This window comes from Azolla caroliniana, unplaced genomic scaffold (genome assembly GCF_043228905.1).
Source record: "Azolla caroliniana isolate FFs.n. ecotype wild unplaced genomic scaffold, voAzoCaro1.0.p SCAF_6, whole genome shotgun sequence".
Taxonomy (NCBI): Eukaryota; Viridiplantae; Streptophyta; class Polypodiopsida; order Salviniales; family Salviniaceae; genus Azolla; species Azolla caroliniana.
Genome location: NW_028230441.1, coordinates 16,147,909 through 16,219,997, shown reverse-complemented (window position 1 = coordinate 16,219,997; position 72,089 = coordinate 16,147,909). Strand labels below are relative to the sequence as shown.

At 43.3% G+C, this 72,089-nt stretch overlaps 3 protein-coding genes across 3 annotated transcripts; 1 reads left to right on the top strand and 2 right to left on the bottom strand.

Moving 5' to 3' along the window:
* The first annotated feature begins 2,686 nt into the window (after positions 1-2,686).
* On the top strand, positions 2,687-6,158 carry LOC147863193 (protein DETOXIFICATION 16-like). The gene is made up of 8 exons (XM_087321867.1): positions 2,687-2,875; positions 3,224-3,768; positions 3,872-3,958; positions 4,284-4,340; positions 4,439-4,677; positions 5,212-5,330; positions 5,554-5,640; positions 5,920-6,158. The coding sequence occupies exons 1-8, from the start codon at positions 2,741-2,743 to the stop codon at positions 5,989-5,991; spliced, it is 1,341 nt and encodes a 446-aa protein (XP_087177993.1). The 5' UTR covers positions 2,687-2,740; the 3' UTR covers positions 5,992-6,158.
* Positions 6,159-51,854: 45,696 nt separating this feature from the next.
* LOC147863192 (uncharacterized) lies at positions 51,855-54,203 on the bottom strand. The gene has a single exon (XM_087321905.1). It carries the CDS (start codon positions 54,155-54,157, stop codon positions 51,953-51,955), a length of 2,205 nt encoding a protein of 734 aa, XP_087178031.1. The 5' UTR covers positions 54,158-54,203; the 3' UTR covers positions 51,855-51,952.
* Positions 54,204-54,847: 644 nt separating this feature from the next.
* Positions 54,848-57,058, bottom strand: LOC147863191 (uncharacterized). Its single transcript, XM_087321783.1, has one exon. It carries the CDS (start codon positions 57,056-57,058, stop codon positions 54,848-54,850), a length of 2,211 nt encoding a protein of 736 aa, XP_087177909.1.
* Positions 57,059-72,089: the final 15,031 nt, after the last annotated feature.

The window sequence follows — 72,089 nt, the reverse complement described above, 5'->3', positions numbered from 1 at the left end:
AAATTTCAACTTTTTTGAGCTTTTTTCCTCTCCAAGTTGTCTAAGCAAAGGTATGTAGTGATTGATGGATGTCTCATAGTTTCTAAGAAGATATTCGGGGAGTCTGAGCCAATATACATACTCTTCGATGACTTAGGATGTGTAGTTTCCATTAACGTAATCCGTAGCCCCGAGCATGCAATTGTCCTTGGTTTACCATTGTTTAAGCCACATAACCCAATAATCGATTGGAGGAGGCAGGAAATTTAGTGCCCTCCAGCAGAAAACATTGTACCCAAGGATCAAAACAAGGACTCCACTCTTAAAGAATATAATCCTACCAATGCGCCCTCTTTTAAACAAGATGTTTTTTTCATCAAATTTCAACGATCACAGTACAACAATTATGCCAAGTAGGAGGAAAGGAGGACCTTTTCTTATTTGCAATATCAGTGACACCTCCTAGTGCCACTAAAGGGAATTCAGACATCTAAATTCCCAAAAAGTATCAAGAATATGCTGATGTTTTCGACAAAGTCAAAGCTAGTGTGCTTCCAAAGCATCGGTCATATGATTGTCCCATTGATCTACAACTAGGAAAAGAGCCACCGTGGGGTCCAATCTACAATCTGTCCCCAACTGAGCTTGAGGTTCATTGAGCATACATCGAGGAGAATCTTGCACATGGGTTTATTCGACATTCAAAATATCCAGCTAGTGCTCCTATATTTTTTGTGAAGAAAAAGGACACCTCGCTTCGTTTGGTCGTGGACTATCGGGGATTAAATAAATTCACCATAAGAAATAGGTATGCTCTACCTTTAATCACCGGTCTTTTAGAGCGCATTGGTGGGGCAAAGCATTTTACAAAAATCGATCTAAGGGGTGCATATAATCTTGTTCGAATTCAACCGGGAGATGAGTGGAAAAGTGCATTTTGCACTCGGTATGGTCATTTCGAGTATACAATCATGCCTTTCGAGCTCACAAATGCACTTGCAGTTTTTCAACATATGGCAAATGACATTTTTCGGGATGTTTTGGATATCTTTCTCATAATCTATTTAGATGATCTCTTGCTTTACTCTAAAACACAAGAGGAGCATGATATACATGTGTGGAAAGTACTTGAACACTTAAGAAAATATGGTCTTTATGCCAAACTAGAGAAATGTAGTTTTGACTGCAAACAAGTGGAATTCTTATTTCATCCAAGGGTATCTTCATGGATCTAGCAAAAGTCCAAACAATATTGGAATGGCAACCCCCACGTTCAGTTCAAGACGTCCAATGTTTCCTCTAATTTGCTAACTTCTATCGCAAATTCATATGGAATTATTTAAAGATTGTATTGCCTCTCACCCAACTCACCAAGAAAAATCAAGCATTTGTTTGGACTACTAAATCAAACGCCGCCTTTACTCAACTCAAAGAGGCATTCACATAAGCTCCTATCTTAGCACATATTGATCCCCAAAAGCCATTTACCATTGAGGCAGATGCATCAGACTTTGCATTGGGGTGTATCATATCACAACCAGGCAAGGATGGGCAGTCCCATCCAGTCGCGAGAAAAATTACTACTGTGGAGATAAACTACGAGGTGCATGTCAAGGAGTTTACTAGTTGTGGTCGACTCTTTCATATTCTGCACAAGTCGACCAATCACACATTAGTCGACTCAAGGCACATATTGGGCCATCATTTTGGGGGCGAGCGATTTTGCAGCGCATCAAAATGAATGATTGTATAAGAAACAATACAATATGAACAATCACATAGTGTGGAATCTATCAATCTTCAATGTCCCAACACATGTTGTTACCTTAGGAGGAGGATTGATGTTGTGGGGCTGGAAATGGTCAAAGCTCAAATAACTAAAACCCCACTCTCCCCATAGTGTACCTCACATAGTTGTGATGCCCCTAAAACATGGATCTCGAAACAATCTCACAACATGGTTGGGACACGAGATATCGAGCCAAAACTATGATTACTTACTATTAATACGTAATTGTGATTACAAGAAGGTTTTATTACAAGCTCCTTGGAGCTAACTAAGATTAAGGAGAGTGAGAGGAGAGAGTGAGTAAATTAGGAAATCGAGGAATGACCAAAATGAGGAGAAGCTCCTCCATATATAGTCTAAGGGGTGACTGATGGATTACCTAGTCGTTATGCCAAGAGGTTACTCTTGGGCTACCCATGCCGTTATGCCAAGAGGTGGCTGTTGGGCTCCCCTGGCTTTGGGCCAAGAATGGCCGTGGAGACTATTGGGATTGGGTTATCCCAGCCCAAGGTGGTGCTGGGTTTGGGATTGGGATTGGGTCCCTTCTAGGATTCCAACTTAGGTTGGGACTAGTGGCTGCGTGGGTCTGTCCCAACTCAAAGCTTGCACGGGACTGTTGGGACTGCGTGCCTTGATCCCAACCTTGCTTGTTACTTCTCATGCTTGTGCCAACCTTGATTGGGACTCCATGGGTTTGTGCAATCTCGTTTTTGGGCTCCTTGGTTCTCTCATGATTCATTTTAGGGCCGATTTTGGGTTGGCCCTGTTTAGGGACTCCACACCACATAGTGGTAGTAAGGGGATGTGGAGAATTTAGAAGGGCCAACTGTATTGTACATACAAGAGAGACATACATATTGATATATACATATATATATATATATAGTGTTCTCGTGTATCTAGATCAGGAGAGGCATGGATCCTGTCGCTTTCCATATCGAATTGAAGAGGCAGCTATGGCTTGCAGGACCAATGATTGTCATCAACCTTCTTCAGTTTGGCATCCAGCTCGTCTCCCTCATGTTTGTGGGGCACCTGGGCGACCTTGCACTCTCTAGTGCCTCCATCGCTTCCTCTATTGCCACTGTCACAGGCTCCAGCTTTCTGGTACACACGTCTCATCTTATCCATCGCATATTTTATGCGCATATACACACATACATAATGCATGTATGAAACTGTATATGCATGTGTATTTATGTGTATAGTCTCTCTCTCTCTCTCTCTATGTTGTGTGTGTGTGTGGATGTTATCCATCATATTTTTTTGATGCATGTCTGTAGATGTATGTAACTGTATATGTGCATTGTCTATATATGCAAATGTACGCTGATGTATGATGAAAAGGTATGTACATTATCTATGTATGCAAATATGTACATCTACATCAACATATCCATTTGGTATTATAATAAATTGATGAAAGGTATTGATAGTTGTGTGATGGTATGGCAGGTGGGCATGAGCTATGCTTTGGAGACATTATGTGGGCAAGCCTATGGTGCACGTCAGTACAATTTGCTTGGCCTCTACATGCAACGAGCGATGATTGTGTTGAATGCGACTGGCATTCTTCTAGCTTTTGCTTGGGCCAACATGGATCATATACTGTTAGCACTCGGACAAAATGCGACGATATCTGAGAAAGCCGGAGAATACACTGTATTCTTGATCCCCATGTTGTTTGCATATGCGACTGGACAACCATTAATCAAGTTTCTTCAGGCCCAGAGCCTTGTGATTCCTCTTATGTTATGCACTGCGTTTTCTTTCTCTTGCCACATTCCAATATGCTATGTTATGGTATACAAAACTGGGTTAGGGAGCCAAGGTGCTGCACTGGCGACAAGCCTCTCAAATTGGATCAATGTGGTGCTGCTTGCGTCATATGTAAAGTTTTCAAGATCTTGTGCTGAGAGTAGGATCCCTCTCTCTTTCCTGGCATTTCGTGAGTTGACAATCTTCCTCAAACTGGCAATACCATCTGCGGTCATGACATGGTGCGCATAACGTTATTATAGTTGGAAACAAACCCTACCGAATATTAGCTGAAATCTTCAAATGATTCATATTTTGACAATCATATATGGTTTGGGATGGCAGTTTGGAATGGTGGTCATATGAAGCTCTTGTGCTTCTATCTGGGTTGTTACCAAACCCAGAATTAGAGACCTCGGCACTTTCGATCTGGTAAGAAGCCTAATAAAGATGATGGTTTACATCTCCCTATGGATTCAACAGCGAGACGGAAGCTCGTAGTAAATGGGTGACTGGCTATTGTGAAGCATGGCTCACTTCATAAGTGAGTTCCCATAGATTGGGCTTATTGTGCCACTGCAGATGACTGATTACTTTATGAAGTGGCTGTGTTTCAGAGTGGTGAGCACTATCTAGTTTGCCATTTACTATTAGCACCCATCCAGATGTTAAGCTCCTATTGACCTTGTTTCATGTGTAAGAGGTTTATTACATTCACGAGTTTTGACATATATATGTATATCTGAAAATCTTGCAGCTACAATAGTGCCATATTTACTTTCATGATTCCATCCGCACTCGGGACGGTGGCAAGGTGAGGTTTTTTTGTTGTGCTTTCGAAGGTCTTTGAGTTCTGCTTATTCATGCAAGAATCATGAGTCATTTCATATCATATTTGATTCATTGCTGTAGTACAAGGGTATCAAATGAGCTTGGAGCTGGGAACCCTAGGGCTGCGTACCGAGCAGTTTATGTTGCCTTAGTTGTTGCAACATGCGAGGCCATTGTGGTGTGTACAGCACTTATGTCTCTTCGCAATATACTGGGTCGCGCATACAGTGATGACAAAGAGGTTATCGAATACATATCCACACTAATGCCTGTTCTCGCCGCCTCATCTGTTCTAGATAGTTTTCAAGGTCTCCTTACAGGTATCCAAGTTACAAGGAAACCTCAAGGATTCATTATATATAAATGGTTAGGGGGATCTATAGGCTTATCAAACTCTAAACAGTATAGAATTTAGTTCAGTTTTTTACCGTTTTATTTTATTTGAAATTCCTTGGTTTATTGTAAACTTGGGCTGATGTTTGAAAAGACCTTAGTTGTAAATATGGCCCAAACGTTTTCAAGATCATTGAAAAAAAAACCCTATGTTTTGTCGTGTGCTTATGAAGGATTTTTGTATAGATTGTGGTTAAACTGGTCCAAGAAAGGACACCATCAAGTATAAGATTTTCCTGGAAATTGCCATTTCCACTTTTGGGAAATTAAAACTAATGCAAATTTATTATTATATAGCTAATTAGAACTAACTGGAAAAGTCGTGGTTGGTGGAGTCTAGATTTGACTTTCCTGGTGAAACAAAACTTGGAAAACTCATGATTGAGTAGTAGATTCTAAATGTGTTTAACCTAATGAAACAGAAACTAATGACTCTCGTGCAATACCAATCTTATATACAGGGATTGTAAGAGGATGTGGATGGCAAAAGGCAGGTGCATATATCAATCTCTTGTCTTACTATGGAGTGGGCTTGCCTTTGGCTATTATTCTGGCCTTTGTGTTTCACATCAAAGCTGAGGTATTCATATGCTTTTTCTTTATGTATCGTTATTATAATGTTCAGGACAGCGCTAAATCATAGTTGGAACAAATGGAATGATAGAATAAATTCTTACTCTTTGCATTATCTATGTATACACACGCTAATGACAAGTCTAATGATTCTTGGAAGAAATCTTTGATAGCTGGAAACATCTTTGTGAACTTTTCACATGCTTTTTTTGTCTCGTTGTTGTTCGTAGGGACTCTGGATGGGAATAACTAGTGGCTCAGTTGTGCAATTGGTAGCACTAATAGTCATTACATGGGTAACCAACTGGGAAAAAGAGGTAAAACAGCTAAATAAAGTATACATTTGTGTGCAAATAGCAAAAGTTTGTGTGCATGCATGCATGTGTGTGTATATATATATATATATGTATATAACACACATACATATATATATAAATATATATATGTATATATATAGGCATGTGTGTGTGTTGCATTCGGTAAAAACATGCATGTGTATATGCTCTTATGCCTAAGAGTAAGCAATATAAGAGCGTTTATTTGTCTTTTTGTTTTGTTAAAATCTTATTGTGCATATGTCATTAAAAAATGTGTAGGCCATCAAGGCAGCAGCTCGTGTAAGCATTTCACCCTCCAATGAGTCACTGGAACCGTTATTGATAAATTAATTAAAAAGAGTTACAATATGATGCCACTCTGACAGAAGTTTATTTATTTATTTCCTATTCTTTTCTGGCTTGCACAAAAGTAAAGCCTATGTATATCTCCATTCAAAACATTTGAAGTAATAATGTAATGGTTAGGACTCTAAATATATTATATTGTGAATGAGGATTGACAAGTATGTGATTCGAGAAAGGTGTAGCTCAATGAGTGTTTTTTAGTGACTCCCCTTCCAAACCAGTAGAATTATCCCTTGTCTAAAATAGGTGCATATGTTGATCTTTGATTAAAAAAACCGTAACTTGAAGGAATCATAGTTTGTAATTCAAATTTCAGAAGATAAATGTAGATGACATAAATATACGCAATGGACAATTTTCAATATTACATATACAGGAGTAAAGGCTTACAAGAATGTGCATTTATTATATGCACAATATTTTTAACACATACTTTGCCTTATTACAAACTTGCTAGTTACTCGGTCATTTCTCTCTCAACCATCACCATGTGACTAGTACCTACAGTCTAACAATATGTTGATTGTGATAGTATTGATGGTTCCGTTAGGCTTGTTACACCCGATTCTTGTGATGAACTATCAAGGTAGTTCCATCAGGCTTGTTATACATCTGATTCTTGTGATGATCAATCAGCAATTTTTATTATTACATCCCCAATGGATATTTCCTTATAGGCTCTTGTTACACATCTGATTCTTATGATGAACTATCAACCAACAACTTTTTATTATTACATCCCCAATGGATATTTCCATATTAGTGATGTGATGGAGTGTTTGTTTTCAAAGAAATTTTGAACTGATCTAGGATTTATTGCTGTTATTGAAACTTTTGACCCTGTCCAAAGGCTTATATTTTTAAGGGATTGGTTTTCCATAAATTTAAATGCGGAAAGTTATGAGAATTAGCTTATACATATACACAAAAAATGAAAAAAACGCTTCTTTTGTCACTTATATAATATGCATGGGCAATTGAGTCCAAATTTCTAATGACATATGAAACTTAAGTACATAACACACATTTCAATAAACATAGTATTCATGATTGTGTTTTTAGCAAAATGTTGCTCTTTGTTACCCAGGATCAGGGCTTGAATTTGGCAGGATAGTATTAAAGGTTTTTGACGGGCATTTTTTAAAGATGTATGTCATATGACATGAGAGTGCAAAAACTAACATGTTATTTGACATACAAATTTTAATAATGAAAAGCTCTATATGATGTTTCATTACTATATAATGTACACAAAGATGCACAAATAAACATAACTACCTCACAAAGATAATGAAGTACATAAAATAAATATCGTATTAATGTTTTTACTAATAATTATGAAAAAAAAGGTTAGTACATTTTTTTTGTTTCAACTTAAAAATTTAGGTAAGTAAAAAATTTAGTTTTAACTTAAAACTTAAAACATTAAAATCAAACCTAGAGTTTACACTCTTAAAGTATTTAATAAAGGTTATTGTTTAAAATTTCAATCAAATTTCAACTAATATTATTAGTAAAGAATAAATATTTGAGAATATATATATATCATTATTACATGATGATGATATTATTTTGAGCGTGTTATAAAAAATATATAGTATAAATATATTATTATATACACTTCATACTATATATAATAAGTGACATGTAGAAAAACGGGGCAAGAGCGGTGGAGTAGGAGCCGAAGCGCGTCCTTGTGAGAGGTGAAGCGGGAACGGAGCAGGAGCAAGGCTGAATAACACCCACCTGCCAGTGTAGAGCGGAGGTCTATAGACGTGGGGCACACATGTCCTCCCTTCCATCACACCCTCTACAGGACTTGCCACATCCTGCAGAAGTCCTACAGTCGGTGGTCGTCACAGCCTCCTTGCCGCCGTCGACACTTCACTGGCATGTTCAATTAGGGTTCCCACCCACCCACCCACCCAAAAGTTCGAGTAGGTGTCCTCCCCACCCCCTCAAAGTTCGAGGAGTGATAAGGGGTGGGGAAAACCCATGTCCTACGCAAAACTAATAGTCACAAAAGTGTTGGCCGATTAGGCCAGAGTATGAAAGAGGAGTCAGTTTTGGGAGTTGTAATTAGATAAATTATGATAATTATAAGATCGTTATGATAATTATAAGATCGGACGGACGGACCCGGAATCGGTATGCTGATCCGGATCTGGACCGGTTCATAGCCGGTTGCCGATTGGCACCGGTTTGTAGCACAACCGAATACCTATAAAAGGATCCGGAGATGATGTAATTGAAGACGAATAATTAATAAAGAAGTGTTGTGTCCTTACGTATTGTGTATCTTGTTAATACTGTTCTGTGCTTAATGTGATTATCATACACGTGTATCAAGTTAATAATTCCGGATAGTGACCGGGAAGGATCGGTCCTATATCACGGTCTACACATTCCTTATTGTACCACCCCTTTGGTGAAGTGTTCTAAAGGGAACCCTGTGTTAGCGGCTTGTCCAAACCGGTGACAACACAGTTTTGGCGACCACGATTCCTGCAAAAAGTGTAGTGAACAACCGGGGAATGGATGAATAGACCAACAAACGACCCAGTAGCCGAGCGAGCGAGAAGACTCGCCGAGAGACTGCGGAAGCAGGATGCTTACTAGCAGGCGGCGGAGGAGATCCGATCGGATCGGTCTTTTTCCAAAGTGATTCGGCGGGTCGTGGAGGAGTCACCCAATTGCAATAGAACCTCCACCTGGATGAAGGAAGTAGTCTGAGCAGTCTACAGGAAGCGGAGTCCATTCTGCAAACACTTGCCACAAGAGATGATGGTTTGGAAGCGTTCTCAACCATCGAATTAGATTCGGACGACGAACACAACATCCAATCGAATTATCGTAGTAGCCACGATACCCCAAACGACCCGGAAGACGACGAGTTGGACCACATACCGACACCGGAGCCAGCAACAATGAAACCGGAAGCTCCAGACAAAACGACCGACACGGTGTCGTGAAGAAAACCGGCCCTAAGAGGAATCAAGGAGTTAAAGGTGTGAACCCGCCCTTTCACGAGTGTGCGTGAATTGATACATTGTATATAACTAGGAAAAGGACGGTTGATGTAAATATACTAGGTTTGATATACTTATTAATTAGGAAATCGAAGCATATCTTTGTCCGAAGGGACAAAGAATAAAGTTGATGTGTTTTGATGTAACGGCCTCCTCGGCGACCTATAAAAGGGAAGGGAGAAGAGGAAGAAGTTATCACGTTTTTGGGGCAAGGACGAGGTGCTGTCGGATTGGGAACCGAGCTCTCTCTTCCTCTATCATCATTCTCTGCAGGGTTGCAACCGTTGTAATTGCCACTGTTGTTGTAATAGAATCTCTTGTTTCCGCCTATCTATGCTATTTGTGTTATCTGTGTTCGGAGACTCTCTTCTTTCATCTCTCCCGAGTGTGCTCATTGATTAAGTCGGTATATGCGTTGGTGGTTCAATCAACGGGCAAGTGTCATCGGTTGCTGATAGGTCTAGCAGGCCTTACACTGTCACGCTTCTCACTTCCTCTTGTCTCTCTTGCTCCTCGGTTTAGGGCCCCCGTGGTCCCGCCTTATTTCACACGCACATGCGTAATCACGCGACATATTTGGTGAACCCGATGTGAACCAAGGCGGCAGAGGAGTGAAGATGAGGGGATCGGAGCTCACTGACACCATGGCGGCAACGGTTGATCGAATAGTAAGTGCTCGCGAGGGCACAGGGCCCTTGACAGGGCCATTGAAGCAATTGTCAACACGATAGGCCGATTCGGAGGGAAGGATGCCACGACCTATTTGGTGGCCTACTGAGCTGAGATGGTGATGAGAGACATTCCAGAGGATAGGCGTCTGGCCGGGTTCCCTCGGGTGGCGACACCGGGCATCCACGCAGAGGTGCTCGAGGTACAGGCTGGATGGCGGACCTAGGGAGAATTCGAAGCACGACTCCTCAAAAGGTACGGGCTTGATGACACGCTTTGGTTATCGAAGCGGGACTTCATGGAGTGGGTGGAAACCCCTGGAAAGGGGAGGAATGTGTCGGTGCTCCTCCGGGAGTTCGATGAACGCTTTGTGTGGCTCTCAACGCTGGACAGGACCGTGCTGGACACGAACCGTGTCCTGTTATTCATCAAATCAGTGGACGCACAGGATAGGGACCAAGTGGGTCTCCTACTAGAGACAGATAATGGGCTGATGACCGACTGGGCCATGGTCAAGGGGGTCTGCAACCGCTTCGACAAACGGCGAGAGTGGGGTGACGAGAAGTCATCGGTGACGGGACCCACCCCGGCAAGGATGTTTGACGAGCCTTCATCGGCACGAAAGGAGGAAACCCGGGGTTGGCTTGAAACTGGCCCAACGTCGACCGGAGTGGTCAAGGGCCCATCCGGGGGCGCGGCTCTTGAGGAGCTGACACAAATGGTGCGTGACCTACAGATTGCGCAGGCCCGGAGAGACAGTGGAGGGCAACGATGCGACCGAAGGCCACCAGCTGGACAACGGTGTATGTGGTGCGATGTGGTCAGACACTACCGGTGAGACTACGTGGAGTTTGCCAAAGCCCTCAGGGGTAATGTGGTGTACCTATGGAACGGACGGGTGCACGCTGGTGATACTCGGAGAGAGGTGGAGACAAATTTCAGGCGTGGTGGGATGAAGCGGCTAATGGAAGAGGCGGAGGCGTGCCATGTGGAGACCGTCCATTATTCAGCATTGGCCGGGATCCGGGTGGGAGCTGACAAAGACCGGAAAACAAAGAACTCTGGCTTCTGGCCCTCGGTGCTAGAAGGCCTCTTCGGCGCATGACTGAAGAGGGAGGAAGCGAGTTGCGCAGAGCAGCGGGTCCGGGAGGTCACTGGATGGGACGATCCGGTTGAAGAGAAGACTGGTATCGTGGAAGCTGCGTGCCAGAACTACGAGGTTCTAGTAGAAGACAAGTGCACGAGAAAGGCCGGAGGTGCCGGGCCCTCACAGCGGTATGAGATCCGGTTCGGGCAGAAGCAAAACGATGCCGGTAACCCCAGCGCACCGGACAAAACTAAGCGGGCTGGTTACCGGTTGAGCATGGAGATTGAGAGGTCAACGGACCTGCTGAAGGTTCTCGAAGAACGGATCCTCGACAGCAAGGTGGAGCTGTCGCTGAGGGAGGTTCTCAGGATCACCAAGAAAGAGTTCCACGATTCCATGGTGGACTTGGTGAAGCGGAAACGGCTCTCGACGGAGCCAGAACCAGAGAAGTTGGTGGAGATGCGAACCACGCACTTGGACGACATGGCCCTGGAAGACGAGTTGGTGGAAAGCCACTATTCGAGGTCGCACTGGGCTAGGGCCACTACGGAGACCCCTGTTCGTATCGGGGATGTCCAAGAGCCTGTGGTGGCATTGATAGACCATGGCTCAGAGATCAACCTAATGTCCATGGAATTCTATAGAAAGTGGAAGTGGCCGATCAACACCAAGCACGGCTAGAAAATACGCGCAGTGACCTGCGCTACGGAGGAGCTGCATGGGGCGTGCCCGAATGTACCCGTCAAGATCGGTGACGTCGAGATTGATCAACACTTTTTCATGCAGGAGACGTCCTCGCACTCGGTGATACTCGGCGAGCCGTACATTACGACGACGCATATGGAGACAAGGGTATTGGATAATGGTTCGGCGTACGCGCGCGTAAAGAGCCAAGATGGACAACACTCCTTCCAATTCCTGACCGTACGACCGAACCATGAGAGGAACCGCGAAACCCTCGGTAGTGGCGAACGAGGGGATTTTTAGAGAGGGCTATCAAGACGTGGGGCCGCGATAGTCCAGACACCCCGAAGGATCCCCACACCTGTACCATAGGTAGGAAGTTTTGGTTTTCCGATAGCGGAGGTTGTACGATAGCTAGCATCGTTGGCCGGGAGAAGAAGCGGGTAGAGGAACAACTCAGGACATGCAGAGTCCTCGATCCCAATGAGGAAATTAGTGGCGCCGTGGAGGCGGTGTCTTTCGACGACACCCTCGGGGAAATCGGGAATGTGATTGAAGAAGGCCTCAGTGAAGATCGGATGATTCCGGTTAACTCTGTGGGAATGTACGAAGTCATTGCCGACTTCGTGGAAAGGGTCAGGTCGGATCAGACGGCTTGCGTGGATACAAGGTACAAGACTGTGGATCGGAAGGTGAGGCCAGTCGCGACACCCTTGCCGGAGGGCAGTGAGGAACGAATAAAGCGGGTCGCGTGGGACCCAAGTTTACGGGATCTGGCCGGCATAGGACACTAGTTCACCGACATAACGCTACAGGAGCTCAAGGTTGGTGGGGGTGGCTTTCTATGCCGACGGAGGAGGAACGGTTTCGGGGAATGCTAGGGAGGCACCTGGAAGGCCTTTGCATTCTCGCCGGAAGAGATCGGGTATGTGGACCTGACGGTCGTTGAGCCGATGGTTATCTTTACGGTACCGCATGTGCCGTGGAATCTCAAACCGATTCCAGTACCTAGAGCTCACATCCCAAAGCTGATGGAGCTGTTGAAGTAGAAGATGGAGATGGGCATCCTCGAACCGTCGATTGCCCATACTCGAATCGGTGGTTTACCCTGCCTAAGAAGAACGAAATGTTGCACTTTATTGAGGATCAAAGAGAGATTGTCGGCCAATTTTATACGACACGACAAGACCCGTCCGAAACCATTCAGCAGTTCGTTATTCGGTTCCAGACAATGCATAGTCAACTCACCAGAGCACCACCAGAAGCTGAAGCAAAAGCAGTATTTTTGGCAATGCTCCAGGAACCTCTCCGAACCGTGTGTGTGGTCATAGATTTTCGGACCAACATGATAGACCAGGTAATTGACCGGGTCAAGGAAATGGACAAAACGAGTTCGTGTTTGACAATGGGAGCGCTCCAACGAACACTCCCCACCGAAGCGGACCTACGTTTTCGCTAGGCGGTCCAATGCACGACGTGCCTTAACCCCGAGAACTCAACAATAGAGTGCATGATGAGATCGTAGTGCAGGCTATGCCATTCTCGGTCACATAAAATGGACCGCTGCGAGTACAACCTGCTGAATCAGCAAGCTGCACCAGTTCGGCACATCAAGACCCGAAATGAATGAGAGGACAAAGAAGAACGATTTTGGCGAGACGATCGCTACCAACCGGTACAAGACATCCGATACAGTGACCAACGGGACGATTATGACCAAGACCGGAGCGAGAGAAGCCACGACTATAACGATGATCATTATAATCGGGATTATTCCCCCGACTATGATTGGAGAAGAGAGGATCCACGGGAAGACTATTAAGTCCGACGCCGGCAAGGATACAGGAACAACCAACGCTATAATAAAAAACGGAACGCTCGGAAAGAGGATCGTCAGAAACCAGCAAATGATTACCAATGAGAGCCGGACAGAAGCATAACTAATGCTCAAATGGAACAAAGAAGAGTAGAGGAGCCTAACCGGGTAGTATCCGGATTTCAACCAGGTAACATGCAAAAAGAAGAGTCTAGCAAGACACGGAAGGCGTATTGCTACTATTGCCGCTAGTAGGGACACTACAACAACCAATGTCTGGTAAAGAGTCACGAAAAACGACCGGTAGTCAACATGGTGGTCGCGGAAGTGGCGGACATCCAGCAAGTCACCACTAGATTGAAGGGAAAGATGGCTGAATGGGCGGCTTAGGAAGCTATCCGCAAACAAACTACGGAGTGGATCTGTTAGAGACATAGACTAATGTAAGCATGAGATAAGGATAGAAAATAGATAAATAGATAGAAAGGAGAGAGAGAAAGAACGGTGCCGATCCACTCGACCATCCCCGAGCGAAGGGATCGAGACAGACTCGCGCCTCGATCAATGTCCCATACCACCGCCGTGGCGTCAAGTCGTACCTGGTGCTGGTGCGCTCGCTACAAGAGTTGACCCACCACAAGACAGTCTCGACGTAGTCAACAAGATGATCAAATGAGGGTAGCTAGGCCTCTTATTTATAGTGATACCCAAGGCCCCCAGGCAAGTTCACACTTGGCCTAATGGGTTGTCTCAATCCCGAGGATTAAAAGAAATCCTCCCCTTCTTTACACTCTCGTTTAACCCTCACACTTATCCACGTGTATAGAATACTACGGTAAATTCTCACCACGGGATAGTATATGGTCATGCCCGTAACAAGATCTAAAAGGAAAACGAACAGAATGTCACCGAACTGAAGGAGCAAAGGAACGCATTGGAGGAACCTACAGAGACGACGCAACAGGACAACCCCGCCTGGCAGGTATTATAGGAATGCCAGATCATGCTACCACTGGGTCGGTTACTGCAATTGGTGCTCCGATTCACCGATGGGTTAAAATTAGCATGGGCCCCAGTAAACCCCACACTAGCTCTGACATTCTTTTCAAATCCGGAGGAAGGGCCGATAATGGTCGATATTAGCAGTCCCGCAATCACCACCATTATCAAAGGACGGGAAGTACTGGGGATGATCGTCGATGGCGGATCGGGAGTAAACGTAATTAGCCTCCGAACATGCAACACTCTTGGAATCCAAGAATGGGAACCATGCCCGTTCTGGCTCCGGATGGCGGACACCAGCGCAGTACGAACGACTGGATTGATCCCGGATTTGGAGGTAACAATCAGAGGCCATGCCTTCCGGATTTCTGTTGTCTTCCTCCAGTTGAATGCGTAGGGAGCATACCCATTGTTGCTGGGACGACCATGGTTACGGACCGCCCACATCAAACAAAACTGGCAGAAGAACAACATTACGTTTCGAAGGGGGAAAACTAAGGTCAGAGTACCCATGCACCCTCAAGCGGGTCGAGGCAAGGAAGTAACACCGTTATATGCCAAAAGCGGGAATATGTTGGAAGGTTGCGGATGAGGAGGTAGATTGCTACCTTGATGAAAACCTAGGGATAGTTCCTCTGTTCGAAGTAGACGTAGCAGAGGTGGTGTCCCCATATATTGGGAAACCCAAGGATTGTCGAATACGAGTGTATAATGGCCATATTCACACTGTCCCTTTGGATAGCCCAAGTTTGGGCTATTTCTGTAAATAGCATAAAGGGTAGTTGCCCTAGGATAGTCACTATATAAAGTGACTTTGTAACCTTTAGTAAGTGTGGTTGGTTGTCATTTGTAACTGTTGCTATTAAGAAATAAAATGTTTATTTTGTGCCTATCTCTCTCTGTCTCTCTATCTATGTATCTTGTTCATTCTCATACACAACTCCTTCAACATCACAAATGTTGTTTGTTCTTCCGCACTAACGACCTTGTCCCCAACATTTGGTATCAGAGCGTTGGAGGTTCTTCAACCCGCTGCCGGCCGTCATAGTACACCACACAACATTCTTTTTTTGGTTTTTCTTGAAGAACAGAGAAGAGAGAAGACAAACAAGAAGTCTACATCTCACTGTGTTAAATCACTAATTGTAGTAAGCTAGCCAGCTGTACTATGTTCCTATGATTGTAACCACTTGAGGTGAGCTCCTTGTGCAACACCTGACCCAATCGTGCTTCATCTGGTTAAACAACATCCGAATAGGTCACCAGACGCTATTCATCTGCTTGTTGTAACCACCCGTTGCAGGTTGGTCTCCTGGCAACAAAGAAATATGTGCTTCATTCGGCTGATCGACATTCGGGAGGATTAGTTGGATCTGTCCCTCTCATCGCTGCAATCATTTGAAGCAGAATCGGTCCAAACAATCGGTTTCTTGTAATCGGTATTCGGCATACAATCGGAAGCTAACCGGGCTCACTCAGACTCGGCAACATTCGGGAAGACCAGCCGGTTCTGTTCCTCAAGTTACTGGAGTCACTCCGAGAAAGTTCAACAACAAGTATCCGAAACCAAACCGACTCGGGTTCAAAACCGACTAGAACGATATCGGGTGAGCCGACCGGCTGCACCCCACTAAGGTTCGGAGTCAACTCCGAACCGAGTCTTACCAACCGAAACCGAAGCAGATGGCATCAACATCCGGCTCATCGAAGAGGAGTCTAAGGAGGTTCGACAGTTCGAACTTCAACTTCTGGAAGGAACAAATGCAGGACTATCTCATAGTCAAGGGTTAGATAGACCCGATTGAGAATGAAAATCCTCCAGAAGCATACAAGGCAAACGAGTGGCTAAAGCTGGAAAGAATCGTCCGCGCCACGATCTGGATGCACTTGTCGGAGTCAGTGTACTTCACAGTGCAATAATGCACAACAACTTTTGAACTTTGGAAAACACTGTCGAAAACTTATGAAAAGAAGGTCGCCGCAACGAAGATGTATCTGATCCGGCGCCTCTACATGCGGATGAAAGAATCCGATTCGGTTCAGGCACACCTCAACGAGTACAAAAGCATAAGCTCCCAAATCTCGTCTCAGGGGACGACAATTGAGGATGAACTCAGAGTAATGATACTCATGAGTAGTCTCCCCCCTTCATGGGAAACTTTCGCTACAACTGTGTGCAATGCTTCAATAGCAGCTCGGAGAAAGTCTTTTGCCAAAGACTCGGCAGATGAAGCTTACGTAGTACAAGGTTTGACCAACCGATTGACCAACCTGGGAAGAAGTTCTTCCCGACTGCTGAATAATCAGCGAAGCCGGAGCAAGTCCCGGTACAACCAAATCTGCAACTACTGCAAGAAACTGGGACACATCAAAGCCGACTGCCGGGCACTCAAACCAAAAACCGACAAAGCTTAGAGAGCGGATGAGAAGAGTAACCGGCATGAGGAGGTCAACTACATCGGCTCTTCAGTCGAAATTTTGACGATTGACCCGAACATACTGTCCATAGAGAACCCAGTCGAATCAGAAGTTCTGCTTACGACTGAGCAATTGATCACATGGTTCCTAGACTCGGGCGCATCGTATCATGTGACACCTCACCGATCTTAGTTTCGGCAATACTCGGACCGATATTCTGACTCAGTTTGAGTCGGGAACTCGCAACACTGCGCCATAATCGGAATCGGCACCGTAGAGCTCAACCTTCTGGGTGGCTCTACACTTGTACTACACTACGTTCGACATGTTCCTGAGCTCTCAAGACCCTTGATCTTAGTCGGACAACTTGAAGAAGCCGGCATCCATGCCGGGTTCTCATCAGGAGGGTGGACACTCTACAAAGGGAACCTCCTGCTTGCTCGAGGACCAAAGGTACACTCATTGTACCCTTTATATGTCACACTCAAAGAGGGTGACTTATTTTTGGTTGATATCCTTGTGTCATCGTTGTGGCACGATCGACTTGGACAACTCAGCAAGGTTGTCATAATGCACCTATCCAGAGCCGGTTACATCCCCAAGCTCTCCTTCTCGGATCACCAATTCTGCGAGCACTGCCAGTACGGCAAATAGGTAGCCACATCACACCCGACATCAGCACCAAGAGAATCGAGTCCCCTTGATTTGGCCCACTTGGACGTCGGTGGCCCGATGTCACATCAGTCTCTTGGCGGTGCTTTGTACTTCGTCAGTTTTATTGACGACTCGACTCAAAAGGTGTGGGCTTACCCCATTAGAAGCAAAGGTCGGGTGTTCTCGATCTTCTCCAAATGCCTTGCACTGGTCGAAAACCAGACCAGTCGGAAACTAAAATGTCTCCAAACCGATAATGGAGGAGAATTCAAGTCTGACAAATTCATCAAATTCTGTCGGGAACGCGACATTCGACGTGAATATACGGCACCCTATAGTCCAGAGCAGAACGGAATTGCTGAATGCATGAATCGGACGATTCAAGAATGCATAGTATCCAAGTTCCAACACTCTGGACTGTCAGATGGATTCTGGGCGGAGGCTCTACTTACGGCAATACACATAATAAATATGTCGCCGAGTAGACCTCTAGGACTTAAAATACCTCAGGAAACATGGACGGGCAATAAGCCAAATTATGACAAGTTGAGGATCTTCGGTTGCGAGGCGTATGCCCTCATACCGAAAGACGACCGTCGGAAACTCGAACCAAGATCAAGGAAATGCGTTTTCCTTGGATATGGACCCGATGGCGAGATCGGATACTGACTTTGGGACCTCGAGCATAGACAAATCGTCTGAAGTTCGGACGTCGTGTTCAACGAGTCGGCTATGCATAAAATGGCCGAAAGGCCTATTGAAGTCTGAAGGGTAATATTCTCCGAAGTGCCAACCCTTCATGAAGGCCCATCCCACAACACAAGATCGGTTTCATGGGTAACTGACACCTCCCGCACTGAATCCACCAATTTAGCACAACCGAGTGGCTTGGCTTCCGACCATCCGACACCTATACCCGGTGCGACCAGTTCAATCATACCTCGCAGATCCGAGAGATTGTCGCAACCTCCGGAAAGGTACTCCCTCGGAATTTTCTTTACCGACGCCGGCGAACCGACATCTTACGAAGAAGCATCGGCATCTGCCGACTCAGCCACCTGGCATCTGGCGATGGTGTTGGAAATGCACTCCATTCGCGCAAACAAGACTTGGGACTTGGTCGAATTACCGACGAATCGAGGTGCTCTTCCGTGTAAATGGGTCTATCGACTAAAAGAGACGTCCGACTCGACCAACCCAAAGTACAAGGCTAGATTAATTGTGAAGGGATTTCGACAAGAATATGGCGTCGACTTCGACGAAATCTTTTCACCAGTGGTGAAAATGACAACCCTTCGTTTCATGCTCGGCGTCGTGCCGACAACTTGGAGCTGATTCAGCTAGATGTAAAAACGACATTCCTCCACGATGACCTACAGGAGGAAATCTTTATGGAGCAGCCAGGAACATCTAGTCTGCCGACTCAGGAAGAGTTTATACGGCTTGAAACAAGCACCTCAACAGTGGTACAAGAAGTTCGACGACTTCATCTAGTCGGTTGGTTTCTCCAAGAGCGATGAGGATCACTGTCTCTTCACCAAAATAGCTCAAGAAGGGTCTCCCGTCTTCCTCATCATTTACGTGGACGACATGCTACTCTTCGGCCGACATGCCGGAGAACTCACCGAACTCGTTTAGAAACTACGGTTGAAGTTTTCCATGAAGGACCTCGGTCCAGCAAGACACATACTTGGTATGAAGATTAGTGGGCATCGCGATAAACGACAACTTTTCTTGTCTCAAACCGATTACATTGGGTGTGTCTTGGAACGCTTCAACATGCACTCGGCCAAGTCTGCTTTGACCCCGCTCCACATTAACCTTCGGTTGTCTCAGCGAGACTGCCCGACATCCGGTCTGGATGGGGAAGATATGAAGTCGGTACCATATGCACCGGAAGTCGGCTCCCTTATGTACGCGATGGGCGCGACACGACCTGATATTTCTCACGCCGTAGGAGTCGTCAACAGATTCATGCACAACCTAGGCCGATCGCACTGGAATGCAGATATCTAGCTGGCACAAAAGACCATGCCATACTTTTTGGCCCGAACTCAACCTCAGGCGTAGTCGGTTACACCGACTTAGACTTCGCCGACTGCATGGACAGTCGGAAATCAACAACGGGATATTGTTTCAAATTCGGCAATGGTGCAATCTCGTGGAAGTCGAAACTTTAGGAGTGCACAACCACCTCAACGACCGAAGCGGAATATGTAGTTGCGTCCAACGCGGCAAAAGAAGCTTTATGGCTTGGAGCTTAGTCAGCTGGTGCACACGTTTCGACAAGTCGACCTCGACTCGGCTCCAGTTGTCCATAGTGACAGTCAGGGTGTTGTTGCTTTGTCAAAAAATCTGGTTCACCATAACGCCTCCAAGCATATCGACGTTCGATATCACTTTGTTCGGAACTGCGTCATTTCAGTGAAAATCGATCTCGAGAAGATATCCACAACTGATAATGTCACAGATGGAATGACCAAGTGTCTTTCGGCAGACCTCTGCTGGTCCCTTTGGCACCAGATGGGTGTAACGAAAAATTGGTCCGGTTAAAGCCAGACACACAATACAGGATGGTTTCGGACAACCGACATCAGTTCTTTGAAGATTGACTTCAGCTCTTCTGACCCGACTGGTTCGGTCTTCTGTCTACAGATCTTACCGACTCGAACAAAACTGATCTATCCGATAAACCTTGTACATACCTGTAATTTCAGATAACCCATGTATACGCCCATTACGGGGGAGTGTCGAATACGAGTGTATAATGGTCGTATTCACACTATCCCTGTGGACAACCCAAGTTTGGGCTATTTCTATAAATAGCATAAAGGGCAGTTGCCCTAGGATAGTCACTATATAAAGTGACTTTGTAACCTTTAGTAAGTGTGGTTGGTTGTCATTTGTAACTGTTGCTATTAAGAAATAAAATGTTTCTTTTGTGCCTATCTCTCTCTGTCTCTCTATCTGTGTATCTTGTTCATTCTCATACACAGTGTTACGGGCATGACCATATAATATCCCGAGGATTTAAAAGTAATCGTCCCCTTCTTTACACTCTTGTTTAACCCTCACACTTATCCACGTTCTCGTGAAGAAAACCGGCCATAGGCGGAATCGGAGAAAAAGGCGCATGAACCGGCGCTCACATAGGTGGATGCGAGAATTGATATTGTGGCCATAATTCATAATTAGGTCGGCTGATGTACATACTAGGTAGTACATATTTATTAGAAGATTGGTGCGTATCTCTGTCAAAAGGGACAGGCAATAAAGTGATTTGACTAGGGAAGAACGGTCCCCCTTTTGTGAACTATTTAAGGAGGGAGAGAAGGAAGAAAGGGGATCGCGCGTTGGCAAGGACGAAGTGTTGCTGCAGAACTGAGTGTCGAGCTCTCTCTTCTCCTCCAATCGTGGGTCTCTGTGGGTGTTGGGAATTCGCTGCCTCTGCTTCGTTGACAGCCCGTGTGCTTCCAGCAGAGGCTCTCCCCTTTTTGTTTCTTTGAGTCGAGTGTGTTTTGTCTGTGTGCGTGAGTAGGATCCCCATGTCGGGTCCATCGCCGCCTTGCCGGTTGTAATCGTCAGAGTTTGCAATCTCTAGATATTGTAATCGACTGTTACTGTAATTAAGTGTGGCGTTTCTTTCTCTTTCCTTCTCCCTTTTGCGTATCTGCAAGTCTTCTCTTCTCTTCTCCTCTCTCTCTCTCTCTCGCTCCTCGGTTCACGGCCCCCTGTGGTCCCGCCTCTTTCTACATGCACGCGCGTAACAATGCGACAACGTGTGTAGAATACTACGGTAAATTCTCACCACGGGATATTATATGGTCATGCCCGTACCGTAACACACAGGTCCTTCAACATCACAAATGTTGTTTGCTCTTTCGCACTGACGACCTTGTCCCCAACAAGGATGCCGGTGAGGAGCCGGATAGGGATGCAATCCGGGAACTGCGACAAGCATAGGAGGCCCTAGAGCGGGAGATGACGGTATCACAACAGGTGAAAGCATCACAATTGGAAGAAGTGAATTTGGGAAGCAACGAAGAAGCAAGACCGGTGCAGGTGGCCAAAGAAATGCCACGGGAGGAGAAATCGACAATGATCACATTATTGAAAGAATTCCGGGACGTATTTGTGTGGTCATATGAAGACATGTGGGGACTGGACTTGCAATTATATCAGCACTAGATTCATTTAAGCAAGGATGTGAAACCGGTAGCGGATGAATCCAAATTACATGGCTAAAGTAAAAGAAGAGATCGACAAGTTGCTGCGGGTTAGGTTCATCTGGACGGTGAAGAAAGCCACCTGGCTAAGCCCGATCGTGGTGGTGCTGAAGAAAAACGGAAAGATCCGGGTCTGTGTGGATTACCGGAAATTGAATGCTGCCACTGCCACTGATGCATTCCCGCTCCCATTCATGGATGGAGTCTTGGATGCAGTAGCAGGCCACGAGGTGTATAGCTTCCTCGACGGATTCAACGGGCATAGGAGATGTGTGGTTCACCGGTTCCGTCGCCGGTTTTGATTGGCCAAAACCTTTACAAGTAGCTAGGCACACCCACTCATCCAATTAGCTTAGATCAAGTCACCTTGAACTCTCTATGCTCCACACATAAACACAAAGATAATAGCTTTTGCTTTGCATTATATATGGTGAGATCCTTATTTGTCCTGTTTATGTGGGATGTCACACAATTTTATCTTTCTCTTTTCCTTTTGCAAAATTCCTACCCACATAACCTGAGATAGATGTTTGTTTCTTATGTAGTAAAGTGCATTCGAAAGCTCTTGAAGACCTCCATCTTTCTGTACTAAGATATTAAACTTATTTAAAATAGTATTTTCACTATTATTGTTTTATATGATTCATACTTGATTTCGTATGTGAAAAGAGATATGATGATAGAAAAGAGAGAGAAGGAAGATATAGAAACCCAAATCTACAAAGATATATTAATAAGGAGTGATGATCATAGAAACAAGAGAAAGAAGATACATAAACTCAAGCCTACAAGGATGAATTGATCACTAGAAAAACGCACTACATGAATAGGCAAGAAAAACACCACAAGAAAAAAGCTCCCTCACCACCTCCCTCTTCTTGCTTTATATGAAGTTCTCCTCTAGTAGATAAGTTTCGCTTGCTTTCTTTTTCCACGCTTTTTTTACAGCTTTTCCATCTCCTATTCTTAGCTATGACACAATGATCTTCTAATTGTCATATCTCCCTCATCCATGCTCCAAATTTAGAGTTTTAAAAAGCTACGGATAGCTCTCGTCATAAGCTTTCTAACCCATATTTACACATTATATTTGGCTTCCAAACGAATGAGTTATGAGCGTTCGTTGTAGACTGCATTTTGGTGCCCGCTTTTTTCTTCTTTTACTTTTCTCCACGTGACTTGCTTTTTGTTTGACTTATCCTCAAGACCTTAGCTCGTGATCTTGCCTTCCGGATGTGAACGCACCATACCTTATATTCTTGTAGACTTCAATACCTTGAATTCTAAAAACACTTTCACAGTATGTTTTATGCGATTTTCACACCATTGCCGAAAATCTTCACGACACCGGATGATGACGGATCCGGTGACAAAACCGTTGACCGACATCCGACGACGGAACCGGCATTGAAGTACTTGTAAGTACTTTTGAGATCTAGATCATATTTTTGGGAGTTAGTGTCAGTCACTTGTTTGAGCATTGAAGTACTTGTAAGTACTTCTTTCGGTACTTTTAAGGACTTGTATAAAAGTCCTCACTATGCACATTATGTTAGGAAATCGACGCTTCGATTTACCTTCACCGCTCGGCCACAACCGAGTAATCGCGAATCAATGCAGCAGAAAATAGGAACCAAAGAGAGAAACACACGAATACACAGGGATTAACGTGGAAAACCCTAGACGGGAAAAACCACGGGAGTACAAGACTCCAAACCAACACTATACAGAGAAGTATACAATGACGAGCTGCAAGGCGACGACCTTGAGCTCGCTGTCCTCGCCACAGGAGGCGGAAATACAAAGAGGCGTCGTCCTCTTCCTCTCTCGCGCTCTATCTCTCTCTCTCTCTCTCTCTCACGGCTGTTCCCTCTTCACTCCTCTTGAGTGGAAAAACAGAAAAATGATCAGCAAGCATAAAACAGTTTGCCCTAAGTCATATTTATACATATATGACTTTGGGGCTATTTACAACTATAGCCTCAGGGGCCCTTAGCAAACATATTCACGGATATGTCCCTGCATCCGGATCGCTCTCCGGGTACATTCGTCATCCGGCACCGAAGCCGGGGTCTTCAACATCCGGATCCGAAACCGAAACCGGGCTCGTCGGCATTCATCTCCGACATCCGACCATCCCATCCGAAGGGATCGTAATCCCAACAAACTCCCCCTTCACTTCGGCATGGGATGTCTTTCCAATCCGATCCTCTTCCGGCATGCTTCCAGCTTGTCGGGTGTGAGCACCTTGGTCAGCATATCCGACCCGTTCTCGTCCGTGTGGATCTTTGTCAGCACGAACTCCTTGTCTTCTATCCTTTCCCGGATCCAGTGATATCTTCGCTGGATGTGCTTCGTCCGGGAGTGATAGGCCGCGTTCTTCGCAAGGTGGATTGCACTCTGACTGTCGCAGTAGAGTCGGTACTCCTCCTGCCGGATACCGAGCTCTCTAATGAAGTCCTTCATCCATATTACTTCCTTGCCGGCTTCAACAGCCGCCATGTACTCCGCCTCCGTAGTTGACAACGCAACCGTCTTCTGCAGCCTCGACTGCCATGAAACAGCTCCCCCTGCATACGTCATCACATACCCTGATGTGGACCGGCTGGTATCTGCATCAGCCGACATATCCGAATCGGTGAAGCCGTCGAGTTCGGGCTTACCGGAGCCGAATCGGAGGCACACGTTTGCCGTGCCCTTCAGGTATCGGAGTATCCACTTGGCCGCGTTCCAATGCTCTTTGCCGGGATTGCTCATGTACCGGCTCACCACTCCGACTGCATATCCTATGTCCGGTTTCGTACACACCATGGCGTACATCAAGCTCCCAACGGCTGAGGCATACGGCACTTTCATCATATCCTCCTTTTCAGCCTTTGTCTTGGGACTTTGCTTGCTGGACAGCTTGCAGTTTGCCGGGAGGGTCGATCCGACCGGTCTTGCTTCCGACATGTTGAACCGGTGAAGCACCTTCGTCACGTACTTCTCCTGTGACAGCCACAACTGCTTCTTCTTCCGGTCCCGGATGATGTGCATCCCTAGTATTTGCATCGCCGGACCCAGGTCCTTCATTGAGAAGGTTCGGTGAAGAGCCTTCTTCAGCATCCGTATCTTGACCTAGTCCCGTCCGACGATCAACATGTCGTCCACGTACAGGAGGAGTATTAGAAAGTCTCCTTCTTCGAACTTCTTCACAAACACGCAGTGGTCGGACTGCGTTTTGAGGTACCCTTCGTCGGTCATGAAGGAGTCGAACTTCCGGTACCATTGCCGGGGAGCCTGCTTCAGTCCGTAAAGGCTCTTCTTCAACCGGCATACCAGGTGCTCCTTCCCTTTCTTCTCGAATCCTTCCGGTTGCTGCATGTAGATCTCTTCATCGAGGTCACCGTTAAGGAATGCCGTCTTCACGTCCATCTGTTCTACCTCGAGGTCCATGCTTGCCGCTATGCTCAGCACCGTCCGGATGGAGGTCATTTTCACTACCGGGGCAAATATCTCGTCGAAGTCGACGCCCTTCTTTTGCTGAAACCCCTTCACCACGATCCTGGCTTTGAATCTCGGGGGGTTTCCGGCATCTCCCGGTTTCAGCTTGAACACCCACTTGTTTCGAAGTGCCCGCTTTCCTTTCGGCAACTCCACAAGTTCATATGTGTGGTTCTCATGCAGGGAATCCATCTCGTCCTGCATGGCACTCAACCACCTGCGGCTCTGGGTGTCGTGCTTTGCTTCTTCAAAGCTCTCCGGCTCCCCCTCGTCGGTTAGCAGCACGTGCTCTGGATCCGGAAATCTCCGGGGGGCCCTCCTCTCTCTTAGAGGATATCTCCGTTCGGGAGCTTCGGTAACCGGTTCTTCCGATTCTTCTTCTTCATCCGAATCCATTTCGGGATCGGGGCCGGTTCCGGTATCATTTTCATCTTCTTCGGCCGGTTCTGTTTCTTCACCATCTTCGGCTGGATCCTCGAGTGCTAACCGGTCCCTTGCCGGTCGGGACTGCTCCTCGTAGAGTTGATCCTCACCGGTCGACTTGGAGCTCTTCATCTTCTTCTCCGACTCCCAGTCGGCGAGTGTCTTGTTCTCCATGAAGATGATATCTCGACTCCTGAATATCTTCTTGTCGACCGGGTCCCATACTCGGTAGCCGAACTCGTCGTCGCCGTAACCGAGGAATATGCATGGCCGGGTCTTTGGATCTAGCTTTCCTCTCCGGTCCTTTGCCACGTGCACGTATGCGAGACACCCGAACACCTTCAGATGCCGGTAGGACACGTCCTTACCGGTCCACACTTTCTGCGGCGTGTCTCCGTCCAACGGTACTGAGGGTGATCTGTTTATCACGTATGTCGCCGTCGACATTGCCTCAGCCCAAAACCCCTTGGGTAATTTCGCATGCGCCAGCATACTCCGGACCCTCTCCATTATGGTCCGGTTCATCCTCTCGGCCAGCCCATTCAGTTCCGGCGTCTTCGACACAGTAAACTCGAGCCGGATTCCCTTCGAGCGACAGTACTCCTGGAACTGCCCCCGGTATTCCCCTCCGTTATCCGCTCGTATCGCTTTCAGCTTCTTGCCGGATTCTCTCTCCACTCTCGCGTGGAGTTCTTTGAAGACGCACAACACTTGGTCCTTTGTCTTCAACGGTGCCGTCCACAGCTTCCGGCTGTGGTCATCAATGAATGTCACGAAGTACTGGGCTCCGCCATGTGACTTCGTTTCTACTTGACACACATCCGTGTGCACCAACTCCAATGGTGCACTGCGTCTCGTCGGTGGCCTTGAGTGGAAGGAGGTTCGGTTCTGTTTACCGGCCAGGCAATCGGTGCACTTCTCCAGATGCACATGCTTCACTGGAATGAGATTGTCTTCTGCAAGCCTCTTCATCCCCTTCTCGCTCATGTGGCACAGTCTTTTGTGCCACAGCTCACCGGCAGTGTCGGCTGCCACATTCAGCTCTTCCGGACATAACCGGGCATTCATCAGGTACAGTGTGTTGTCTTTCCGGGCCCGAGCCACTATCAGGCTCCCCTTGCTGAACTTCATTACGCCGTTCCGGATGCTACCTGTGTAGCCTTCATCGTCTAGCCTCCCGGCCGAAATCAGGTTCAATCGAACCTCCGGAACGTGTCAGACATCCTTCAGCAGCATTTTGCATCCGGTCGGGGTTGTCAACCACACGTCTCCTATGCCGGCAATCCGGCACGTACCTTCATTCCCCATCCGAACACAGCCATGCTCACCGGCTGTGTAGGATGAGAAGTATCTTCTCTCCGGGGTCAGGTGGAACGATGCTCCGGAATCGACCACCCAGGTCGTCTCATCGCCGGCAATGTTTAGTTCACCTTCTTCGGTGATGAGCATGATTTCTTCCTCACTTGCCGCGAGTGCCGTTGTTCCTTTCCGGTCCTGCCCTCGCCGATCCGAACCTCTCCGGTCCGTGGCTCCCCGGTATGCACCGTTTCTCTCCGGTGACTTCTTCGAATCGGTGTCGTCGGCTCCGTTGTCTTTTCGGTAATGCCGACAATTCTTTCGGAAGTGCCCCGGCTTCCCACAGTGGAAGCATGTGGGCCTTCCTCTTGACTGCGACCGGGTCCCCGACTTCTCTCGTCTTTGCGGACTCCGGTTCCATTGTCTTCCCCGATCCGATTCGGTAAGCAGCGCCTTCGAGTCGGAGGCCGGTTCTTTATCTCTCCGACGCGCTTCTTCGTTCAAAATACTTGTCTTTACCGTTTGTAAGGACAAGTTATCTTCGGTGCAGGAGGTGCTGAGAGTCACCACCAAGTTCTCCCAGCTATCCGGCAATGTACACATCAGGATGATGGCTTGCATTGCATCCTCCAACGGGAACTTGATCGCCGCAAGCTGATTCACGAATCCCATGAACGTGCTTACGTGTTCCACCATACTCTCGCCGTCCCGGTACTTGAGATTCACTATCTTCCTCATCAGGGAGGTCCGGTTCAACGCATTCTTCCTCTCGTAGAGGCCCGACAGCTTCTTCCACATCTCATATGCGTTGGTGTCGTTCGCCACATGTTGTAGGACGCTTACATCGACATATTGTCGGATCGTCGCTACGGCTTTCCGGTTCAGGAGCTTCCACTCCGACTCAAGTACCCCCTTCGGTATTTCCGACCTGTCAATCGGTTCATACAGGTCCCGAACGATCAGAAGATCCTCCATCTTGATCTTCCAATCGGCGTAATTCTGCGCATTCAGCACCATCATCCCCGGCTGCCTGCTGCCGCCGCCTTCCATTTTCTGCAGCAGTTCGCTCTGATACCAGATTGTTAGGAAATCGACGCTTCGATTTACCTTCACCGCTCGGCCACAACCGAGTAATCGCGAATCAATGCAGCAGAAAATAGGAACCAAAGAGAGAAACACACGAATACACAGGGATTAACGTGGAAAACCCTAGACGGGAAAAACCACGGGAGTACAAGACTCCAAACCAACACTATACAGAGAAGTATACAATGACGAGCTGCAAGGCGACGACCTTGAGCTCGCTGTCCTCGCCACAGGAGGCGGAAATACAAAGAGGCGTCGTCCTCTTCCTCTCTCGCGCTCTATCTCTCTCTCTCTCTCTCTCTCACGGCTGTTCCCTCTTCACTCCTCTTGAGTGGAAAAACAGAAAAATGATCAGCAAGCACAAAACAGTTTGCCCTAAGTCATATTTATACATATATGACTTTGGGGCTATTTACAACTATAGCCTCAGGGGCCCTTAGCAAACATATTCACGGATATGTCCCTGCATCCGGATCGCTCTCCGGGTACATTCGTCATCCGGCACCGAAGCCGGGGTCTTCAACATCCGGATCCGAAACCGAAACCGAGCTCGTCGGCATTCATCTCCGACATCCGACCATCCCATCCGAAGGGATCGTAATCCCAACACATTATATGTACATAGTGTTATTATTCAAATTGAGTTTATGCTATTGATTAGCTTCCATTAAACCTGTGTTTATTCTCTGCTGCTATCCGGTGTAACCGGTTTTGTCAAAGCTTCCGCATATTAATGTTTACATACTTCAACCTCTATCAATTCCAAGTAAGCCATGGGCCTCCATCTCGACGGACTTTATCACCCACCTTCCCGACATTGAGGGATTCAATTCAGGATTTGTGATGGTTGACATATTCACAAAGATGACGCATTTTATTCCATGTTCTAAAGCAATTTCAAGTATGGAAACAATAGATCTATTGTTAACACATACTGAGTTGTGCGCCTTCATGGGGTAGCGGTATTTTGTGGGGATGTGTCGAAATGGGGTGGAACCACGGGGTCTCGAACCAAGGAGCCGGTGGGAGTAGTGAAGACCGGGTCGGGGCTCGGATGGCTTAGCCGAACCAGTTTCCATACGCATGCCCGAACCGGAATGATTCCCTTATACTGGCCAGTTGGCGCAATGAGTGAAGGAATGAACTATTCCAGGCAGGATGTCAGACAACAACAATAAGCCCACGGGCACAGAGACTTGGATGCACACACAATAGAAACAAGAAGGAACAACACGGTAATGTTCAAACACAAGGGAAGCCTCGACAAAATACTAACGATTATCAAAGAAGAAGAGATTACAACCAGACTCAGCCGTGACAAAGCTGCGACAAAGTTGCGAGCTGCACACACGCATAGAATGATGAACCTCTGGTCAGGAGTACATGCTTCCAACATGAGCAGAGGCTTCAATTTCTTCCTCAACTCAGTACAGCATGCGACACACAGAGAGAGGAGAGAGTAAGAGAGACCTTGGCATTCAAACCAACAACACTTCATCCTCCAAATCCTGGATCCCTCAAACAGTTTCAAACCTCCCTTTTATAGGGCAAGGGGAGGTCGTTTCATCACCATAAAGCCATCATCATCCGTTTTCAGGCAGAGATTTCCCTCGATTTCCTCCATCGGATATTAGTCTTATTCTCTACGCGTGTGGGACTTAAAGTACCCATTAAATCCTACTACCTAGTACTCACTAGTCCTATGTTATGTACATGTGTATGTACATTTCCATTTGCATCCTTGCACAACTCGGACAAGCCCATCACATACTGGGCATGAGGATCAAGCAAAATCGGAGAACCAAGACTCTCCGACTCTCCCAGTCGGAATATATCCGAAAGGTGCTGAAGCGCTTCAATATGGAGAATGTGAAGCCAACACCAACATCGCTTCCGACGTCGATCAGACTATCGGACAAAGACTCTCCTGCAACGGACAAGGAGAGAGAGCTTAATGGAAAGATGCCCTACGCATCGACCGTAGGAAGTATCATGTAGGGCGAGGTGACCCGACCTAGTCCATGCCGTAGGAGTAGTTAGCCGGTACATGTCAAACCCAAGACAGAAGCATTGGGAGGCTGTCAAGCACATCCTTAGGTATCTGAAAGGAACCATGGATGCACAACTGACTTTCAGACTGACAACCTCAGCCAAAGTCGAAGGCTACACCGATTCCGACTATGCCGAGAACACGGACAATCGGAAATCGACATCAAGTTACATCTTCACCTATGGTGGCGGTGTGATATCATGGAGGTCGAAACTTCGAGAGTGCACAACTTTGTCGACCACAGAAGTTGAGTACATAGTAGCATTAGAGGCAGCGAAGGAAGTGATCTAGTTGCATCGACTGTCTGTCGACTTCTCAGCTATATGCCAAACCGACCGACCTGCGCTAACCAGCTATTGCGGTTCACAGAGCGCAATACACCTCATTAACAATCCTGTCTATCACACAAAGACAAAGTACATTGAGGTGCAGTATCATCACATCGGGGAGCTCAAAACTAAGAAGAAGCTCGAGATACAGAATATTGACACCGAGGTGAACATCGCCAATTGCCTAACAAAGCCACTCCCAAATCAACGTTTCGGAGCACTAAGGACAAAGATGGGACTATGACAAGCGACTGAGAAGAAGAAACCCGACTGAGGAGCAGAAGGTAAGAGTCGATCGAATCAATCATGAGAATGAGCCATTGTAGGCTCAACACGGACTGCACCTATGCAAACTCGACTATATGCCGACCGACTTGTAACATAAATTTAGATTAGTGTTGTAATCTAGGTTTACAAGGGACACAACCCCAAACTTTTGTACACGTAAGAAAGAGTAGTCCTTTTACGGGGGATTTTGTTGGCATAAAAGGCCGACTCCTTCCACTTTGTATCCTAGTGTGAACTCATCCACATAGTTAGGGCTTAGTATATATATAAGCAACAACCTAATGTTGTAAAGTGACGATCTTCTTGCTCAAATATCAGATATCATGTCTCTGAAAGAGAGATACAGAGAACGTAATAGAGCTTCCATTAAAGATTCAATCTGTGTATATCTTTGCTTCTCTCTATGTGTTGTTTTCTGAGTACGAACTAAGACAGATCCTCATACGTTTCCACATACACTTACCCTTTAGCTTGTTCATGTCTTTCATTTCAAATTTGCTGGATAGGAACATTTTGATTTTATTAATGTTGACGGGATTCTTTCCTTCGATGAACAAATCATACACGTACAGGATGATGACAATCGGGTTGTTTGACTCATTTCGGATGTATAGGGAGTTGTCTGATTTCGACATTCGGAAGTTGATTTTGGTGAAGATATTGGGTGATCTTTGAATGCCAAACACGCAGTGCTTGCTTGAGGCCGTATAGAGGCTTCTTGAGTCGGGAGATGACTTTCAGATTAATGTTGGATTCGAATTCAGGTGATTGTACCATGTACACCTCCTCTTCTAATTCGCCTTGAAGAAAGGTGTTCTTGACGTCCATTTGCTGGAGTGGAGGTGCCACCCTTTTGCTACGGCTAGAGCAATGACGATTCGCATAGTCGTCATCTTTGCCACCGGGGCAAAGGTCTCTTCATAATTGAGTCCATGTGTTTGTCTGTATCCTTTCACTACGAGTAGAGCTTTGTAGGGGTTGATGGAGCTGTTGGCATTATCTTTCACCTTGTAAATCTATCTGCAACAAATTGCCTTCTTGTGTGGTGAGTGGGGAACGAGATCCCATGTCCCATTCTTCCATAGTGCTCGCATCTCCTCGTTCATTCCTTTGACCCATCGTGGATCCTTGGTTGCTTCCGAAAGACTTTCCATTTCTCGAACTGTCGCCACCTTCATCATAAAGGCATAGTGGTATGCCATATAATCGTTGTAGCCAATCAGCTAACAAGATTCTTCTCAAGGGACGGAGTTTTTCGTTTGTCATGGCAATGGATTTCTTTATGCTAGGTGTCCTCATGATAGGTACATCGAAGCCACTGAACTCATTGTCGAGGGAGTGAGTCGATTTGTTGTCGTCGAAGTGATCGCCTTTATATTCCGGCGTTTTCACCTTTCCTTTGTCCATCTTCCGACTAGGCCAAGATGTGCTTTGGTCGCTCGAGGGCTCTTGTGGCCCACTAAGCTTTGCCATAATCGGGCTTTCTTTGAATATGTGTTTGAGTCGATCTCCATCTTCTATCTCTTGTTTGGTCGATTCTAGGTTGACCGGACTCGAAATCGGAGTCGTCTCTGGTTCGTACCAAGATGTCGACTCATCGAAAACGACGTCTCGACTTACTCGAACTTTTCGGGTATAAGGATTGTTACATTGGTACCCCTATTTGTTTGAGTGAGTACCCTATGAGGATACATTCCTCTGACTTTGAGTCGAGCTTTTGTTGCTTCTCGTCGAGAATATGCATGTAGGCGATTGAGCCGAATATTCAGATATGTCATAGATCCGACTTCTTCCCAAAAAACTTCTCATGAGGGGTTGCGTCGTGTACCCCAGAGGTTGTGCATCTGTTCATAAGATAGACGGTTGTGTTAGCCTCTTCTGCCCAATATGATTTCAGTAGGTTCTTCTCATTCATCATGGCCCTTGCCACCTCTACTATGTGCCAGTTTTTTCGTTCGGCTACTTCGTTTTGCTGAGGTCTCTGTCGGCATGAGAATTCTCGTCAAATTCCTTCCTTTTGGAGGTACACCATAAAATCGTACGAGAACTATTCCTTGCCTCCGTCTAATCGAAGGTATTAGGGATGCCGACCTGTTACCTTTTCAACTTCGTTTTTGAATCTTTGGAAGTGTCCAAATACTTCACTCTTTTGTCACATGGGGTAAATCTAGGTGTGTCTGGAGAAGTCGTCAATAAACGTGACATAGTATCGACATCCACCGAATCTTGTTGTTTGTGATGGCCCCCATACATCTAAATGTACAACGTCCAGGATCCCTTTGCTCACATTACTCTCTTTTGGGAATGGTTGTCGGTGTTGTTTGCCGAATTGGCATGCTTCACATACACCCATAATCTCCTTCTCGGTAAATGTCAGAAGTCCGATTACGACTCCTTTCAACAACGTTCCTTCAAGCTTTTGGAGATTAATGTGACCGATTCGCTTGTGCCATAGTTTCAAGTCGGTTTCGACTTTGATGCCATTTGCAAACATGGCGGACTTCACCTCGCTCGACTCGAGGATGAACATTCGACCTTCTCGACGATCATGTGCTATGATTTGGTTGTCTTTTTCAATGAAGCACCCTTCATTATTGAACAACACTTGCATGCCTTGTTCTACTATCTGGCGACCGAGACTAGATTTTTCGTGATGGTTGGGACATGCAAGACGTTTTTGAGGTAGGTTTGTTTGCCATCATTCCCTAATGGAAGATTTCAATATGCCGAATTGAGTGAGTTGTGTCATCTCCGGTTTCGACATAGCTGGACCGCTCGGGCATTCGTAATTCTCGGAACAAATCTTCGTGGGACGTCATATGATTGGATGCTCCCGAGTCGATAAACCATACATTATCCGAAGGAAAGGTTCTTGTCTCACCTTGTGTTGACATTGAATGCGCTTTGTACCTAATCATGAACATTCCGCCACAATCGTCGTAGTCAGAATTCGGAGCATAGTTAGTGAGTTGTTGGCTAGTCGAAGCCAATTCTTGTTGCTTCTTTCGACACTCCTCTTTGTAGTGGTCAAGTTTTCCACAACACCCACATTCGATTGGGTTATTCCGATGGCTCGGTCCGGCAGGATGGCTCTCCCTTCTACCAAACTCTCTAGGATTGCGCCTACCATCTTACCATTGGTAGGAGTTGCGTTCTCGGGTTGGCTGACTCTGTCGCCCTCGGACGAATCCTCTTCTATCGTCCGATTGGGAGTAGAGCATCTGAACATTGGGTGCATTGGTCGTCTGTCGGGCATGATTTTCTTCCACCAATAGTGGATTCTCCCTTGCGAGAATAGCCGATCTAATCGTGGTGCTAAGCTGAATCGAGGCATATTTGCACCATTTCTTCATTGTTGATGACAACGTTGATCGATTCGAGGGCATTTCAGATCTCCTTGATCTTCAAGGTGTAGCTAGTAATCAACATGTCCCTCTATTGCATATTGTTTAACTCCTCTCAGAGTTGGAGTTTATGTGCAGCTGTGTTCGGTGCGAAAATCTTCTTGAGGTTGCCCCAAGCTTCTTTCGACGTTTTCAACTCTCGAATATAACTGAGCATGTGGTCATGAATGCATGATGCAAGGCAATACAACACACGGCTTGTGGCCTGCTCCCACGCTAGGTAGTCGGTATGTGTTGGGTTGGGTTGCATTTCATGAGCTCCTTCAATGTAACTCCAGTAACCTTGTTCGACAAGGTATGGATGCATCATCTTGTATTCCCAGGATGCAAAGTTTTTCCTGTTGAGGTTCTCCGTAGGAAGAACACTTCCCATCTAAGTATTCATGATGTCAATTTCTTTCTCTGTTGCTTGAACCAGTTGTGATGATCGTCGATGTTGTGATCATAGCACATTTGAGTGAGTTTGAGCAGGCAACCACATGCTCTGATACCATGTAAAGAAGGTGAGACATAGGTGGTGCTATGCAATGGAATCGAGCTCTGTGTGTGTGTGAGTACAGCTAAGGCAAGAGATAGATAGATAGATAGATAGATAGATAGATAGATAGATAGATAGATTATAATATCGTCTTCGGAGGTCAAATATGACCTATGAGACCAAAAATATTACATTTCACGTGATAAGTGTGAAAGTGAGTAGTGACTCTTAATGTTCAAGAACTTTACCAATGAATGTTGCAATTGAAAGTGCACATTGTGGTTGTGAGAGGAATTCATGCAAAGATTGGGCTCGATCGAAGAGATGTGGAAAGCATAGTTGAATATGATCAAAGGCAGAGCATTGTATCAAAGTGCGATACTCAGACTCGCGAACTTGTTTAGGACAAAGTGTGCATAGCCGACCACTCTCATCACTTGTGCCCCAACGCCCTATTTCACATCGCAATGCATGTGAGCTAAGTCGCTGGAAGCAATGGTTCGAATGGTAGATAACGGTATGGGCTCTAACATGTATGGATGTGTACGATTTCCCCGTTCCGCAAAGAATATGGTTTTGTAGTCAAGTGCAACATGTGTAGTATAATGTGTGAAGCGTGAGCCTCCACATTTGTCCCATGTCATGATACATTGGCGTTGCAAAAATGCCTCATTTATAGAGGAATCTAATGATGCATCATGAAGTATGTGCCTCACATCCCATCTACCAAACCATTTTTCTATATCTTGCATCCAACCGGAACACAAAATTTTGCTTTTATGAGTCTTTTGGATCTTTTTGCTTGCTTCCCACGCAATTCTAGGAAGTTGATGTGAGGGACTTTTTTGAACCTTAAGCATGTATTCAACAACCCTTTCCATGGTCATGATCTCAATGGGAAACGATCCCGTCTCAAGGAGGAGGAGGGTGTAGGGCGTTTGTTTCTTAACTTGTAGAAACTTGGTAAGAAAATGCTTTTGGACATTTTCAAACTCTTTCCACATAGATTTAGGGATGCTACCGCCCCATAGAGAAGAACCGGTGTCACCAAAGTGTCGAAAAGATATTTCTTGAGGACCCAACACTTAATATCTCCAAGATTGCATGTGTTCTCAAATGCATAGTATGCTTGCTTACCCACCTCTAAGCGGCGTGTAGCAAATTCATTCCATCTATGATTTGAAGGAACTTTAAGGCCAAGATATTTGAAGCTTTCCACACATTCAAGTGGCTCATTGTTGTACATAATGCATGGTTTATCTATTTTTTGGCTCTTCACAAGCATAATCTTTGTTTTAGAGCTATTGACACTTAATTTAGTATGCATGCAAAATTTTTCCAATGCCTTCATAAGCTTTTGTGCATCTCCAAAAGTATTTGCAAAAAGCACTACATCATCTGCATATAGCAAAAGCATAATCACAACATTCCCAATGGCAACTTCTTCAACACATTCTTCCTTTGCAAACTTGGTAACCATTTCTTCCAATTCATCAATGCATAGAACAAATAGTGTTGGTGAGAGTGGGCATCCTTGCTTAACACCAATAATGCTTTTGAAAAAGAAGTTGAAAGAGAGAGAGAGCGAGAGAGAGAGAGAGAGAGAGAGAGAGAGAGAGAGAGAGAGAGAGTTTGAACAAGAAGTTGTATTCGTAAACAGATAGATTACATCCAATAGTAACTATGTTACAAAAGGTTGGTTTAAATACCAAATGATCTAGGGCAAGTGCCCTTTCTACTAATTACAAAACTAGCCTAGTATGATGTCCACTGACTAGTGTGAACACTTTCTCCATGAGAAGTTGAGTTTGATTCTCAATAGGGTGTAACCTCCCAACGATCGACGACCATGTCCATGTCAATGTTAGTCTTACATGCCCCCTTGATTCGCCATCGTAGCTTCTTCGTTTTAATTGATTCATATGTAGATGAAGAGGGAATTGGTTGTGCGTTGGCATTAGTATGGCAATATATTGACATTAAAGGCAAAAACATGAGTGCATAAAACCCTCTGTTCGTTCCCATATTTTCGTCCCATAATAAATTATATCTATCTTTAAGATTTGCCCACTAAATATTAGCGAAAATAATACCTAATTAGACTTGAGGATGTCTGCTACATGTTAGCTATAATAGTGTTTCCATTCCCATGCTTTCACCCTCTACCATTAATGATTGTTAACAAATTATATTGTTAAAGTAGGTTTCCGTGGTCATACACCATATGTAATGGCTGTTATCATTTAGTTTATTGATATGGTAAGTGTGAAATAATACCGAGGTATTATTTCTTGGCATGTTTGTACCATGTAGAAATAGGTAAGGGAGAGGAAAAAAAGAGATCCAAGGACACTTGGAAGATGCAAATTCATTTAGCTTTTAACTTGTATCCGTTCACATTCTAACTTTTTAGAGTTAGTGTCAAATATGGGATCAACCACAACCAATTCTCTGAGCACAAAAGTAAAGGAAGCAGAAATAGAGAATATAAATCAATACATTGACACAAAGACACGAGTTGTTAATGTAGAAAACCCTGTAATGGGAATAACCACGGGAGCCCACATGCTCGGAACCGTTCCACTAAATGAGGAGAGTGTACAAGGACACTCGAAGGCAATAACCTCGAGCTCTTCTTCATCTAACCGACAATTACTCAGACACTATCTCTTTTCTCGCTCTGATATTCCACTCTATACAACGATCTTTAGCTCTCTAATGATACACACACATGTTAGCCCTAAGTGTATTTATACTTATGCACTATAGGGGTTATGGATTGGGATTCGGGATTCGTGTTGAATGTCTTTCGGCCGAAACGGTTCGTCATCCGGATCCGGCTGTGCAAAGCATCCCATCTGGAGGGACTTGTTTCCCAAAAAACTCCCCCTTCACTCTGGTATGGATGTTCCATCATACCTGCTCATTGCCCACATGCTAGTCCATTAGTAGCACATTGGTCAGCATGTCCAATCCATTGTCATCCATGTGGATCGTCACTAGGTCAAAATCCCTTTCTTCTACCCTCTCTCGAAGCTAGTGATATCTCCATTGGATATGCTTAGTTCTCGACTAGTAGGCGGCATTCTTTGCAAGGTAGATGGTACTTTGGTTGTCGTAGTGAAGTTGGAATTGATCGTGCTTCATTCCCAACTCACTGTTGAAATCTCTCATCCATATGATTTCCTTGCCGGCTTCAACGACAACCATATACTCTACTTCTGTGGTCGATAGAGCCACAACCTTCTGCAACCTTGATTGCCACGAGACGACTCCCCCTACATAAGTCATCACATATCCAGACTACTCCCCCTTCACTCCGGTATGGGATGATCCATCAGACCTGCTTATTTCTGGCATGCTTTTAGCTTGTCCATCGGCAGCACCTTGGTCAACATGTCCAATCCATTGCCATCTGTGTGGATCTTCACTAGGTCGAAATCCCGTTCTTCTACCCTCTCTCTAAGCCGTTGATATCTCCGTTGGATATTCTTAGTTATCGACTAGTACGCGGCATTCTTTGCAAGGTGGATGACACTTTGGTTGTCACAGTGAGGTTGGAATTGATCTTGCGTCATTCCCAACTCACTATTGAAATCTCTCATCCATATGATTTCCTTTATGGCAACCATATACTCTACTTATGTGGTTGATAGAACCACATCCTTCTACAACCTTGATTGCCACGAGACGGCTCCCCCTACATAAGTCATCACGTATCCTGACATAGACCAACTGGTATCAACATCAGCCGACATGTTGGAGTCCGTGAACCCTTTCAACAAGGGGTTACCTGAGTTGTATCGTAAGCATACACTTGAGGTGCCTCTCAAGTATCAGAGAATCCACATCACCGCAACCCAATGTTCCTTGCCAAGGTTGGTAATGAACCGACTGACCACTCCAACAACATAAGAGATGTCTGACCTGGTGCACACCATTGCACACATCATGCTTCCGACTGTTGAGGCATATGTGATCTTGTTCATCTCGGCCTTCTTCACTTTTGACTTTGGACTTTGACTTACAGACAATTTGTTGTTTGTCGGTAATGTCAAACTGATCGGGTTTGCATTCTACATGTTGAACCTCTAGAGCACCTTTGCCACATTTTTTTTTGTGACAACCACAACAACTTCTTTGTCCTATCCCAGACAATGTGCATTCCCAGAATTGCTTTGTTGGACAATATCCTTCATTTCAAACGACTTGCTCATGGCCTTCTTCAAGCTTCCGATTTTCTTCCGGTCTTGTTTGATGATCAGCATGTCGTCAATGTACAATACGAGAATAAGGAAGTCTCCTTTGTCTAATCTCTCTCACAAAGACACAGTGGTCAATTTGCGTCTTGTGGAACCCATGGTCCACCATGAAGGATTTGAATTTCTGGTACCATTGCCGAGGAGCTTGCATAAATACGTTGTCGCGAAGATGCGCGTGCGAGCGTGCTTCGCTTGAGCGGGACCACCGGTGTCTTGGACCAAGGAGGATGTCCGTCAAGGTATTGAGAAGAGGACGATGTGAATGTAAGATTGGAGGAAGACCTATTACACTTGAGAAGATTGAAGATTGTACACTTTCAGAAGTAGATAAATAATTACAAGATAGATGCGAAGAAGAAGAAATAGAAGCTTATATTATTGATGGTGATGATGATGGTCATATCACATTGAGCCCCCCCCTTACACAAGCCGTACTAGGGGTTTTATAGGTTTGTCCATGCACAAAACCATGGGCTTGGAGCCATGGTTTCTATGCACACAGTTTTGCTTTGAGACATGCAGGAAACCATGGGCTTAAAACCGTGGTTTTGTGTACACGGTTTTGTTCGTTTGTTTCCTACGGAATACTAAATATGAGAAAGAAATATAGAACATCTAAAGCACTTAGTAGTAGCTTTAGTGGTAAGGTAATTGCCTCTTATCTTAGAGGTGCAAGGTTCAAATCCTACTTGCAACCCTCTACATGCACTCAATGCCATTGTGACCTAGGTTTATTTATTTTCATTTTTACAAGTATTCGTGAAATGTGTGTGGATCCTCAATTTTTGATTTTTTCTCGCACTAGACATGCCACATCACGACAACGTACAAGCTCTTCTTCAATCAGCATACGAGGTCTTCTTTACCTTTCTTCACAAATCCTTCCGATTGGTGCATGTATATTTCTTCCTCTAAACCTCCATGCAGGAAAGTTGTCTTGTCATCCAGTTGTTCAACTTCCAAGTCCATGCTAGCTGCAATGCTCAACATCGTTTGGGTGGTTGTCCTCTTCACTACCGGAGCAAATATTTCGTCAAAATCTACACCCTTTTTTTGTTGGAAACCCTTCACCATGGTTGTTTATGTGCCCGTATTTAACGTTTAAATACGTATAATACCTCATCATTTGTATAGTACGTACTATACCTCAATGTTGTTCAGTCAAATATCATGTACATTTGTCCAATACGGTATTTAATGTATTTATAAAAAAACAGGTATAATACGTATTTATAAAGAAAATGTAAGTAAAACCCCAACAAAAAGCAAAAGAAAAAAAATATTTTAGTGAAAGAGAAGCCAATGGAAGGAAGGAAGAAGAATAGAAGAGACGATGATGAAGAAGAAGATGAAGAAGAAGAAGAAGAGAGAAAAGAAGACATAAACTTGTCCTGACTCTGAGTGTGATAATCGCAGAAGATAGAAGAAGAAGAAAGCGTAGAAAAGAGAAACCTATCATGAGTGTGATAATCGTAGACGATTCCTCAATCTATGAAGACATAATTGTAAATAATTACAATTTGAAGTAGAACATCGTGATACACACTTACACTGATTTATAGAATAAGGGAATGTTGACATCCATATTACTACAAGTATTTTAGGATGTGAAATGTTCAAATGTCTTATATGCATTTTAGGATGTAGAACTATATTGTACATCACAAAATTGTGTTCAAATAGATGTTTTTTACAATATTATAGATATTTTTTAGAAAGGTAAATAATTTTCAAATTCTAGAAGTATTTAACGTATTATACGTAAAATACGTATTTAACGTATTTAACATATTAAGAAAACTTATTTAACGTATTTTTAAATTGGGAGGTACTATACGGGTATTAATACGTTATATACGTATGGTATCCGTACTGTACCTAACAACCTTGTTCACCACAATGTGGACTGGGTGGATTTCCGCCTTCTCCCGGTTTCAGCTTGTATACCCACTTGACATTCTGAATCGCCCATTTTCCTTTTGGCAACTCGGTCAACTCGTACATGTGGTTCTCATGCAAAGAGTCCACCTCATCTTGCATGGCATGTAACCACTCTGGGCTATGGGTATCTCTCCTTGCTTCCTTGAAGCTTTCCAGGTCCCTTTCATCGGTTAACAGTACAAATTCATAATCCGGAAATCTTCGGGGGGCCTTCCTGTTGCTCAGTGGATATCTCCTGTCTTCGTTCTCATTAATCGACTCTATCTCATTCTCTTTTGCTAGCTCCTCATCCGTGTCAGATTAGAATTCATGTTCGGATCCAGCTTCCAGTTCTCTTTCAGCCAATCTGACTTCTTATCTGAATCCGACCGGCCCACTTAGCTCTTTGGCTAGCATTCGGCTTTTGGCCGGTTGGGTGCGCTGCTCTCTTCTACTCGTCTAAGGGCTTGACACATTCATTTCCATTTCCCATTCAACAATAGTCTCTTCTTCCATAAAGACTATGTCCTGGCTCCTGATGACCTTGTTGTAAATCAGGTCCCACAACCGATAGCCAAATTCGTCTTCACCATAACCGAGAAATATGCACGGTCAGCTCTTGCGATCAAGTTTCCCCCTGAAGTCCTTAGTTATATGTAGATATGATATGCAATCAAGCACTTTCAGATGCCAATATGGCATATCTTTGCCTGTCCACACCCACTGTGGGATATCACTATCTAAGGGAACTGAGAGAGACCTGTTTATGACATAGATTATCGTCTTCAACGCTTCCACCCAATAGGCTTTTGGCAACTTAGCATGTGCCAACATACATCAGACTCTATCCATTAAGGTTCAGTTCATTCTTTCCGCCATGCCATTTAATTCGGGGGTCTTCGGCACTATGTATTCCAACCAGGTTCGTTATGACTGGCGGTATTCCTTGAACGGCCGTCTATACTACCCTCTATTATCCGTTTATATAGCCTTCAACTTTTGTCTGGATTATCTCTCTTCTCTTTCCTAGAATTCTATGAAGACGGACAACACTTGGTCCTTTGTCTTCAATGTGAAAACCCACAAGTTTCGTCTATAGTCATCTATGAAGGTCACAAAATATTGTGCATCGGCATGTGACTTTGCATCAACTTGGCATACATCCATATGCATGAGTTCTAGAGTGTTCCTCCTCCTCACAGGAGGCCTAGGGCGAAAGGCATCCCTGTTCTGTTTTCTGGCCAAGCAGTCAGGGCATTTCTCTAGATGCATTTTCTTAACCTTCGGCAGAAGTTCTCTTTTGGCTAGCATCTGCATGCCCTTTTGACTCATGTGGCATAGACTCTTATGCCACAACTCACCAGTTGTGTCTCCTACCACATTCGCCTCATTCCAGTTCAACCGTGCATGTATCACATATAAAGTGTTTTGCTTCCGAGAATGGGACACAATCAGGTTCCCATTGTAGAATTTCCATGTGCCGTTTTGGAAGTTACCATTGTAACCTTTGTCATCGAGCTGTCCGACTGATATCCGATTCAATCCAATATCCAGAACATGGCGCACATCTTTCAGTGTCATTCTACAACCTGTTTATGTCAGCAAACATACCTCTCTGATGCTAACAATCTGGCATGCACTGTCATTCCCCATCTTCACGTAGCCGTAGTCACAACAGTATATGATGAGAAGCATTCTCTATTTGGAGTCAAGTGAAACGACACACCGGAATCGACCACCCATGTTGATTCTTTGCCGGCAAGGTTTGCCTCACTTTGTTCATTGATGAACAATAGCTCCTCCTTGCTTGCGACGATTGCTGAGGCGTTCTTTCTATCGGGAATCTTATTCATCTCAACACCATCAGCTCCCCCTTTGCCCTTCGGTAGTGTCTGGAAGTGTCCTGACTTCCCACAATAGAAGCATGTGAACCTTACCTTCGACTTTGACCTCGTTCTAGACTTGTCTCCATTTTGAGGACTTCTTTGCCTACCCCTTCCTCTATTGGAGTCACCTTCTTGACTAGGGCCTTGTGATAAGAGATAAACTGTCTATCTTTCTGGAAAGCTTCTTCATTCAGCAAGCTCGACTTCACCATCTCTAGGGATAGTTTCTTCCCTTGTGGTTCCGCATTGCCAAGGGTAACCACGAGCGTCTCCCAACTGTCTGAAAGGGATCCCAACAATAGCAATGACAATATCTCGTCGGCAAGAGGTACTTCTAAAGAGGTGGTCTGATTTATCAGTCCTTGGAAAGCGTTCAGGTGCTCAGCCATACTTGAAACACATTCGCATTCACAAGTGGAAGGATTGCGCATTCCACTTGTAGAATCTTCTTAAAATGAAGCAGATACACCCTCTCTACAAAAATTGGATGCACTAGTATCACATGTTCCTCAACTTGATGAGAATTTGCAAATATAAAAATACATGATAGGTCTACGAGTGGAGATCATTAGAAATCATGCAAGTTTAGACACGTTGATAAGTTAATGTAGGCATAATAAAGTTCAACAATGGCTCAATATGTCACTACTGTGCGACAAGGGAAACACTAACTTAAAGACTTATATTAATTAGGTAAGTTTTACAAAAATATCAGGTGTACTTGTATCCATACTAATAAAATGAGTTATAATTTATACTTTGACCCATACGTGCATGTATGTAATTGTGGAAAATGTAGGATAGTGCACATTAGAATAAGTGATTGGAATAACTAACTTATTAAAGTATTCAATACTTGTATTTAAAGTTGATCTAATCTATTCCTCAGTTTGTTCATATGGGATCAAACCATATGTATATAATTGTGGACAATGTAAGGCAGTGAACTTTAGGATAATGTCGTGGAAATAACAAACCTATTAGGCTTTCATACCTATATTTAAAATTGATTTACTCTATTGCTTAGGTGATTCACACAGGATCAAACTCCGAACGATAACGCATCTGGAACCATTATCAACACACTACACAATCTAAGCAGCAATGGAATAGAAACATAATAGTTTTAACAATAGAAAACAAAGATCCATAATAACAACATGGATAGTCATGGAAACAATTGTAGGGCCATGTTCTGTTATGGTTAGCTTGGACCAAAATCAGCCTCAATTTAAACTAATTCATGTTTCTCCATAAATTTGGTAGTCAACTATGCACGCGATGAAACCAATGTCATAAATCTACTAACCAAGTATATAAAAATAAAATTGAAACATATAGAAGATTATAAAGAATAGAATCCACTAGGTAAAACCCAAAATTTGTATTAATAATGTGAAATCCTAACAAATCGTCAATGTCATTTTCTTCATAGAGTCTATTACATAGCAATCAATTCATCAACGTCATTTTCTTCATCATCTTGTGTAGAACTCTCTTCGGCTATACGTGCATTGGCTTCCCCTGTTAGCCGAGCCAACGAAATATCTTCTATAAGCTCATCATCAAGCTCTATTAGCTCCCACAGTTCGCCGGCTAACGGAGGAATAGACTCTCGCAAAGCAGGTTGAAACCTTTATGTATTAGCGAGGTTCTTTGCACCGACCTCCTCATCCTGGTCTGGGCACTCCCACAAAGCCTTAATCCACATATTAATAAATATAACCTGGTCCTCGTCCTTCTCCAATGCAACTGTATTTCTAAAGAACTTCAATGCACATGCAGACATCTTTCCTGTGATGTAAGTAACAAGAAGATTTAGTTGTCAAACAAAAAAGATTCGGGATTGGTTATCTCAAGATCGTTACCCTAGTTCGAGGAATACCTGTGCCAAAAAAGAGATCTAATATCCAGACTCCTTCGATAGAAAACATCTTAATCAAGCGCATCATAAGTCGTTGAGGTTTTTGATATGGGTTGACAAGTCCCTGTTCTGTCGTGGTGACATGTCGCAATTTCCGTGTCACTGCTGGATATACCAATAGATTTGAACCTCCCACTTCATTAGAATGCTCCTTGATTCTCTGTTTCTTAATTTCATCGAAGTAGCCAACCGTGATGTATTCAATGGCATTAACGAACCGAAAAGTTGGCCCTCTATTTACATTGGTCTTGATCCTATAAAAAATAATACATCGAGTTAAGAATAGATTGAACAACCTTAAAAAATGCAATATAGTGAAAGACACAGGTCTATAAATAATCCTTACCATGCAAGGTTCTCGATGCCATGGCAACGAGATCTCAAAGCTTGAGCTACCGAGTATCCTTGGTCCATACTATGAAAGACAACTATTCGCCACAAGGATGCAATCGTTAGCTCAGCGAAATCCTTGACCATCTTCTCCAATTGTTTAAACCTAAACGGTTCATCGTCGTATGATGACCCAGCCATTCGAAATCCGTAAGGAATATCTGCAATCATTAGCGTATATTCCTTCTTTGGCACCTTTTGGATCAAGTCGAGGACATCACCGCAAACCACATTGTAGTAAAGATCTCTCGTTACAATATCTTTTTTGTGGCTAAATTTTTTAAAGGAGCCATCTTCCTCCATTTCATACGCCTTGACTAAGCGACGATCCTTTTCTTTTCTAGCTCGCCCGAGATGTGCAAGGAAGGATGTAGGGAAATCGTGTAAATCCTTAACTTCTCCTTGTTTCTTGCCTCGACACGGTTTCTAATAGAAGCAATAGGACATCAGGTATTATTATACAAGCTCTACATATAATGAAAGGGTAATGAAAAACCATCAATACTAACCAAATCCTTGAATGCAATAAAATACTCTGATAACGCCTTATATGAAGATGTTAGAGGATAATCCTCGGTCACTTGTTCCCAAGTTATACATCCAAGTTGTTTCATCATAACTTCTTGGATCTTCATGTACACCTTATGAATGTAAAATTAGAAATCAAGATTAGAACTTTGAATTACACCATATAGACTACAATTTTCAGTATTTGAAAGACTTACTTATTGAACTCAGTGACCATTTCTTCAAGGCTTAAATCTTTTGCCACAACCCTTGACAAAACAGACACAAGAAGTTGCTCGTCCTTAATACCTTGCATCGCTCTCCACAGATACAGCTTCATGTCGTCTGCGGCTTCTTCAATTGTCAAGTCAATTTTCTTGGCGACTTGTGACTTTAAGTCTAGTTGAGGGTCAACCTTACATTTCTTTTGTCGTTGACCCTTTACCTCCTTATTCTCCCACATTGAGAAGATTTGATCTTGTAGGTCCCATACTTCTCCATCTCTAAATGCCAATTGAAACCAAGACTCGTATTTTCGAAGACCATCGGACTTAACATTATCATCTACAACAATGCCGACTTCATGCAGACATTGACGTCGTAGGCCTGGATGTAACTTCACACCAAACTTTTGTTTCACGTCCAAATACTCGTGGTGGAAGAACCGTATACGCTCAATGGACGACATTTTCTGCCTATAGTCATTATCATTATTATGGTCCCATGCCAACAGCTTAGCCTCTTCGGTTGTGAGCCCAACATAAATTTTGCACTCGGCATACTTGAAGAAGAAAGTTGTTGGATGTTCTCTCACAAGTTGTCGGCGTGCCTCCGCTGAATGTGATCCACCAATGACAAAGTAATTATATTGATCATGCTTTCTAATATCAAAATCTTCAATGGTTTCACATTCTTTAGGATCTACCATAACAATAAAAGGCACCACAGTGGCATGAGGATTAATTTTCATTTTTTTCTTGAGATTTTGAACGTGCATGCGATGTGGCTCTCTAATCTCAAGTGGTCGTCGACCTGTTTTTTCATCAATAGGGGGCCGATGGATGTGTGTTATAGGCAAATTAAACACTTGCCCTTTCCTGACCAGTTTACGCTGCATTAACTCTCTCCTTATCTTATTCTGCTCAGATGACAAAACACCCGATGCCAGCTCAGCTCCTAGCGTCCCCTTATTGTCCTCTTCGTTTTCACTTGTTGAATCGGTGTCGGACATTTTGGATGTCTTCTTCTTTGGTGGTCTTGACTGGACTTTGGATACCCTTTTGGTGGCCTTCAATGGGGAGGGCACTTCATCTCTTAGAGTTACATGGCCTTGTATATAAGGCCTCAAGGTAACAATAAGGTTTTGTGAGCTTTCAAGATCTTTTTTGAACGCTTTTGGCCCACAAGATTCCTTTACTAAAAGATCTTCTGAAAGGAACACTTTACGTACCCCCTTGGAGCACTCTATCATTACTAGTATGTTGGCCGAATCTGCATCTTCGTAGTCAAATCGTAGAATACAGCCATACATAAATGGTGTTTCCTTTCCAAGCTGCCCCTCCCCCTTCTTCTTTGTTGTATACAATACGACTTTTTTCTTTGAGTCGACATATTGCATACACCATTCCTTGTCCGTTAGATCACGGTCAGGAAGGTCTTCACCTCCAGTAGCGGCGACAAGTTTCTTTTGGCTAACGTCAATGTGTGGCTGAGATTTTGTCTCCTCGTTGAAGAGAAGCTTTTTTCCTCTCTTCATGGTCTCAGGAGCTACCTTGGTCTGGGCTTTGATTGGAGAACCCTGTATGCGAAGCTTTATTTTCTTCACGGGTCGGTCCGACAGGTTCTCAAACGACCTATTTAAGAAAGTACATGCAAAAACATAAGTTAGGTGGTCACGTAGATTAAGGTTGTATATTAAAATATAAATAAGAAGATGAAGAACAGTTCTCACTAGCAGGCGATTAGTGGTGAAGTGAAAATATCAATCATGCATTCAGAGTACATGGTAGTCCTATATTCAAAAATCCATTCTAGGCAGGGCTATTCAAACTAGAAAGTATATATCGTAATAAGTAAACAGGGGTATATATTCTTTTAAAGAGGAGGTATGACTTATATAGATTCCAGACCTATATTGAGGAGAATTTGCTATCATAAAGGTAATTTGTGGGTTATTTTCTACTCTTTTAAGCAAATAGTAGGTCATAAAACACCTTTAATTAGGGCATGTTTTTTTTAAAAGTAAGGCAAGTCAACATAAAAAAGATTGATTTTGACAGACAATTTGATATCTTTTCCACAAAATAATTAATTGTTGCCTTCTTTTATACAGGAACTCGATACGGCGTATCGAGTTCCAGTTTAAAGTCTAGGTTTTAAACACGAACTCGATATACCGTATCGAGTTCCCGTTTAAAGTCTAGGTTTATCGAGTTCCTGTTTAAAACCTAGACTTTAAACGGGAACTCGATACGGCATATCGAGTTCCTGTGATTTCGGCGTATCGAGTTCATATTAATTTTTTTTCTTTTTAAACATGAACTCGATACGGCGTATCGAGTTCCTGTTTAAAAAGCAAAGAAATCACAGGAACTCGATATGCCGTAACGAGTTCCCGTTTAATGTTTAGGTTTTAAACACGAACTCGATACGGCATATCGAGTTCATGTTTAAAAAGAAAAAATAAAAATATGAACTCGATACGCTGTATCGAGTTCTTGTATAAAGTTTGTATTGTATACAGGAACTCGATACGGCGTATCGAGTTCTTGAGCGACAAAACATATTTACAAAAATGTCCACAGTGTCAGAGGCCTACCTGGAGTCCTCGCGCTCGATTCTCTTTGAAGACATGGTTGATCGTGTGGCAGTGGAGGCGGAAATCGCGCTTTTGTGCTTCGTGCTCTGTGTGCTTTGTGTGCTCTGTACGCTCTTGTGTGCTCTTGTGAGTGAAATATGACGAGGTCTTCCTATTTATTGGGATTGACCACATTGGTTAAACTAACCATAGTCATCTTAACCAAGGTTGGTAAGTTTGAGGATAGTTAGTTGGTAACCACAGTGACATTAACTAGAGTAACTTATGATTGCATTAATGATTACAAAGTCAAACTAACATATTGATCAATCTTTTATAGTGATAACAACCTGCAATGACTTCAAAGGTCATGAAGGAGACAATGATAGAGGTTCATGAATGTACCAATGATTGATTACTAAAAGCAACAATTTTTATGACTCTCAAATGTTGTGTATTAAAGATGTGGGCATGAATTAACCAATGATTGATAAGTCTAATATTTAAAATGGTGAGCATTAAAGAACCAATGAGTGAGAGGTTCTATATCAAATATGGGTGCCATTAATTAGCCAATGATTTTGAGCCATCTTGATGCCTCAGTCTCACTATCTTTCTGAAGATTGTGACTCTATTTACGACATTCTTGTTCTCGAACATGAACCCGATCTTCTTCCACAGGACGTCAACATATGTTTCCTCATTGAAGTTGTTGTATAGACTCATTTCTATAAAACACCTTATGTATGCCGCTACCTTCAGATGCATGACTTCCCAGGTCGATGCATCGATCTTGTCAAGCTTGGTCTTGCCGTATTGCACCAGCAACCATAAGTCTTTACATACAAGCATATCCCTCATCTTCAACTTCCAGACAGAGTAGTTGGAGTCGGACAGCTTGAACATTCCACCAAATGAGTCATCCATATTCCTTTGCTTGAAGGTTATGAACCTTCACTCTAATACCAGTTTGCAAATATGGGATCAGCCACAATCGATTCTTTGAGCACAAAAGTAAGGGAAGCAGAAATAGAGATTTGAAATAAATATGCTGACACAAAGACACAAGATGTTAATGTGGAAAACCCTATAATGGGAAAAACCACGGCTACCCACAAGCTCCGAACCATTCCACTATATGAGGAGAGGGTACAAGGACACTCGCAGGCAACAACCTCGAGCTCGTCTTCGTCTAACCAACAATTACGCACACACTCTCTTTCCTTGCTTTGATTTTCACTCTATACAATTATCTTTGGCTCTCTAATGATACACACACACACATGTTAGCCCTAAGGGTATTTATACTTATACACTATAGGGGTTATTTACAAATATGGCCTATAATCGGCTACGGCCGATGCTTTCCGGATCTGGATTCCGGATGCTTGTCGAATGTCTTCCGGCCGAAACAGTTCCTCGTCTGGATCCGACTGTCTGACGCGTCTCATTTGGAGGGACTTGTTTCCCAACAGTTAGGACATTTTGATGAGTTAGCATGTCATTCTCACATCAAATTTATACTAATTATAGTTTCAACACATAGTTATTCACTCTACTAGTGAATAGTACTAATCCACCAAGTGTTACATAATATAGGGTTGCATTATAAGTTGTTCAACATGAGGTGGGGGGTGGTATCAAAGCACGACCTAGTTTACCTCCATGAATTGTGTGACCTAAAAATCTACATATGGGTTTGCAACCAAGCATTACTATTTACATTTTATATTGGTACATGGTGTATCAAAAAATTATTAGTTTGGTGAAAATGGCGATGAAATGTGCATGGAAGAGTTTATTGTCTTACTTGAAAACTTGCTTATAGACAAAGATATTGGTTAACTTATTTGTTGGGAAAGTTGGTCCCTCCGGATGGGAAGAGCACGAGTCGAATCGAATGGTGTCAATAGGTAACTCGGCTGAGGCCCAAAATATAGTCATTTAAGTGTATAAGTATAAATATACTTAGGGTAGATCTGAAGAAGAAATCAATAGTATGTAGCTGTAGCCTGTAACTACATAAAGAATAATGGAGGGTGGTAGATCTGATGTGGCCATGCTCCTCTGCATGCATGCGGACAATATATATATGTGTTGCCGGTGACGATGGCGATGGCGATGGTTGTGGAGCAGTAATAGTAGTAGTAGTAGTAGTAGTAGTAGTAGTAGTAGTAGTACAACTACAGTCCGACAACTGCTGCTGCTGCTGGGGCTCCGCCATTGTGTGGCACTCACTCTCACTCAGGATGAGTGAGTGTGGCACTCACTCGCTCAATCAATCGCTATGATGACGATGTGTAGTCGCAGTACACATGGCCACACACACTGCAGTGCCATCTTCCGTCCGATGTATATGGTATGTGATGCCAGCTAAGCTACGTGTCTCCAAGACGGGCTCCGACCCTCAAGCAACCTCTCTTCTTCCACGTCTACACCAACCAACCAACCAACCAAGCAGCCGTGTGGCCGCTGCGGGAGCCATGCCTTCCACAACTGCGAGGCCACCACCCTCAACTACTGCGGCAGCTGCAGAGATGTGAATTAACTTAACTTAACTAACTAATTAATTTGCCCACCCCATCCCAAGTTACTAAAAAGTAACAACTTCATGAACTCTCTTCTTCTTCTTTTTTATTTATTTAAACTGAATATTTTGTATGCTTCGTTTGGTAACCTCCACGAATGCTAATACATATGTCAATCTATGGACATGATATGTACATATGAGATTGACATAAAACAAAATAACATGTGCTAGAGATGCCATTAGCAAACCAATGCATTAAATTAATTGCATTAGTATAGTAGCGGGTGAGATAGAGGTATTGCATTGCCGAGTTAATCCGAGCCTTTAATGCATAAAATCAACATGTGTCAGAGATGGGGGAAAATGCTTTAGCTAACGAAATTGCCATAGCGGTCATGTCACATTCCTTCTCTCTCATATTAAATATTTCCCTTCATTGATGCATATCCATACAATGGCCCAATAAGGAATGAGTATTAAACAAGAGAGAATCAAGAGCATAGAAAAATAGAAGGTAAATGAGGTTTCTTCAACAATTACAAAATGTGCACACCTTCATATGAAGGGTTATATTATTTTTGTTAATAATATATTAAAATAGGTTAATACTGGAATAAATTTTGGTTTATATTAAAATAGAGTTTTAATATCCCCCCTAAATGTGAACCATTTTAGTTCTTAGGGTTTTGGAGTCTAAAACCTATTTTATTTCAACACCTCCAATGTTTCTGATGTGACACTAGTTTGACTATGAAGTCCACCCACATTGTTGTAGAGGTGTAATAGAAAAGCATTTCTTTTGATTCTACCAATTCTTAAACAAAAAAAGTGATGCCTTGCTCTAATATGCTTATTCTAATCAGTAATCACTAAAACAGAAAGGGGTGTTAAAGACGCGAAAAATCGTTGCAAAACGTATCGCAATCTCTCTCTCTCTAAAGTTTAAAGTTTAATTTCAGCAAAAGACTGTTTTGAGAAAGATCATTTATTCTCATGAAGCCAATTATTCATCGTGAATGACAACTGAAACACATTTAGTGAGCGGATAAAGATTCTCATCCTAAACCAAAAAATGGTACAAAGCTTCATTGCCTGCTCAGGTCCTACAAATTGTGCAAAAGATTATTGAACTTCCATGATCGTATCACAATGTTCCCTATAGTTTCAAGAAAGCAACAATCTCAAAAGAACTTCCAAAAGACTACTAAGCTTGTGCAAATACTCTTGGTTCAAGAATTTATGGTCCCAGCTTAGCTATGGAAATTTGATGTAGATTCTGAATTCTCTCATTTCACGTGGTTCAAGGTTTTACATGCATACTCCAACTGTTATAGGTTTCAATCTTATGTTTTCAGCAAGGTTTTTCATAAAGATTGAATGGAAATGCAGATATTGATCAATACGTGCTTGCTTTGCTATTCCACTCACCAATGCCAAACTCTGCATCTCATCTTTAATTGTGCATGCTTTCTTATGGTCACCTAACCTAGTAAAAATGTCAACCATTAGCTCATTTATCTGTGGTGATGGCTTAATTCCATCCCTCCTCATCGCATTATATATTCTCTTCGCTTTGTCTAGCTTCCCTTTCCTATCATAAGTTCTTATTAAGGCTTTGTACACGTATGCATCTGGCTCAAAATTAGATGCACGCATTTGCTTGAGAAGTTTCCTCACAATCCTTATTTTACTTGCCCCTGCAAATCCAGCGATCAGAAGAGAATACATAGTTTCATCCAAGGGAAACCCAGCTTTCTTCATCTCAGAACATATAGTTGCCACTCTCCAATATCGATTACACTTGAAGAGAGCTTGAATCAAGTACTTGTAACAAGATTCATTGGGTGACAATCCAGACTCTTTGAGAAGCTCAAACACTTGAAGTGCAAATTCAGAATCTTTTTGCAAACCACAGTGCTTGAGAACACTTCCATAAGTATGCAATGGTAGAGTTACATGCTCCTTGTGCGCCTCGACAAGAAGACGTTTTGCTTTAGGAAATCCTTTGTCTCTTAGAAATAGCTTAATCATTTGATGGCAAGTATATTTGTCATGAGCAAAACCTGGTTGTTTCGCAACCCAGCGGTAAAACTTCCATCCAGAATCGGCTCTGCTTAGACGATTTAGGATTTTCGAGACTAAATCACAATCGAACCTCAGATTTGATTTCTCGAGGGTTCGGACTGTTGCATTTGTCCAAGGGAAAAGGCATTTTACAAATGCCACAACATTCAATAGCGTTGAAGCATCAGTTGATGAATATGGTATTACATGTTCATCACATCCTTCTTCATCCTCCTCAAAATCACTAAGAGAAGAATCCAGGGGTTCTTCTATACCCTCCTTCATGATGTCAACATGGCAGGATGCATTGTAAATTTTCATTTGAAACTCTAGAATCTTCTTCTTCCTGTCCTCATCAGATGATTCCGGCCACCCTTCTTTCATGATTTTCTCTGCATCTTCGCTTCTCCCTTCACACACCAGATACTTCAATACAGTAATAAACGAGTTGCCTAATGCGCCAGGGTTGTGTCCATAGTCCTTAAAATCTCTTACGAGTTTAAGAACACTGTACATATCACCGAGTTTTGCATATCCAAGCATAATGTACACACAAGTTACAGGATTAGGTCTCAAATTGAGCTTCAATAATCCTTGAAACATATCAATGGCTGCATTGAGCTTTCCTTCTTGAACTAAATGGTTCATTAATACTGTGCATGTTTTTATACTCGGCCGAAGATTGTCCTTCAAGATCTGAAGATAATATTCTCCTGCCTCTTCATACATCTTCATACTTGCATATAAATCAATCATAACAGTATATGTTTTATGACAAGGTTTGAATCCTAATTCTTTAATGTGATTCCAGGCTTCCTGTGCTTTTCGAATTTCCATAGCCCTCTTGAAACCAGAGATAACGGACGTAAACGTAACAACAGAAGCTTTACCTTTTATTACAGAGAGATTTGAAACGCTTTGCATCTCTTCTAATCTTCCAGATTTTCCAAGACGATATATCAGAGAGTTATAGACATAACTATCTGGTTTAAACTCGCTCTTTGAGGTGATTAACCAATTAAAGAAACACAGAGCTATGTCAAGACTTTCAGATTTTCTTATTACTTCTGAGACCGTGTAGGAATGGAAAGGAACAGAGAGTTTGGTTAAGGAACGAGGTATTTCTTCATCGTTCCATACTGAGAAGGAAGAGAACAGGTCGAGTATCATCTTCACACCTTCAGTTCTTTTAAGGAAGGGAGACATGGGACGCCTCGACAGTGGCTTATTAGATGTGATTGGTGAAGATGCAGAATGAGATCGGCAAAACTGCGAGAATTGGTGAAGATATACTGAGGGCGAACAGTTGCCAGTGACGAGAGAAACGGATATAGGAATGAGGAAGCCGGAAAAAGAAGACGAACACGATGATGATGATGATGATGATGATGGTAAGGTTCCATGGAAGCTGGGAATTCTGCGTAAGCAGAAGACGGAAATCTGTCGCATAGAAAACCCTAAATGAACGCTGCGGGCGGCTTTTTCGTCTTCGTCGTGACTCGTCTCTCCTTCGGCGATTCAGAAGGTGTGTGTGTGTGTGTGTGTGTAGTGTTGTTGGGAGAGACGGAGGCGGACGAGTGAGTGAGTGAGAGTTGGGCAAAGCCTCCTCACGAATCAGGAACACTAAATGTAATGTAATGTATGCATGTATGTATGTATGTAGACTCTAGTAGTAGAGTAGAGTAGAGGAGAGTAACTAAGTATTTATATATGTATGTAATGGATGTACTCTACTACTAGATGGATAGATGTATGTGCTAGTGTCTATTTGCACCCAGTGTTGGGCAAAGTCTCCAGCCCATACCGGAAATTTTCCTGCTTCTCATAAACCTAATTGGAATTTTAAAATTTCAGCCGTCCACGTTCCTACTAGCGACAATGTCAACCGGAACATGTTAAAAATAAATAAATTGGCCATATACCAAATCAAAAAAAAAATCTATCGCAATACCAAAACAAATCAATCACAAAATTTTGGATCCCAAAAACTAAAGATATATATTTACCAAAAAAAAATCTAACTTTTTAAACAAATTTCACTTTTCAAAACTTTGTAAAGTAGCATTAACAACGTATTAGATCAAATTAGATCTAGTATATAGAAAGTTCCAAAACAAAATCGATCAAATTTATAATGTTTCAATCTATATCTTCTATGAAGTCCTCGATGTCATCATCATGCTCATGAGAAGTTCCTGTAAAAATATGACGATATGCCTTGCTTTCTCGCCAGAACAAAATGCTGTCACTAAAGTCATGTTCTTCTAGTTCAAGTCCTTCAATAGAGATTCGTATCAATGCATCAACCGCATTGCTTTTTAACCTATTTCTAAACTTATTTTTTATTAGATTTAGGCGACTAAAGCTTCTCTCACATGTTGTCGTAGAAGAACATTGAATTAATCCTATCAATGAAAGCCTTAGAAGTTCGGGTAGCTTTTCTTTCCACACATCATTACAATTTATCATACCCCAAACATCTAAGAAATCTCTTCCAAGCCATTCCGTAGTGGCTTGCCTTTTGAAAATTGCATATTCATCATATAGTTTATCATTATCAATTATGGGAGAAAACTCTTTCCCATCTATCATTTTTTGAATGCCATAAAAATTTCCAAGTGTTTTTAACTCATTAAGACCCATAGTTTTTCGTGCTAAAATGCTTGTAGATCCGGTAGACATGTTCATTGGTGATAACATTTTCAACAGCCTTTTTTTTATTGTCTCTATTAATGCCTTAGAAAACAAAGTTTGGAATCGTATGGCTTCAATTAAGTCCTCACCATCAATACATCTATCCATGAAGATGCTTTTATACATATTACCTTTTATAGTATCTCGTAAAACTGAAAGCATTCCTTTTTCTCTACCATATTCTGGAATAATTGGATAATTATAGCTATCCTTCTCAAAACCATTGAGATCCATCATAACATGATGTAGAAATTGTTCTTCTATCTCCCCAATGGCTATCATAGCCAAACCTCCAATGCATGTCACATCCACATATTCCTTTTGGAATTCCATACTTAACGTAGACATGATCTTAAGTACATCTGCAAGGAAGTGAAGCATATACACTACTTTGAAGTTTCTTAAACTTAAGAATACATTGTATGCATCACTTTGCGATTGCAAAGTCTTCATCAAGGGTTCATACACATCGCATACCCTCATGATAGCACCATGCCGACTAAGCCATCGTGTCTTCACAATCCCAAGAATATGCAAATGTGTGTATTCTAATGCATCTTGCATCTTAGTTAATTCACCTTGGCGCATTGAGCTCCTCGAGAAATGTGCAGCCACCCAATTCACAAGGGCATCTAACTGCTTGCATGTTTCTTTGACTTCAATGTTCTTTGAAGCCTCTTGTACACACAAGTTTGTTCGATGTGCACAACAATGTAAGGAAGTCATAAATGGATTATATGACTTCAATCTTGTAGCAACACCTGTAGACATACCTACCATAACAGATGCTCCATCACTTCCAAATCCCATCATTTTTCTAACATCTAGGTTCCACTTTTTTAACAATGCTAAAATGCTTTCTGTTATTGTGTTTGTTGTACCATCCTCTACTTCAAGTACCCCCAAATAAGAGGTTTTTACTTGCCTTCCTTCCACAAATGTAGCGTAAAGGATCAAGTTCTTGGTTACGTTTACATCGGTAGCTTCATCTACCATAAGCCCAAACCAAGGACTTGTCCTCACCCTATCATATATCTCGGCTTCAAGAGCCTTGCTAATGTGCAAGATAAAGCTTGCACAAGCCTTATTATCGTTATACATTCGTGGAAGGCCTTCCACACCACATTCTCTTAACAATCGTAAGAGGCTTTCCAGTTTTCTAAATGCCAAACCCTCTTTAGCTATAAAATATGCACATTTTAACAATTTTTCAATTGCTACATCCACACTAGCTTTTTTCTTTGATGCACATTTTTCAAGACCATTCTTGTCTCTTTCTTGGAATAAAAGGGCATCTCGATGGGCCACACTTTTTGCATGTTCTTCTAATGCAGAAGTCTTAAAGTTTCTAGCACCCGTTTTGCCAAATGAAGACTTACAATGAGGATCACTCCTACAATAACTACACCATAAAAGACCAATTTCCAAATCCTCTTGAAGCCACTTAAATTTAGTTGGCCAATCTTCTTGAAATTTTAGTTTGGCCTTACTAATTCTATTCATCTCATGAAATAACTCGTGAGAGGGTTGATGGTCCTTTATAGGCTCTTCTAAAGGCACATCTTCATTGGAAGATGACAAGTTTTTCCTAAAACTAGGCATTGTAAAGAGACGTATTTGCTTTCCTTTGCCTTTCGTATTTTTGTTGTGGGACATACTGTAACAATAATGTAGAGTACATTGGACTAGCATAATCTATGGATTCCATTTAAAAGAAGGGGAAATATACATACACAATCCATGTTTTCTAAAAAGAATAAGCAAATTAAAATATCTGGGATATATGGAAGATTACGAGGCAATCAAGGATCAAGTTTCCACTATAGATCTTCGGATCTATCAAAAAATAAATATGAAAGAGGATTACTCACATTAGCTTACGCACACATGCAAGTCCATGTATGTAAATGTGAAAGAAATTGAGGGAACAAATATATTACAAACAATATTGAAGGAAAAGATCAAGAGAAAAAAAGTAGTGTATTATTAAAACAAGAGGACAATAAAAATGTAAGGTAATAATCGTCGAGTTTTCATGAACCCATAAATATTTGAGTTTGAACTCATACGATGTAATAGAACATAAAATTGATTGAATATAATATGTTTACCAAGAAACAAATGATAAAAAACAACATGTTTTGGAGTTAAGAGACGTGTGCAAGTTAGGAAAGGAATCTTGGGGTAAATTTACAAGTATAAAACATTTTCACCATTTAAATGATCCATGAAAGATAAATAATAGTGTTAAATGACTAGACTTTCAACGATCCTTTTCAAAGTTGGAGCATTCTCTACTGGGTACCAAAATCAGCCCTCAACTTCATTTTACAAAAGTGACGTATATATTAAAACAAGATGACAATACAAATGCAAGGTAATAATGAAATATACATGTCTCCTTGTGATTTATTCTTGTCTATTCTCATAATATTTTTGTGCTTTTTTTGTGCTAAGATAATTTGTTGTGCATAATTCCCTCTTGATTTTCAACCTATCCTCCACTACATATGTTTGAAATACATGTTGATTCTCATCGCAAATTTGTTGATTCGTCTAGTTATATTGTAATAAGTAAATAGTATTTTAGATTTGCCTAATTTGTTTATCATAGTAGCCCCTTGATGATGATGATGAAGAAGTGTAAATCTCTTTCCACACCTAGGTTCCTTACATATTCACGACTTCATGTTCACCCACTAAAAAAAAGCGTGAAGATTCAACCCTCTTCTCCAATACACATACTTTGCGATGTTCCCACATCTTTGCCTTACAATGTTCCTGTGGATATGAGCCCAACCGGAATTGGATGGGTGATAAACCAAGAAGACAAAGAAAAGAATCGGTATGCAATCCGATTCGGTGCGAAGGTGTTAACCGAAAGACAAAGGAAGTATGCTCAAGTAAAGAGAGAGCTATGGGGAATAGTATCCGCGGTTAAAACCGATCGTGACTACCTTATAGGAACAGAGGTCATAATCGAAACCAACTGTCTACCTATTCTCGGAATGATATCCGGTTGTGCTACAGCGGATATTGCTATGCTGTGATGGATTGCCTATATCAAGTCCCTCAACCCCGAGATTCGGCATATAAATGGGAAGCATAATGTGGTGGCCGATATGTTGTCAAGGGTGAGGTATCACGGTGAAGAAGATTTGCACTCCGACGAGGAGGATGTTGGCCTAAACTTCTTTACAGTTTCTTGTGCTCGGGTGCTAGTAGTGTTCAAAGTAGAAGATTATGAGGGTGAATTCATCGAAATTGGCAAATACTTAAGCTCTCTTACAAAAGATGAATCATGGTCAAAGGAAGACTTCTACCGAATTAGGAAGAAGGCCTACAAGTTCTTCCTCAAAGAAGGACATCTATGGAAGTTTCTGAAGAAGAAGAATGGAACTCCACTTCGAGTGGTGTGCAAGAAACAGGATCAACAAACACTAATTGCTGAATTTCATGATAGTGTGTGGGCAGGTCATCATGGTATATGGGCAACATTTGCAAAGCTCATGGAGAAGTATTGGTGGTCGGGTGTTTACAAAGATGTAGCAAGCTATGTTGAAACATGTGAGCAATGCCAATTATACTCGAATATTCAACATAGGGATGAACTTCATCTGACATATCCGTTATCAATGCACTATAAGTGGTTGGTAGACATAGTGGTTATGCCAATGGGATTGGGGCAAATGAAATACCTCGTGCTAGCAAGAGAGGATCTCACCAACCAAGTAGACGGACGGGCGCTAAGGAATAAAACAACTTCGGCGGTTTGTAGGTTTCTCCTTGAAGATGTTATTTGTCGATACGGATGTGTCGGCAAAATAGTGGCCGATAGAGGAGAATTAGATGCAAATGAAGCTAAAGAGTTCTTTTCAAGAATAGGCATCAAATTATCGCTCACCATGGCATACAACCCGGACGCAAATGGGAAGGTAGAACGAGGACATAGTCCAATTGTAAAAGCTCTAGTGAAGGCTTGCGACGGAAAAATGGGAAATTGGCCACGATTACTACCTTATGCATTGTGGGCAGATAGAACTACACATAGCACGACTACGGGATATATGCCCGCCGAACTCATATTAGGACAAAAACCAATAATGCCTATTGAGCAAAGTGTTGCTTCGTGGACATCTTTGCCATGGCAAGAGGAAATGAGTCGGGAAGACTTGCTAGCCACGAGGATTCAACAATTAGAACGAAGGCCCGAAGATGTCGAGTTGGCAGTAGAACGGTTGCGCCAAGCTTGATTGAAGAACAAGGAGAATTTTGATAGAAAGCATCGTCTTCGACAAAGAAAAATTGAAGAAGGAGATTGGGTTCTTGTCTATGATAGTAGTCTCGATAATCAATATAGCACTACTTGAAAGTTCACAAAACGATGGTTTGGCCCGTATATGGTCAAGAAAATAGAAAGCAATGCAACCTATTTTTTAGCGGAGTTAGATGGAACTCGACTTGCTTTGCCAATAGCATGGAAGAGGATCAAGATCTTTAAGAGAAGAGAAGCCCCAAATCTTGAGATCAAAGATCTAGATGATGTATCCTCGAACATCGAGGTTGAAGAAGAGTAATTAAAAAAGAGGAACCTCACCACAATTGGCACATACCGGTGGATGTGCAGGTTTGGTGGGGGTGAATGTCATGTGGTTTTTCACACACTATATGAAAACTAGTAAAATAATTATTTACGATTAGCTTAATATATGGATATGGAAAGATAGATGTGTTCAAGAGCTTCATAGCATATTTTACTACGCATAAAACGGATAAACAAGTATCAAGTTATGTGAGTGTGAAGTTTGAAGAAAAGAAACGAAAAGACAAAACTGTGAGATATCCCACATAGATAGGACAACATTGGAACCCAAAATATATCAGGGAAACCAAAACATATTCATTCTATCAATGTGTGGAGCATAGAATGTTCAAGGTGACTTGGGCTACACTATGTGGTGTGCACGATGTTTTCGGACGTACGCGCGCATGGACATCTTCGGATGTACACGCGTGTGCAAGTTTCGGGCGTACGCGTGGACGTTTCGGATGGACGCATATGTGCGGACGAGCGCACGGACGTGTGTGTGTGCACGCGCGCATGCGTGGATGTGTACACTACGGCGGGGTCGAGACTTTTGCGCGCAGATGCGTACACGGTGCGGGTTGTACGCGCGTGTGCATGGTCGTGTGGATGTTTTCGGACATACGCGCGCATGGACATCTTCGGATGTACACGCGTGTGCAAGTTTCGGGCGTACGCGTGGACGTTTCGGATGGACGCATATGTATGGACGAGCGCGCGGACACGTGTGTGCGCACGCGCGCATGCGTGGATGTGTACACTACGGCGCGGTTGAGACTTTTGCGCGCAGATGCGTACACGGTGCGGGTTGGACGTGCGTGCACGTGGATGCGTACACTACGGCGCGGTCGGGACGCGCACATGCGTGGATGCGTACACTACTACGCGGTCGGGACTTTTGCGCGTGGACGCGTCTACGGTTTGGTTGCGATGCACGTACGGATTGCGAACGGGCTAAACTTTATGGATGATTGTGTCATTTGGCCGAATTATACGGACAATCGCATGCAACCAAAAGCCAAGGCCATGCAACTAAAAGTAAAAGGCATGCATCTAAAAATGGACGCGCGCGCGTGGATGCGTACACTACTACGCGGTCGGGACTTTTGCGCGCGGACGCGTCTACGGTTTGGTTGCGATGCACGTACGGATTGCGAACGGGCTAAACTTTATGGATGATTGTGTCATTTGGCCGAATTATACGGACAATCGCATGCAACCAAAAGCCAAGGCCATGCAACTAAAAGTAAAAGGCATGCATCTAAAAATGGACGCGCGCGCGTGGATGCGTACACTACTACGCGGTCGGGACTTTTGCGCGCGGACGCGTCTACGGTTTGGTTGCGATGCACGTACGGATTGCGAACGGGCTAAACTTTATGGATGATTGTGTCATTTGGCCGAATTATACGGACAATCGCATGCAACCAAAAGCCAAGGCCATGCAACTAAAAGTAAAAGGCATGCATCTAAAAATGGAAGCTTGCAACTAAAAATAGAGGCCATCCAACTAAAAGTGGGCATGCAAAGTAACATTGGGGAGGAGGATCAACGACGAGCTCGATATATGTCCCATTTTTTCTCTCCTAGTTTTTTTTCCCCCCTTCTTCCTTCTTCTTCTCGCTGGGTTTTCGAGAAACAAATTATCTCACATATTGATATCAAACTCCTAGCTTTGGGGACTTGATCTTTCTTATCAAAAATTATCTCTCATATTCATATCGGACCACTCCTTGCATGGTTGTTGGCTCCTTTCTTTGAAAAATTAATCTCTCATTTCCATACCCAACCCATTGTAACACGATTATGAAATTATAAAGAATCGATCTTCTTTTGCAATAAATGAATGATTTGTCTCTCCCACTTGTCTTATGCTTAAAACTTGCTTGTGTTGTACGTGTTGCACTAAATCCTTCTAGTCCAAAACCCCGGCGGTTCCGTCTCACGATCCGCACATAGTGACAGATTTTCACGACAACGCTAACTTTCACAGAGGGTTTTACTGATACAACGAAGAGAAACATTTCTTCCTTGCGTCCTTCCTCATGCAACTAACGTAGTGAAATGGTTGCAATCTTATGAGTAGATCCTCGGGTTTGTCGATACCGGATTTCTCTTGTTCTCCAATCTATGTCTGGGTTATGTAATTCGAACCATGTTTTGGGATACTAATTATATTAAATGACACTACACATGCTAAGTTATCTAGGGAAATATTAACTAGCTCTGACTCTTCTATGATATTTCCGGAAGCAATGGGACGACCATCAATGACTACTACAGAGGCTGGACACAGGAGTTTTCTTACAGATATCTAATGAGCTTGGGCAAAATTCCTATCCATGAAGCAAGAATTAGCTCCAGAATCTAGGAGTGTTAAGACATGTACTGGAGGGATACTTTTAGTACTAATGGTTACTTGAGCTAAGAACACATTTCTAACTTGCTTAGAGGGAATGGAACCACTAAAGGGCTGCACAGATCTAGGGTTGTCCAACCAAACTGCTCCTATTTTGGCTGGACTTAGTCGTTGAACTCTTCTTCTAACTGACTAAGGACATCAAATTTGTTCAATAGATTTGCGTTATTAGTACTATTAGGACTATCAGATATTCCTACTGAAATAGACTTGGGTTTAGTACAATTAGAACTAGCAACTATTTGGTTTACCTGTCTTCTTGGCCTATGGGGACAGTTCACTGCAATATGCCCTGGTCCACCACAATAAAGACATAATGTGTTTGCTAGGCGTCGCTGCTTTTCCTCTTCCGCTAATGGTCCGCGATGACGTGTAGTGTCAATCTCCATCACAGTCGGAGTATTCACTGGAGACGCATTATATGACTCCCTCGAAAAAGGTTTTGTTACCACTGAGGCGTATGTGAGCTCTGATCTTAACCTCGGCATCTGGAATTGCCGTTCCAAACGTCGTTCGAAAAGGCGGTTGTCACCTCTCACCGCGCGACTGATAACTTCTGTTAATGACGTTGGTTCTTCAGGGAAGGTCAAGAGTAAATCCTTGACATCGTTACGCAGACCATAACAAAATTGCTTTGTTAATGCTTGATCATCCCAGGAGATATTGGAGGCGAGTAGACAGAAATCTGCAGCGTATGCGGAGGCTGGACGATCACCTTGACGTAATCATCAGATTTTGTTGATTGTTGTCATTATGTTGTCAGTAGCTCCAAAATAGGCTTTAAACTCACTTATAAACTCTTCAAAATTGTTTAGTAATGGAGATTCCTTTTCTAACAACGTAGCGAACCATGCCAAAGTTGAGCCACTTAACAACGTGCCTACTAAACCCACTTGTGATGCATCGGTGGGATATCGGGAAGGATGCATTTGAATGACTAATCGTACCAGATTAAGGAATCCTCTAAACTGTGATCGCGTTCCATCAAATTTCATGGGAAGGACAATCTTGGGTTCTTTATGAATCCCTTGCATATTGGGTCCTTCTTGTTGTATTGCTACAATGGTTGCTTCAGTTGTTGCACGCGTAACGCTAGTTCCCCATGTTGTCGTTACATCTGCTGCTTTTCTAAGGAGATTTGCTGAAGAATCCCCACAACCATTGATTTTCTTGTTCCAAAGCAAGGAACTTCTCTTTCAAACATTGCAACTCCGAGAAAACGGATTGATATTCTTGAGCGCTAACAATGGCCAATAGGATGAGAGAAAAGAGGAATAAGATATTGGTATGAAGGGAGGGAGACGTAAAAAGATAAAAGGAAGAGGAGAGGAGGAAAAAATCAGTTCAAACTGTTAAGAATAGTACTAAGACAAAAATGAAATTAGTACTAAGAGATGAATATTAGTACTAAGAGGAAAAGAGGATGTAGAACACTCGAGAGAAGAAGAGAGAGAGAGAGTGTGAGTGAGTGAGTGAGTGATGATGACAACAATATATTATGTGAAAGAATATACAAGGATGACTCAGAGGTTTAAGACTGGCGTTGAACCAATTTGGTTCGAAATAATGCCTTGTGCCTCCTTTTATAGTGTTCTCAAGAGTACTCCTGAAGTTTCTAGAATGTTCCAAAGAAATCTGGAATATGCATCAATTTTCTATAGTAAAACTTAAATGAAAATAATATCCTTTGTATTACAATATATAATCTAATGGTCAAGAGCTCGACTCCTGTAACATAAGGTCAAGAGTTCGAATCTTGCCATATTATGACACCTAGTAGAACTTGGGCATGCTCTTCTCCTCCAGCATTGCTCGTGCCGCTTTGACACTCAACCGGTTCTTCCTCTCATCTATGTTGTTTTATTCCGGTGTGTATCGTCTGGTGCAAATAACTATTGAATTGGTCAAAAAATTATTCTTTTTCGCCATTCAACCGCAGGCACTTGATCTTTCTCTCCGTTCGATTAAATTTTGTAAGTTCTAGAAACAATTGAAAACTTCACTTTTCTTTTCGATCAGGTAGATCCATGTGTGTTGGCTATAGTCATCGATAAAGGAGACGAAATATTGGCTCCTGGCAAGACTAACGTTCTGTGTCGGTTCCCATACATCTGAATGTATTAAGTCGAGCTTGTTACGAACTTATAAAGTCGGTGGGGAATGGAAGCTGGTGTTGCTTCCCAAGTTGGCAGGCTTCACAAATTTGGGCCTTCCGGCCACTAAATTTTGGCAGCCCGAACACAACCTGTTTTGACTACAAGTCCTAAAGCCTCTAATAATTTACGTGGACGATCCGCTTGTGCCACAAGTCGATATCTGACTCGACTTTCTAACCTTCTTCGAACAAAGCGGTGCCGATGTCATTGGTGTCGAGGAAAAACATCCTCCCGTCCCAGCGCCCTTGCGTGATGACTTAGACTTCTTCCTCGATAAAGCACCCGAGGTACGTAAACTGCACTTGCATCCCCTGGTCGACGATCTGTCCGACCAACACCAGGTTCTTCGTGATTGTCAGAACATGTAAAACATTCATTAGCTTTCCCTTTTGTTCGACATGACTCAAAGGGATTTCTCTGACATGCTTGATCAGGTGAGGAGTGTCGTCTTTGGTTTTGACAACTCCTGGTTGCTCCGGTTTTTCTAGATATGAGAACCACTCTTCGTGGCTCGTCATGTGGTTCGATGCTCCAGAGTCAACGTACCACAATTCCTCTGATTCGAAAGTGGTCTTCTTCATTGAGTTCGCCTCGTGTTTCATCACAAAGGCTGGCCCTTTTCCAGTTTGGGATCTTTCTTATCCTTCGACGTAATGCGACTTTGCCGGTTCCCTTGCCCGATCTTACCAAATCCTTATTTATCCGAATCGGCGTGTTTCTTCCAGGACTCGCTCTCCTAGTGGCCTTTCTTGCCACAATACTAACATTCCGTATCGGCCTTCAACTCCCGGTTTCCGGCACCGCCTTGACTCCCCCTGCTTGCGGAGGGTCTGGAACTGTTGTTAGCACTATTCCTATGCGTCCGATTCTACTCTTGTCGGATGCCACTATTGCATGCCGACCCAACTCATCCTCCACACCCATGGGGCCGATCCACCTCGGTGTTCGACATCCAATTTTCCGATCGAGTGGTCCTCGACCCACTCGCGTGGTTTTCCTCAACCATTAGCATCAATTGTAGGTCGAAGAAGGACGGTGGTTTCTCCCAGGTGCAAATCGTTGTCCGGATAGGCCCGTATCTTTGCGTTAGACAGCCGAGGAAAATCTGAACCATATTGTCTTCGTCCACCATCACGTTGATGGACCCTAGTGCGTCGCAGATATCCTTGATCTTGGTGGTGTAGTTCGTAACCGACATGTCCCTCTAGCGGATGTTGTTGAGTTCTTGCTAGAGCTACAACTTACGGGTTGTGGTGTTGGTGGCAAAAATCTTTTTGAGATTATCTCAGGCCTCCTTCAACGACTTTGCATCTCTAATGTAGCCGAGCATCTGATCATGCAGTCAAGACACGAGGCAGTACAACACTCTCCTCGCTCCTTGCTCCCATGCTAGGAAGACCTTGTGTGCTAGCTCTGGTGCTACCTTGCTTGCTCCATCAACATAACTCTAGTACCTGTGTCTCAGTAGGTACTGGTGCATCTAGTACGATCAAGATGCATAGTTGTTCCTATCGAGCTTCTCAGTCGGAAGCAAACTTGCCATCCCCTTGTCCATTTCTTTTCTTTTCTGTCTGTTCTTACTGGAAGTTAGGTTTCCTCTGTTTCAAAAGCACTTGTCAGTAGCAAAGGATGTTCTAACCCTCGCGCTCTTATACCATGTAAAGAAATGCATGCGGAAGCTTGTAGACTTCACCGACTTCACCGGATATTAACATAAATATTGTGCAGGTTTAATGTAACCTTCAATCACACACAGAGAGTACACGGGAGAGACAGAGAGAGCAGAACAAAACTCAATTTCAAATTACTCAAAGAAGGTACATATAATGTGCTCAATGACCACTTTTATACAAGTCCATAAAGGACTGACAGAAGTATTGACAAGTACTTCAATGCTCGTACTGAGCTACTAACACTAACTCCTAGGATAACTACCTAGCAGTCTAGGAATGTAGACCTCCAATGGCCTACCGGTTCGCATGTGACTCCGGCCCTCCGATCCGGCTTTGGTTCCGAATACCGATCCGGCTCTGGCTTACTCAGCCGATCCAGATCAAGTTGAGCTTGTCTGCTCAACACTCAGGTTTATTGTGGTCCTATGGTACGAAAGTGGAAGTCCTATGGTACGAAAGTACAATGTTGATGGCTTCCTCAAAAGTTTTGGGGTCCTTGTCATGGACAATCCAATGGTAATCCCCATTGGGAATACCATTCAAAAAAACAAGCGACAAACCATTTCTAACCCGCAAGTCCCGATCTTTTGGATCTAAGTCCGAGCATGATGCACATAATCCTCTAGAGAGGTAAATGGCTTGCTTGACAATGTGAGAAAGTTTTGCGCTTGTTTGGTTTGAGAAGGTGGTTGCAAGAACCATTTCTTAAAAACATCGACGAAACCTTCCCAAGTTGTGGGCAAGTTCTTTGTAGTCTTTAGGCCGCACCACCAAGCAGCAGCTCAGCCACCTAACTCACAACCGACATAAGCAATTTTTATAGCATTGGGCTTGGGATGGAGCTCAAAGTGAGACTCTCAACGACCAAGCCAAGTGCTAATGGCCTCCACGGTTCTTTCTTTCTTATCTCCCTTGAATGGCATGACTACGAAAGAAGGTTTGCCTTCTTTCTTGGACTCAATAGTCAATTCTTGGAATTTCTTTTCCAAAGTCATATTGGTTTGCCTCATTTCGGCCAATTGATTCAAGGTAGTAATGAGCAGTTGCTCAATAGTGATCTCAACTTGTGTGCGAGATGTTGATTGGAGTTGAGAGGTCTCGGTCAGAGAGATTGCTCCAACAACTTCAAAATTTGTTCCATCATGCAAGTTGTGGTTATGCAATATAAATGAGGTTCAGAAAATACACAAGCAAAATGAATGCTTGAAATTTTGATTGGAAGAACTTTACCAAGAAAGCATCTCACGTCTTTACCCCTCTAGACATATGAGATGTGATTCGAGATCCGATAACTATGGTAACACTATGGTGTTTTAAAAACCATGGGGGCAAACATAGCTAAGATGTCTTTCTCGGATCTCTATCTTGAATAATCATGGCGGCTCTCCGGGGCTCAACCATGGTTCTAGCATCAATGTAATTTCCTAGTTAGCCTTATATTAAAATGCCAACTCAGCATGTATTGATATGGTCGAGAAAGTGTATTACGTGCAAAAACAAGTGCACTCACAAGTAATATTCTAGTCTTGCGAGTAGCAAGCAAATGCTATGAAAAAATGAGAAAAATAAGTCACTACCTATAAGAGTCAAGAAGTGACAAAAACCAGGTTCAAAAACCCATGCGTTGTCTACGAAACAAAAATACCACAAATAAATGGATGTTGCGAGATATGCACATATCCATCCCAATATGGCGAATGTAATTTGCACAATTGTGACATAAGCCAAAAGTTGATACAAATGGTGGTGGTGCTGTGCGCAAAGATGTAGTACTCAAATTTATCAGTATTTAAACATCAATAGGGGAACTCATGTGTTTTTAATCGAGTTCTAAGGCTCAATTACATGAGTTAAACCTAGAGGACACTTTGGAAAAAATATTTAAAAGGTGGCATGATGCTCACTCAATACGAAAAAAATAGACTACACAAAATCGTTACCCGATAGGGAAACACACGTAAATAGTGTAGTTGAACATAAAAATTAAGGGTTAAAAAACAGTGAAGTGTGGGTGGGTAGATGAAAATCTTAAGAAAGGGAGACGAAAACTTGTGTAATTAGAAAATAATTAGAATAATAATCAATTAGGTGTATGAAACATTAAGCATTGCATAAGGCAAGAAACCCTCGAATAATCGACATGCACCTCCTCAAGATCACCACATCCCATAAAATCAGCCAAGTGATGGCTCAATAGAGAATAGAGTGGCATAGGTAAGTGTCGAAATTAATGTGTGGAAGCTTTGACAAACTGGTTTATCCGGATAGCAACAGAAAACAAAGACAATGTTTAATGGAAGCTTGAATCACAGAGACTAAGAGCAGGAGAGACAGAGAGAGCAGAACAATATATCACAATTCAAAATAACAACACTCTGTACATTCAATGTGCTCTGTGAGAACTTTTATACAACTCCTAAAGAGGATTGACAGAAGTACTGACAAGAACTTCAATGCTCATACGAACGATTGACACTAACTCCTAAAAATATGCCTACACACTAGGCTAGATTCGTAGGCCTCTAACGGCCTACCAGTTACAATCTGATCCAGTTCTTGGTTCCGGACACCGATCCGGTTCTGGCTTGTTCAACCAATCCAGATTTTGTTGAGCTTGTCCGCTCAACAATCCCCCTCAAGCTCAACTTGAGGTTGGATCGCAGTGTCTTTGTCTATGGTCACTGGTTCTTCTCTCCGGCTCCTCCTGGCGTTCTGCCGCCTTGCTCACGCTCCTCGACCCATCTGGCTCCGCTTTCCAAAACCCGTTCGGTACCGCGCACCTCGACCTTCTCATTCGGCTTGTCTACTCATAAGGCCCATCTCATCTCCTATGTTGTTGCAACTCTGGCACCTCTCGACCTGTTGGTTCCTCTGTGTCTATGTCGACTTCCGCTGCCTCCTCGTCCGTTTGGCCTTGAGTTGATCCGGCTTTTCTGAATAAATCACCTCTTCCGAATCCGGTGCCTCCGATTCATTCCAGCTCTTGTCCGAATTGGTCGTCTCCAGTTCATCCTCAATCTTTAGGCCCTTTACCACATCGGACCATGTCCAGGTCTTGGCCTTCCGATTGGCTCTGTCCTTCTTGACTCCGTTGCCATACCGCTTGTTCTGACTTTATCGGATGTGCGAACTTCTTCAATCAACTTGGCTTCCTTTTTATTCTTGTCTCCCCCTACTTTGGTTGTCTCCAGCATGGGCTTTCCGTTCTAGTGGCTCCCCCTACGTCCGGTTTTGGCTTCCACAGCTGACCCGTGCACTCTCTGACTTCTTCAGTCAGGCCGAAGTCGAAATCGGTTTCCGACTCGCCTTTCCGGTCTTCTTTCTCATCCCTCCTTTCATTCCTCCCCCTCAAGTTCAGCATATCAAGGTATTGCACACCCAATGCACCGGAAAATTGCCACAACTTCTCTAAGCCGAGGGGTTTGGTGAAGATATCGGCCACCTACCGATCCATCAGAACATGCAGCAGTTCCACTTCACCAGAGAGAACGCACTCTCAGACAAAATGATAGTGCACCTCGATGTGCTTAGTCCGGGCATGAAAGAAGGGGTTCTTTGCCAACTGGATGTTGTTGAGGTTGTCACAATAGATCGTCGTCAGATCATACACCTCCACTCTGTTGGGAATTCAGTCCCTCCGGATGGGATCCGGATGAGAACCGAAGGAGCCGGATTGGATGAGCCGGATGAAGAAGCCAGATTCGGAAGGGTTCTAGATAAGATCCAAAAACCGGAACTAGTGAATCCGGATGGATCCGGTGTGAGCCGGATCCAAGGACATATTTGTAAATATGTTAGGATAAGCCCATTGGGGCTATATTTGTAAATAGCCCAAAAGTCATATAAGTGTAAATATGACTTAGGGCAATCACTTTAGTGATGACGTGAGGTGAGTTGTTGTATCATCGTTGTACATAAAGCATGAGAAAGAAAGAAAGATATATTAACGTCTTCTGAGGCCAAAATTGACCCATGAGACAAATGGTTTACAACAAAAAATGGGATATTTACCCATTCATTGAAAGTAAAAAATAAAAATAAAAATAGAGTTTTAAGCTAAATAGTTTTTGTAAAATAAAATAACAAACACGTTCTACAATGAAAATGATGTTATACTAAGCCTAATTTCATTTACATGAGGAAAAAGAAAGAAAGATATATTAACATCTTCTGAGGCCAAAATTGACCCATGAGACAAATGGTTTACAACAAAAAATGGGATATTTACCCATTCATCGAAAGTAAAAAATAAAAATAAAATAACAAACATGTTCTACAATGAAAATGATGTTATACTAAGCCTAATTTCATTTCCATCCAAGTCTCTCGAAGAGAAGTGGGAGGTCAAAGGGTTTCGATGTGGAGGTGGCCCGTGGCCCGTGGCCCCAATGTAAAAGGTACCCCAACCATAGCTTCTAGTCGACGTAGCTCACGTTCCCTTATCTTCTTAATCCTTTCTACTCCGTGTCGACTGGTTTTGAAGCCCAACATCCGAGGGCGTTTGGTTGTTCTTTGCATTTCGGCTTCCTCAAGAGAGAGGCCGAGTGGCGTAAGTGTATCCACATTCACCGTCTCCCCTTGTTCCTGAAAAAATACACTAGTTACAAGTTGATGAATAGCAAAAGGGTTATGGTTAACACTTTGTAATTTATTCTCCCTATGTTGTTTTAGCTTTAAGATATACCTACCTAGTCTCTTTACATCCAGGGTATCTAATAGTTTGGAGAGGGTGGGAGAGGGTCCTAATATATCTTGGTAGTCCACTTGTATCTTGGCATAAGTTGGGCACTTGCATGTGAAGTGATATTCATCCTCTATCTATATGTGGCACAACCTACGTAGTCTTTCCTCCCTAGGGACTCTATTAGCACGACCATTCTCAATCTCAAGTTGGTGAGATGATATCCTAAGTTGTCCAATGGCAACCCTTAGTGCATTTGATAAGAATGTATCTAGATATCTTGGTCGTGTAATAAAACCTAACTGAGAGAAGTGCAAGAAGTGTTCCTTATAGTAAAACATTTTAGATGTGTGGAAGCGTAAAACAGCTTGGCTGCATAGCAGTAGAGAGAGAGAGAGAGAGAGAGAGAGTAATACACAGAATACAGAGAATACTTGGGAGAGACAAAAAGAGCAGAACAAGAATCTAAATTCAAAAATTATATCAACACTCTGTACATACAACGTGCTCAATAGCACTATTTATACAAGTCCTCATGGGACTGACAAAAGTATAATGTACTTCAATGCTCACACAAGCGTTTGACACTAACTACGAGACAATAACTACCTAGTAATCTAAGCTATTACTAGGCTTCCAGTTACTGTTGGATCCGGCTAACCGACTCCCCAGCTCACCGGTTCTTTTGCTCACCGGGTGCTCACCGGCTCACCGATCCGTCTCGCTCACCGGCTCAGGCTTATTCAGCCGATCAGGCTCCAGTTCAGCTTGCCGCTCAACAGTCCCCCTCAAGCTCAACTTGAGTTCTGGTCGTAGTGTCAACGTCTGTGGCAACCGGTCCTTCTGGCGTCACTCCGCCTCGCTCGCGCACATCGTCCGGTCCAATTCTATTTGTCGCGACCCCTCTTGTTTTGCGCACCTCGACCTTCTCGGTCAGCTCTTCTGCTCAATAGGCCCAATTCAACTCCCTCGCTATTGTGACTTCGACACATGCCAATTCAACGATTCCTTCGTGTTAGCTTCGACTTTGGCTACCTTCCCGTCCTCTTGGCCTTGAATTGATCCGGTTCTTCCGAATCCGTTTGTTGAACCGAATCGGTTGTCTCCGATTCGTTCCAACTCTTGTCCAAATCGGTCGCTCCCGATTCATCTTCTGGTTCCAGGCCCTTCACC

Excerpts from the sequence above, each read along its gene's own strand:
- LOC147863193 (XM_087321867.1), top strand. The coding sequence starts at position 2,741 with ATGATTGTCATCAACCTTCTTCAGTTTGGCATCCAGCTCGTCTCCCTC. Across the intron at positions 3,769-3,871 it reads CCATCTGCGGTCATGACATG|TTTGGAATGGTGGTCATATG; the intron begins GTGCGCATAACG and ends TTGGGATGGCAG. Across the intron at positions 5,331-5,553 it reads TGTTTCACATCAAAGCTGAG|GGACTCTGGATGGGAATAAC; the intron begins GTATTCATATGC and ends TGTTGTTCGTAG.
- LOC147863192 (XM_087321905.1), bottom strand. The coding sequence starts at position 54,157 with ATGCGACAGATTTCCGTCTTCTGCTTACGCAGAATTCCCAGCTTCCAT.
- LOC147863191 (XM_087321783.1), bottom strand. The coding sequence starts at position 57,058 with ATGTCCCACAACAAAAATACGAAAGGCAAAGGAAAGCAAATACGTCTC.